General features: G+C 46.2%; 3 protein-coding genes across 10 annotated transcripts; all 3 read left to right on the top strand.

Moving 5' to 3' along the window:
* Nucleotides 1-12,595: 12,595 nt before the first annotated feature.
* fktn (fukutin) lies at nucleotides 12,596-39,588 on the top strand. 4 transcript variants are annotated; one of them, XM_038804047.1, is made up of 10 exons: nucleotides 12,596-12,657; nucleotides 13,613-13,745; nucleotides 16,406-16,465; nucleotides 18,047-18,244; nucleotides 19,711-19,988; nucleotides 21,973-22,105; nucleotides 23,607-23,736; nucleotides 25,353-25,486; nucleotides 27,056-27,180; nucleotides 39,001-39,588. In XM_038804047.1, the coding sequence occupies exons 2-10, from the start codon at nucleotides 13,641-13,643 to the stop codon at nucleotides 39,212-39,214; spliced, it is 1,377 nt and encodes a 458-aa protein (XP_038659975.1). In that variant the 5' UTR covers nucleotides 12,596-12,657; nucleotides 13,613-13,640; the 3' UTR covers nucleotides 39,215-39,588. The 4 variants fall into 4 exon arrangements, with proteins under 4 accessions (XP_038659975.1, XP_038659977.1, XP_038659976.1 ...); XM_038804049.1 differs by lacking the exon at nucleotides 39,001-39,588 and adding an exon at nucleotides 35,445-36,104; XM_038804048.1 differs by lacking the exons at nucleotides 12,596-12,657; nucleotides 13,613-13,745 and adding an exon at nucleotides 16,093-16,111.
* LOC119970593 lies at nucleotides 39,325-41,577 on the top strand. The gene is made up of 3 exons (XM_038805466.1): nucleotides 39,325-39,382; nucleotides 39,634-40,158; nucleotides 40,229-41,577. Exons 1-3 carry the CDS (start codon nucleotides 39,325-39,327, stop codon nucleotides 40,744-40,746), a joined length of 1,101 nt encoding a protein of 366 aa, XP_038661394.1. The 3' UTR covers nucleotides 40,747-41,577.
* Nucleotides 41,578-62,966: 21,389 nt separating this feature from the next.
* Nucleotides 62,967-70,982, top strand: LOC119970066 (T-cell acute lymphocytic leukemia protein 2-like). 5 transcript variants are annotated; one of them, XM_038804042.1, is made up of 2 exons: nucleotides 62,967-63,416; nucleotides 68,665-70,982. In XM_038804042.1, exons 1-2 carry the CDS (start codon nucleotides 63,390-63,392, stop codon nucleotides 69,118-69,120), a joined length of 483 nt encoding a protein of 160 aa, XP_038659970.1. In that variant the 5' UTR covers nucleotides 62,967-63,389; the 3' UTR covers nucleotides 69,121-70,982. The 5 variants fall into 5 exon arrangements, with proteins under 5 accessions (XP_038659970.1, XP_038659974.1, XP_038659973.1 ...); XM_038804046.1 differs by lacking the exon at nucleotides 62,967-63,416 and adding an exon at nucleotides 63,795-63,881; XM_038804045.1 differs by lacking the exon at nucleotides 62,967-63,416 and adding an exon at nucleotides 63,967-64,130.
* Nucleotides 70,983-71,279: the final 297 nt, after the last annotated feature.

Genomic DNA, 71,279 nt, shown 5'->3' with positions numbered 1-71,279 from the left:
TATACTGTTGCGTACTGTGGCAGCCAAGGGGACAGATGTTTTTTGTATATGGGTGACTGGCGAGGTGCCTTGATCATCAACCTGCTGTTCTCAATGTTTCTAATGGGCTGTTGATGCTCAAATTCTTTGCATTGTCATGACAACAGATCATAGCCCCAATTACTTCCGAACATATTGAAACTTTAATTAAGATATGTGTTTTTGAACAAAGGACATAGAAGCGAAAATTGGCTGATATGCTAGTACCTGCTGGAACAATTCCATGGTGGATTACACCTGAACACGGTCCAGAGAGAATGGAATGTTGCACCTTTTCAGACAGAGACCAGATCATAGATCATAGAATTTGCAGTGCAGAAGGAGGCCCATTCAGCCCATCGAGTCTGCACCGACCCTGAAAAGAGCACCCTGCTTTAGCCCACGTCTCCACAACCCCACTAACCTTTGTGACACTAAGGGTCAATTTAGCATGGCCAATTCTCCTAACCCGCACATCTTTGGACTGTGGGAGGAAACCGGACCACCTGGAGGAAACCCACGCAGACATGGGGAGAAAAGTGCAACATCCACGGCTGGGTCACTGTCTGTGTGGAGTCTGCACGTCCTCCCCGTGGGGTGCGTGGGTTTCCTCCGGGTGCTCCGGTTTCCTCCCACAGTCCAAAGATGTGCGGGTTAGGTGGATTGGCCATGCTAAATTGCCCGTAGTGTCCTAGAAAGTAAGGTTAAGGGGGGAGTTGTTGGGTTACGGGTATAGGGTGGATACGTGGGTTTGAGTAGGGTGGTCATTGCTCTAGGCACAACATCGAGGGCTGAAGGGCCTGTTCTGTGCTGTACTGTTCTATGTTCTATGTTCCACGTAGACAGTCACCCAAGGTCGGAATTGAACCGGGGTCCCTGGAGCTGTGAGGCAGCTGTGCTAACCACTGTGCCACTGTGCTTTATCAATGTAATTCTATCTACTTTTTTCCTCAATCGATAGCGATGAAATGGCAAAGTGGCATGAATTTAGGGCTCCGGTTAGTGTGTTTGATGGCGGGCATGCTGGGAGAATGAACGCAGGAGGCCCAGAAATCGATTTCACAGCCAATGTGAACCGACAACGTTGCTACCACTGTACATGCTGGAATTAAAATAAAATGCTAAGTTCTTGGGACCATTCTGCGATTGCTGTTAATTTCAAATCAAGCCTCTTTGACTCTACAAAAAAACCATAGTAATCATTTTGTCAAAAATATGATCTGAATTTCAAACACAGCCACATAAAGACCAGCTTGAGTGTAACTAAAGTTTTTTGCATGAAGAGGTAAACACAAGGTTTTTCCATGTCACTGATAGGGTTGACAGAAGATATCAGGAAAAAAGCCACATTGCCTGTTGGGGATCTTCACAGCCGTCAACTGTAATGACCAAGGGTAGACTTGACCCCAGGGTTATATTGTTTGATGCCCAAGACCGTTCACTAGCTCAGGTATTTTCAAAGAAGGGGTCGTGACCAGCGGTTGGGGGGGGTCGCTGAGCCATCCATCGCGACGTTCCCGATCGCGGGGAATTCAGGCAAAATGGCCGCAGCTGACAGGGTTTTAAAAATGCCGCTCTGAGCGGCTTTAAAAAATGAACGGCTGCAACCAGCTTTAAAAAATGCGGGTGAGCTGCGCATGCGGGGTCCGCTCATCAGCACGCACGCCCGGAACACAGAGAGAAAACACCGCCTCCTCCCGACGTCAGCACGCACGCCCGGAACACAGAGAGAACACCACCTCCTCCCGACGTCAGCACGCACGCCCGAACACAGAGAGAAACACCGCCTCCCATCCCGACGTCAGCACGCACGCCCTGAACCCAGAGAGAAACACCGCCTCCTCCCGACGTCAGTGCGCTGACCCAGGAGAGATTTTTTTAAAATTCGATGCAGTTTTCCTGCCATCTGTCTTGAATATTCTCAATGGCTGAGCCTGCAGAAACCTTTCAAAGGAAGAGAGGAAATGTAAAAACTTAATCTCCTGTGGAAAATAATATAGGCTGATTAACATCTCAACAGATACAAACAAATTACAGAGACATTAGTTATGACCTCCGGGACTGGTTTCGCACAGAGGGCTAAACAGCTGTCTTGTAATGCAGAACAAGGCCAGCAGCGCGGGTTCAATTCCCGTACCGGCCTCCCCCGAACAGGCGCTCGGAATGTGGCGACTAGGGCTTTTCACAGTAACTTCATTTGAAGCCTACTCGTGACAATAAGTGATTATTATTATTAGTCTCCAGGTCACCTCTTGCCCCGAGGGGAACCCACAGGGCCAACTGAGTCCGCTGCTGGTCGTGACTCGCAGGGAATGCCCCAATGAATGAAAAATGAAAACCGCTTATTGTCACGAGTAGGCTTCAATGAAGTTACTGTGAAAAGCCCCTAGTCGCCACATTCCGGCGCCTGTCCGGGGAGGCTGGGTCCGGGAATCGAACCGTGCTGCTGGCCTGCTTGGTCCTGCTTTAAAAGCCAGCGATTTAGCTGAGTGAGCTAAGTGGGCAGGGCTGGATATCTGCACAAAGTTGTGCGTTGGGACGGCGAGATGAGGCTACACCGGTCACTGGTACATTGGGATGGGGAGATATTTCTTGACTCGGAGGATTGAACATCTTTGGAATTCTCGACCTCAGAGAGCTGTGAGTGTTCAGTTGTTTGAGTATATTTAAGACAGAAGCCAGTAGATCTTTGGTGCCACGAGAATGAACTGAATCGAGATAGTGCAGGAAGGTGATGTTGAGGTAGAAAGTCAACCATGGTGTTCTAGAATGGTGGAGCAGGGCCGAACAGCCTACTGCAGCTCACGTTTCTTTTTGCCTCTTATGAACAATGGCCTGGAAGTCAAATGGCAGCAATGCAGCAGTGTAAATGTTGACACGTTAGAAACTCTGTGGCCAGCAAATTTGAAACAAGAACGGTCCAACAGGGAGGTGGGCCGAGAGGGTGGGGTTGCCTTGTTAGTTAAGAACAAAATTAAAATCTATGGCACTAAACGACATAGGGTCGGATGATGTGGAGTCTGTGTGGGTAGAATTGAGGAACCACAAAGGCAAAAAAACCATAATGGGAGGTTATGTACAGACCTCCTAACAGTGGTCAGGACCAGGGGCGCAACATGTACCGGGAAATAGAAAAGGCATGTCAGAAAGGCAAGGTCACGGTGATCATGGGGGACTTCAATATGCAGGTGGATTGGGTAAATAACGTAGCCAGTGGATCCAAAGAAAAGGAATTCATGGAATGCTTACAAGATGGCTTTTTTGGAACAGCTTGTCATGGAGCCCACAAGGGAGCAGGCTATTCTGGACCTAGTGCTATGTAATGAACCAGACTTTATAAAAGATCTTAAAGTAAGGGAACACTTAGGAAGCAGCGATCATAATATGGTTGAGTTCAGTCTGCAGTTTGAAAGAGAGAAGGCAAAATCGGATGTAATGGTGTTACAGTTAAATAAAGGTAATTACGAGGGCAAGAGGGAGGAACTGGCGAAAATCGACTGGAAGCAGACCCTAGTGGGGAAGACAGCAGAGCAAAAATGGCAGGAGTTTGTATGCATAATTGAGGACACTGTACAGAGGTTCATCCCCAAGAAAAGAAAGATTATCCGGGGAGGGATTAGACAGCCATGGCTGACAAAGGCGGTCAGGAAATGTATCAAAGAAAAAGAGAGATCCTATAAAGTGGCCAAAAGCACTGGGAAATCAGAAGATTGTGAAGGCTACAAAAACAAACAGAGGTTAACAAAGAGACAAATAAGGAAGGAGAGGATCAAATATGAGGCAGGCTAGCCAGTAATATAAGAAATGATAGTAAAAGTTTCTTTCAATACATAAGAAACAAACGACAGGCCAAAGTAGACATTGGGCCAATTCAAACTGATTCCGGAAGGCTAGTGATGGGAGACGAGGAAATGGCTGGAGAACTTAATAAGTACTTTGCGTCTGTCTTCACAGTGGAAGACATGAGTAATATCCCAAAAATTATAGAGGGTCAGGGGGCTGAGTTGAGTATGGTTGCCATTACAAAAGAGATGGTGCTAAAAAAGCTAAAAGGTCTTAAAATTGACAAATCTCCTGGCCCCGATGGGCTACACCCTAGAGTTCTGAGGGAGGTGGCTGAAGAAATAGCGGAAGCGTTGGTTGAGATCTTTCAAAAATCACTGGAGTCAGGGAAAGTCCCGGACGATTGGAAGATCGCTGTTGTAACCCCCTTGTTCAAGAAAGGATCAAGACAAAAGATGGAAAATTATAGGCCAATTAGCCTAACCTCGGTTGTTGGTAAAATTCTAGAATCGATCGTTAAGGATGAGATTTCTAAATTCTTGGAAGAGCAGGGTCGGATTAGAACAAGTCAACATGGATTTAGTAAGGGGAGGTCGTGCCTGACGAACCTGTTAGAATTCTTTGAGGAGGTGACAAGTAGGTTAGACCAGGGAAATCCAGTGGATGTGGTCTATCTGGATTTCCAAAAGGCCTTTGATAAGGTGCCACACAGGAGGCTGCTGAGTAAGGTGAGGGCCCATGGTGTTCGAGGTGAGCTACTGGCATGGGTTGAGGATTGGCTGTCTGACAGAAGGCAGAGAGTTGGGATAAAAGGTTCTTTTTCAGAATGGCAGCCGGTGACCAGCGGTGTCCCACAGGGTTCAGTGTTGGGGCCGCAGCTGTTCACCATATATATTAATGATCTGGATGGAGGGACTGGGGGCATTCTAGCGAAGTTTACCGATGATACGAAGTTAGGTGGTCAGGCAGGTAGTGCTGAGGAAGTGGGGAGGCTGCAGAAGGATCTAGACAGTTTGGGAGAGTGGTGCAGGAAATGGCTGATGCAATTCAACGTGAGAAAATGTGAGGTCTTGCACTTTGGAAAAAAGAATCCAAGCATAGACTACTTTCTAAACGGTGAGAAAATTCATAATGCCAAAGTACAAAGGGATCTGGGAGTGCTAGTCGAGGATTCCCTAAAGGTAAACATGCAGGTTGAATCTGTGATTAAGAAAGCCAATGCAATGTTGTCATTTATCTCAAGAGGGTTGGAATATAAAAGCAGTGATGTGCTACTGAGCCTTTATAAGGCTCTGGTTAGGCCCCATTTGGAGTACTGTGTCCAGTTTTGGGCCCCACATCTCAGGAAGGACATACTGGCACTGGAGCGTGTCCAGCGGAGATTCACACGGATGATCCCTGGAATGGCGGGTCTAACATATGATGAACGGCTGAGGATCCTGGGATTGTATTCATTGGAGTTTAGAAGGTTAAGGGGAGATCTAATAGAAACTTACAAGATATACATGGCTTAGAAAGGGTGGACGCAAAGAAACTGTTTCCGTTAGGCGAGGAGACGAGGACCCGTGGGCACAGCCTTAGAATTAGAGGGGGTAAATTCAGAACAGAAATGCGGAGACATTTCTTCAGCCAGAGAGTGGTGGGCCTGTGGAATTCATTGCCGCGGAGTGCAGTGGAGGCCGGACGCTAAATGGCTTCAAGGCAGAGATAGATAAATTCTTGATGTCGCGAGGAATTAAGGGCTACGGGGAGAATGCTGGTAGGTGGAGTTGAAATGCCCATCAGCCATGATTGAATGGCGGAGTGGACTCGATGGGCCGAATGGCCTTACTTCCACTCCTATGTGTTATGGTCTTAACAAGGGCAATGCCTCACCAGGAAGGGGGCCGCACATGTCAACGGGTAGCGGGGGGGGGGGGGGGGGGGGGGGAGGTGGGGGGGGTGGGGGGAGGAGGAAGGTGGGGGAAAGGTAGATTTCTGAAGGATCAAGGATTTCTTCTCATGGTTTCATGAAACTTGCATTGCTGTTTAGGTCACTTGCTAACATATTTTTTGAGGACTTAAGGTGGATGATGTTTCTATCCTATTTAATCTGGGAATGTTTAATATCAGCAGATATTGGAATGCACTGCCTGCTGTGGTGGAGGCAGGTTCAAGTGAGGCATTCAAGAGGGCATTAGATTATTATTTAAATAGAAGCCAATGTGCAGGGGTAGACGAAATAGTCAGGAGAATGGCGCCAGTCACAATGATCGTTTGCAGAGCTGGTTCAGACCCGATGGGCCGAATGGTCTCCTTTTGCGCCATAACAATTCTGCGAGAGCAAACTTGAAGAAGAACTCTATTGTTGAGCAGCAATCAGAAACCTACTGGCAATGAGCACAAAAACTGTCTGCAACACTAACATACCTCTGTCTGGCAAGTGTTCAATTGACAAGTAACTAAATTAGATGATATTTAGCAGCATTAAATTGTTTTGTTTCTGGTACACTTTTCAAATAACACGAATATATGGCAAACCATTTTCAAATAGGACCAAAAATGTGAATGTATTGAAAGCAAATGTTTATCCTCAGCGAAATTTACAAATTGCAGATTATCTAACTTTTTTAAATTTGGTGAAGGACACCTTTCAGGGTTCTTAATCCTGTACATTGTTTTCAATTATGTCATAGTTGAAAACTTCAAATTCTTAAATGCTTGTAAGTACATCTTCATAAATATTTTGTATGTGTGTGCGTACATGCTTTTACCTATACAGGATAAAATGATAGGTACTGTACAGCAGTTTATTAATGCATCGTGCCCTTGAGAGGTTGAATTCAGATTTTCTTTTGGAATTTCCCACTTGCTGACAATGACTTCCAGAAAAAAAATGAGGTGTTAGTTAACTTTCTAGCTTACATTTCAGAGGGCGTTGGCAGATGTCAGGAGAGGTATCAGGAGGTGATTTGCCCGCTGTTTTTGCATTGGTAATGGCTCGTAGTAATGGGAAGTTCCTCTATGGTAGAGCAAAAAGTAACATTGCAAAAGGAAGGAAAATTGCAAAATGTATCTTAGATATCATTGGAAAAGGAAGCCTGACTTGTAACCAGTAGGATATACAAAGTGCTCCATAGTGCATGTGTACACACACATTGGATATTAACAGGATAGTGCTGAGCTGAGATGAGTGCTTCTTCATGGTCAAACGGCCTTCTGTTATTCACTGTCTAAGCTCAGACAAACTGTCACTAATTGGACAAATGACCAGGCCGATACCAACAGCAGTCTGCGCATGCACAAATGTTGACAAAGAATGTTTTCATCAGATCTTATGCCATCAACATTCTCTGCCTTAAATCACTTGTCCCCAGGGGCCATTATGAAGATGTTCCAAATAAATTATTACCTATATGACTAAAACACAGCAAAGGAAAATGAAAAGCCGCACACACACACAGAGATCAGCTCTATTGAGTCAACAACAAAGCCCTGGGTATATATATCCTGTCTTCTCTTTTCACATGGATTTTGTGTAAGGATCCCTTTCAGGGATGTGAGCCAGCTTATGTCACTGGACCGTTTCTCCTGAATTCTAACATTCCTGGTCTTTTCAAAACCAAGTTGGAGCTTTCAGCACTCCTCGTGTACTCTCAATTACCCATCTTTCAGTCTGCATCACAGATGATAATTGAGGATGATAAATGACACAGGTCAGGAGCGTTCATGTTTCGAGGTGGCATTTGAAGTGGCAAATGTATTTTAATTCACCGTTGTATTATTCAGAGCTGTATGACTCATAAAATACCTGGCAATAGATCTAGGATTTAGGATGTATGGCAAATAGAGTACAAATTAGCAGATGTGTTTTTACCTGTCCTTACCCCACTGTTGGGGGCATTCATCAAATTTGATTTATTTCTCAGGCTTTTCAAATATTTTCCCCCAAAAATGTTGCACACATTATGTTCATTCATCTGGTGCAATGCAAACAATCCTGGAAGTATTTAGCACTTGATGTGTTGCACTCAAACTTGATTATACAAAAAATAAACTGAGCAGAGCACTGTAGCAGTTTGATCATGATCTCTTGGACACAACTATTGTGGCCAACATTTATTCCTCAATCATCATCACTCGAAAGGGTTACCTGGTCATTATCACAGTTTGTGAGAGTTTCCTGTGCGCTAATTGGCTGCCTTGCTTCCTTCATTACAACAGTGACGACACTTCAAAGATCTTTCATTGGCTGTAAAGCGTCTTTCCGATGTCCTAGTCTTGAAAGGTGCTATAGAAACGCAGGGTTTACTTTCTTTTTTGGCATAGATCAATGTTCTATGGTGTTTATTGACCGTTCCTCTGCATTGATTGGACAAGTCTTGTGAGTCTTGTAAAAAAAATAGAAAATGCTGGAAACACTCCAGAGGTGAGGCAGCATCTTTGAACAGAGAAACAGAGCCCGTGTCCTTTAATTTTAATGGGAAAATATTAAGAGGTGTAACTGGTTCTAAGTAAGTACAGAGATAGCGGGAGTGGGATGGGGATATTTGTGACTGGGTGGAAGCAGTTCAGGTTAAATGATGATGGTGCGAGACAAAAGGGAAAGATAATGGGACAAGTAAATAAATAAATGGGCATGATCCAGTGGTCACGCTGTGCCTGAATAGCAGCTCGCCGCAGCGCAGCGTGGTCGATAAATGCCGGGAGACCCCGCTCCCGGGATCTATCCAGCTCACAACGCCTTGTGATCTCCCGAGACGTTGCAATGTAAATCCCTCCAATTGTGGGCGGAATCACTTTTCAGCAAAGCTGCATATTAGAGCGAGGCAGTAAATTTCACTCGAATGTGCAGATTCCTGAGGACCCTGAGGTGTTGGGATCTATCCATTTAGCCTCGGACACCTCAGGCAAGCGCCGTTCAGCACTGGTCCCCACAAATGTGTACCCAAACAGGTGCCGGAGTGTGGCGACTAGGGGCTTTTCCCAGTAACTTCATTTCAGTGTTAATGTAAGCCTACTTGTGACAATAAAGATTATTTATTTATTATTTGAGTTTTTAAGACCAGTTTTTTTTGGCCAAAGACCATGGGGTTGACATTTGCACAGGCTTGGGGGGTTTATAATCCTGCTTGATATGTACCCAAGTGAAATGCAAAAAAGAAAATTTCAATGGATTAAAGTCAAAACTGACAACACTAAAGAATATTAATTATGTAACATTTATTTCTTTGAGTACTGATGAAAAACACACATGCTGTTGAAGCTTTTTCTCTTCCCTCTTCAGAACAATTCACATGAATATCAACTTGTAAAGAGACCAACAATTTATACTGCATTGCACATTTTCAGCTAAACAAAATAAGTAGCGGCCATTCCCTGGTTCTTCGCGCAGGGCCATGCCGTGACCAATTAGTTTCAACCTGCCTAGTTTGTATTTTAACAAAGCTTGGCAGTTAACTGTCAGTTATCAGTTAACTGGTGCATTCTCCAATGCGACATCTCTACCATTCACGGTCCGCTTGACAACCAATCAACACTCTTCTCTCATGCAGTAGAAATTGTTGTTCCCTTTACAACATGGCATTCTTGTGAATTGCCCTGATGAGTGCAAGGTGAAAAGCTTTGACAGAATGCACCTTTTTTTCAGCTGTACTCAAGTTCTGTACAACCAAACAATTATTTATTTTGTGACAATACAAACAATGCACATTTCATCCATATTAATTACCAACAAATTTATTCAATTATTTACTGGTACTCATTGTCAATTAGTATTTATAATGAAATCAAATCATTAATATCCCCAGAATCGATCTAACCAAATGGGCAGAGTCCCATTGGGAACACGTTTAGCTGCGTGTCTCCTGGTGCTCACAGCGCCGAGACACATCCTCCTACCTCACGCCCATCCGGTTAGATATGGGACCTCAGCTGGGACTGTGCACCCTGACCCCAATGCCGCACTCAGACCAGTTTTCTGCACTAAGGAGATCCACTCGCTGGAACCCCTCAGTGCAGTGAGACACCCCGTCTGAAATTCCCAACTCTCACCCTGACCCCTCCCCAAATACCCAACTCTCACCCTGACCCCTCCCCAAATCCCCCTGACACCACCCAACACACCAGCCGTCACCCTGACCCCACCCAGCACCAGCCGTCACCCCGACCCCACCCAATACCAACCGTCACCCTGACCCCACCCATCACCCTGACCCCACCCAACACCCTGACCCCACCCAACACCAGCCGTCACCCTGACCCCACCCAACACCAGCCGTCACGCTGACCCCACCCAACACCAGCTGTCACCCTGACCCCACCCAACACCCTGACCCCACCCAACACCAGCCGTCACGCTGACCCCACCCAACACCAGCTGTCACCCTGACCCCACCCGACAGCCTGACCCCACCCAACACCAGCTGTCACCCTGACCCCACCCAACACCCAGACCCCACCCAACACACCAGCCGTCACCCTGACCCCACCCAACACACCAGCCGTCACCCTGACCCCACCCAACACACCAGCCGTCACTCTGACCCCACCCAACACCAGCCGTCACCCTGACCCCATCCAACACCCTGACCCCACCCAACACCAGCCGTCACCCCGACCCCACCCAACACCAGCCGTCACCCTGACCCACCCAACACCCTGACCCCACCCAACACCAGCCGTCACCCCGACCCCACCCAACACACCAGCCGTCACCCTGACCCCACCCAACACCCTGACCCCACCCGACCCCACCCATCACCAGCCATCACCCTGACCCCACCCAACACCCTGACCCCACCCAACACACCAGCCGTCACCCTGACCCCACCCAACACACCCGCCGTCACCCTGACTCCACCCAACGCCAGCCGTCACCCTGACCCCACCCAACGCCAGCCGTCACCCTGACCCCACCCAACGCCAGCCGTCACCCTGACCCCACCCAACACCAGCCGTCACCCTGACCCCACCCAACACCAGCCGTCACCCTGACCCCACCCAACACCAGCCGTCACCCTGACCCCACCCAACACCAGCTGTCACCCTGACCCCCACCCAACACCCTGACCCCACCCAACACACCAGCCGTCACCCTGACCCCACCCAACACACCCGCCGTCACCCTGACTCCACCCAACGCCAGCCGTCACCCTGACCCCACCCAACGCCAGCCGTCACCCTGACCCCACCCAACGCCAGCCGTCACCCTGACCCCACCCAACGCCAGCCGTCACCCTGACCCCACCCAACACCAGCCGTCACCCTGACCCCACCCAACACCAGCCGTCACCCTGACCCCACCCAACACCAGCCGTCACCCTGACCCCACCCAACACCAGCCGTCACCCTGACCCCACCCAACACCAGCTGTCACCCTGACCCCACCCAACACCAGCCGTCACCCTGACCCCACCCATCACCGTGACCCCACCCATCACCCTGACCCCACTCAACACACCAGCCGTCACCCTGACCCCACCCAACACACCAGCCGTCACCCTGACCCCACCCATCACCCTGACCCCACCCATCACATCACCCTGACCCCACCCAACACACCAGCCGTCACCCTGACCCCACCCAACACCAGCCGTCACCCTGACCCCACCCATCACCCTGACCCCACCCATCACATCACCCTGACCCCACCCAACACACCAGCCGTCACCCTGACCCCACCCAACACCAGCCGTCACCTTGAGCCCACCCAAATACCCAACTCTCACTCTGACCCGTCCAAATCCAAGTCACTCTGACTCCGCCCCAACCCTGAATGCACTCTGACTCCGCCTCCAAATTCTCAACCGTACCCTAACTCCACCCCAAATCCCCCTAACCCCATCCCAAATCCCCCTGACCCCATCCCAAATCCCCTGACCCCATCCCAAATCCCCAACCCCATCCCAAATTCCCCTGACCCCATCCCAAATCCCCTGACTCCACCCCCAAATCCCCCTGACTCCACCCCCAAATCCCCCTGACTCCACCCCCAAATCCCCCTGACTCCACCCCCAAATCCCCCTGACTCCACCCCCAAACCCCTTGACTCTACCCCAAATCCCCCTGACTCCACCCCCAAATCCCCCTGACTCTACCCCCAAATCCCCCTGACTCCACCCCCAAATCCCCCTGACTCCACCCCCAAATCCCCCTGACTCCACCCCCAAATCCCCCTGACTCTACCCCCAAATCCCCCTGACTCCACCCCCAAATCCCCCTGACTCCACCCCGAAATCCCCCTGACTCCACCCCCAAATCCCCCTGACTCTACCCCCAAATCCCCCTGACTCTACCCCCAAATCCCCCTGACTCTACCCCCAAATCCCCCTGACTCCACCCCCAAACCCCTTGACTCCACCCCCAAATCCCCCTGACTCCACCCCCAAATCCCCCTGACTCCACCCCCAAATCCCCTGACTCCACCCCCAAATCCCCCTGACTCTACCCCCAAATCCCCCTGACTCTACCCCCAAATCCCCCTGACTCTACCCCCAAATCCCCCTGACTCTACCCCCAAATCCCCCTGACTCTACCCCAAACCCCTTGACTCCACCCCCAAATCCCCCTGACTCCACCCCCAAACCCCCTGACTCCACCCCCAAACCCATCTCCCTCTGACCCCGCCCACAAACCCCATACGTCACTCTGATCCCGCCCACAAATCCGCACTTGTCACTGACCCTGCTCTAAAGCTTCGCGTCCTCTGATGCCGCCCCTCTGGCAGTTCTCGCGATGTTATTGGGAGGGGGCGGGGAGCCGGGAGCAAGGGGTGGGGCCTGTCGTCGGCCGGAAGGGGCGGGACCTAGCGTCGGCCGGAAGGGGCGGGGTCTGGTGTCTGGATCTGAGAGCGAGATAACCGGCGGCGCCGCTCCGGTAAGCGGCAGCTGCGCCCGCGAGACCCTCACCCCCACCCCTTCCCTCCCCCTCCCTCCCCCCCCCCTCCCCCCCCTCCCCCCTCCCCCCCCCTCCCCCCCCCTCCCCCCCCTCCCCCCCTCCCCCCCCTCCCCCCTCCCCCCTCCCCCCCCCTCCCCCCTCCCCCCCTCCCCCCTCCCCCTCCCTCCCTCACCCCCCTCCCTCACCCCCACCCCCCTCCCCCTCCCTCACCCCCCTCCCCCTCCCTCACCCCCCTCCCCCTCCCTCACCCCCCTCCCTCACCCTCACCCCCCTCCCTCACCCCTCTCCCCCCCCTCTCCCCCCTCCCCTCCCTCTCCCCCCCCCCTCCCCCCCCTCCCCCCCTCCCCCCCTCACCCCCTCCCTCACCCCCTCCCCCTCCCTCACCCCCTCCCCCTCCCTCACCCTCACCCCCCTCCCTCACCCCTCTCCCCCTCCCTCACCCCTCTCCCCCCCCCTCTCCCCCCTCCCCTCCCTCTCCCCCCCCCTCTCCCCCCTCCCCTCCCTCCCCCTCTCCCCCCTCTCCCCCCTCCCCTCCCTCCCCCCTCCCCCCCTCCCCCCTCCCCCCCTCCCCCCTCCCCCCCTCCCCCCCTCCCCCCTCCCCCCCCTCCCCCCCCTCCCCCCCTCCCCCCCTCCCCCTCCCCCCCTCCCCCCTCCCCCCCTCCCCCCTCCCCCCCTCTCCCCCCTCCCCCCCTCCCCCCCCTCCCCCCCCCTCCCCCTCCCTCCCTCACCCCCCTCCCTCACCCCCTCCCCCTCCCTCACCCTCACCCCCCTCCCTCACCCCTCTCCCCCCCCCTCTCCCCCCTCCCCTCCCTCTCCCCCCCCCCCCTCCCTCTCCCCCCCCCCCCCTCTTCCCCATCCCCCTCACACCCCCCCCCCCCTTCTAATGCTTCTGTGAATCATCCTGGGATGTTATAAACCGGTTTATTCTTTCCAGGTACTGATAGACAGGAGAAGAATGACCAATGCCTCGAATCAACAAGACCATCATATTGATTCTCCTGACTGTAATAAGTTCCATATTTCTGTTGTTTCAGCTATATTATTATAAAGAGTACTTTTCATCCAAGGCAAGTATGGCATTGTGCATTTCAATCATTTCAAATAATAAATTTAGACTGCCCTGTTATATTTTTTTTCCAATTAAGGGGCAATTTAGCGTGGCCAATACACCTAACCTGCGCATCTTTTGGGTTGTGGGGGTGAAACCCAAGCAGACACGGAGAGAATGTCCAAACTCCACATGGACAGTGACCCGGGCCAGGATCGAATCCCGGTCCTCGGCACCGTAGGCAGCAGTGCCAACCCACTGCGCCACTGTGCCGCCCATTTGAATCATTTCTGACATGAAAGCTTATTCAGATTGGAGGAAAAATGCAAACATCAATTCTTTACACAGTGGGAGACCAGTTATAATACTCAAGAAATTATAGAATTCCCCCATTTGATACATCATGTACATATTTTGTGAATAAAATGATCTTTGTGTATTCTAAATAAAACCAATCGAAATATAGTTATGCTGACAGATTTACAGCTCGCAAAACAAAATTGAAATGTTATTGACAATATTCGGCCTGTCTCGCTGAGACATTTACTCATGTTGTGAATGACATTGAACTTTTTGAAATTTTATCAATGGATGTCCCTGGCTAGGTCAAAATCTATTGCTTATCCATAGTTGCTCTTGAAAAGCTGGCAATGAGGTGGTGCCTTGGAACACTGAGGCCTGTGAGGTGTGAGGGAGATAGCTCCAGAATTTTGTCCCTGCAGCAATATATTTTCAAGCGGGGCTGTTGTGCGACTTGGAGGAAAAGCAGGTGGTAGTGGTATTTATTGCCATGCGTCTGCTGCCCTTGTTCCTTCAGGTGGTAGAGGTCACTCGGTTAGAAGGTGCTGTCAAAGTAAAAGGCAGGAGTCCCAGAACAAGTGCAACATTGCTTTCCCAGGATAGCGTTTTATTCATTCAAAGATGAGTACAATTTTTTTGTTTTATTTTGAAACTTTGATTCACTAAATTCTGCTAAAAAAGCAGAGGCCAGTCTGATCGCGCCCAGTAACCACATGTGCAATGCCAATAGAGCTGCTGTATAGCAACTAGCACCTGGCAGATTTAAATAGTCTTTCCTCGGGAACTGGAATCATAGCATCTCACAGCTGTGGGGCAGGGATCAGGGATCGAACCTGGTGTATTTCTGGGGTAAACAGTTCGAGTGTACCATGCCTGCAGCAATTTCAGCTGTTACTATTTTTGAAAAGAAAAGCTTTATGCTTCTGTTTTTCAATTTAAATCCCATGTGTTCATCTGAGGATATTGCTTTGCAAAATTTATATTTTTAACCAACTAATGCAATGGCTGATACAATTGAATTTCACATCACCCACCTATGAAATGTATTGTTTAAGAAGTAGACACATGGGCTGACCTGAACATAGGTTGGTACATGGGGCGGCACACAGTGGTTAACACTGCTGCCTCACAGCATCAGGGACCCGGGTTTGATTCTGACCTTGGGTGACTGGGTGGAGCTAGCACACTCTCCCTGTGTCTGCTGGGGTTTCCTCCGGGTGCTCCAGTTTCCTCCCACGGTCCAAAGATGTGCAGGTTTGGTGGATTGGCCATGTTAAAATTGCTCCTTAAGAGTCCAAAAGTTAAGTGGGGTGACGGGGAAGGGCGGGGATTGGGCCAAGGTAGGATGCTCCTTCAGAGGGTCGATGCAGACTTGATGGGCCAAATGGCCTCTTTTTGTTCTACAGAGATTCTATGATATGGTAATTGAGTAGCCCTCTGCTTTTCATTGTTTTTTCAAATAAATATCACATCTCTTAATTTGACTATTGGAATATCTTGTTAATATATACACTACATCTCTACATGCCTATCTCATCAAATTTTTTTTAAAACCTTGCATTTGACAGCACATTGGCTTCCAACATATTTCCATCACTGAATGACGGTGTGTGGTTTTGTCAGTTATTTTCAGAATTAGTGATTTCTGTTGTTTTAATGTGTGGTTCCAATGAACAGGTACCTTTGGCCTGCATGAAGGAAGATCACTAGGAAGGTCATTGTGAGCCAGTCACGTATCCTTGCTATCGATTCTCGGCAGCTCCAGACTGGGAGGTCATCTTCCTTTTTGGGTTGCAGATTTCTTGGCGAGGCATTTGAAACCTGGCAGGGTTAAACACCGCATTTGTGATTCATCTTCTGTTCATTGAATGAATGGATGTGTAATATTGTTGACTTTCATTTGCACCGCCAGTAGTTTTTGATAAGATACTCTGCATCTTTTAAGTTCTGAATGTTTAACAGGTTCAGCTTGCCGTGATAGACCGCCTGTTGTGGCAATCCTGAACAGTTCAGGAAGAAATTGAAAATTTACCTGAGCTGTGGGACTCGAAGCAAAAACAATGCTCTGCAAAGTCTGATGGACAGGTAACATTGGGAAGTGTAATGAGTTGCTATAACTTCTTCTGCCACCAGAGGCTGCTTTAACATTAATGTGACTCAACAAGCAAAGTCAAATATTGCTCATATCCTTGAAGTCCTTTTTACATCTGGTTCCGGAACCCCCCCTGTTCTGCAGAGCCCCAGACTAGTAAAGCGCCCCAAACCCTTCTGAATCCCTAGTTAGACCTGTCTACAGGTTGCAGTACAGTGCCATGTACCTAGATTAAGATTTGCAAGGAATATTTTTTAAAGTTATTTTGCTATGTTGATTTATTTTAGAATGGGGAAGATATTTCTGACTTCAAAGGAAGTTATTCCATGGAAGAGAGTGTGCACTGGGTATGTATTAACATTTAGATTCAATTAAGTTCTCTTTTGTTTGTCTGAATAGGTCCCGGAGAGCAGAATTAAGGAAAAAAAACAGTACCAGTGCCTATAGCACCTGAGATGTTCCAACACATTTTACATGCAATGAATGGCTTTCAAGTGTAGTTACTGCAGTTATGTAAGCATAGCTATCATTTTGTGCACAGCATGATCTTGCACACCGTAATGAAATAGCCATAATTTGGAGATGCCGGCGTTGGACTGGGGTGAGCACAGTAAGAAGTCTTACAACACCAGGTTAAAGTCCAACATGTTTGTTTTAAACACTAGCTTTCAGAGCACAGCTCCTTCCTCACCTGAGGAAGGAGCAGTGCTCCGAAAGCTAGTGTCTGAAACAAACATGTTGGACTTTAACCTGGTGTTGTAAGACTTCTTACTGTAATGAAATAGAACATACAGTGCAGAAGGAGGCCATTCGGCCCATCGAGTCTGCACCGACCCACTTAAACCCTCACTTCCACCCTATCCCCGTAACCCAATAACCCCCATCTCACCTTTTTGGTCACTAAGGGCAATTTATCATGGCCAAACCACCTAACCTGCACATCTTTGGACTGTGGGAGGAAACTGGAGCACCCAGAGGAAGCCCAGCAGACACTGGGAGAACGTGCAGACTCCACCCAGTCACCCAAGGTCGGAATCAAACCCGGGCCCCTGATGCTGTGAGGCAGCAGTGTTAACCACTGTGTATTAGTCTGTTTCTGCAATGAGGTATGTCTATTGGCTGGGACACTATTGCAACCCATTTTTGTTCCAAACATCACTTTTGAATCCCTGGGATGTGAGGGTTGACCTATAAGAGATATAGTAGAATGGGCTTGTCTCGCCACCCAGCCTCATGACTTTTTCTGTTCCCCTCCCTAGATTTCACCAACCCCTCCACTGCCCCGCGACTTACTGTATTGAATTCTGATTCGGCTGAAATGTGCAGAACCTGATGTTCAGACTGTTGAATCCACTGGGAGTGGTGGTCAAATATTCTCCTGGAACTGGGGTTGGGTGGCAATTTGAATGGAATTGGCCAGATGACCTTGTTTCCAAGTTCTTGCCACAGCAGGAGAGGCATGAGTGATCTCTGCAGGATCCGAGCGAGAAAGCTGGATTATACTGTTCATGCTCTGTTTAGCTATGCATCCCACATCTGCAGCCTAATGTAAATGATTTGTTGCTCGCCGAATGAACAAAGATAGGAAAGATTCCTGTTTATAAATTAAGACGTATCACCATAAATATATTTGTTAAATTTGATGTTTAACTACTGCTGCCTGTTCCCTTAGCCTCTGAGACTCCTACTCTGCCTCTTTAACACCAACCATGCACTGCCCTCTGTAGCTCACTTTCGGTCTTTGATTCAACTTGAATGTCCACAATTTCCCAGCATCCCACAACCAGTGAACCTGGGAATTATTTGTTTGACCAAAGAAGCCACGTTAGATTTGGTGCAGAATTGCACAAAGGATTGCGTGCTTCTGTTAACTGTGGGGAGCGCTTTGTTGTGATTTTTGTTAACACTGAATGTAAATTCTTTCCTAGAAAGTGGTCAAAAAGTTTCTTGGTTTGGTATCGGTCCACAACATTCCTTTGTACCTCATTGATCCTTTGGTTTTGGGACGGATGAATGAGAACAGTCGCCATGAGGAAAGTACAGGCAGTGGGCTAAACTGCAAGTACTTGTGTGCGCCGAGGGAGTTCACCACATTCGCACTGTTGGACAAATTTTGGAAAAATGAAGTAAGTGCCAATACCTCCTATCAACCCATTTAAAAAAAATTTCTTCCCAAAGAAAGGGCTTGTATTTCTATAGCGGTTGATTCATGGAGGTGCCACCCCCCCCCCCCCCCCCCCCCCCCCCCCTCCCCCTGACTTGGAATTATATATGTATTTTAAAATTCACTTATGGGATGTGGCCGTCGCTGGTTAGGCCAGCATTTTATTGCCCATCCCTAGTTGAACTTCAGAAGATGGTGGTGGTGTGTTGCCTTCTTGAACCTCTGCAGTCCTGGCGGTGTTACTATATTACAATCCTGGAACTCCCTCCCTAACAGCACAGTGGGTGTACCTGCACCGCATGGACTGCAGCGGTTCAAGAAGGCAGCTCACCACCTTCTCAAGAGAAATTGCCGTGTGCAATAAATACTGGCCCAGCCAGCAACACCCACATCCCATGAATGAATACATTTTTTAAAAATGAAAGGGGCTAAATGGCATTTTCTTACTCCAGGTATTATAATCTGATGATGCATATGTAACAGATACTTTCATGTTTAAAGTATAACAATGGATTTTTAAAAAAAATTTAGAGTACCCAATAATTTTTTCAAATTAAGGGCCAATTTAGAGAGGCCAATCCACCTACCCTGCACATCTTTGGGTTGTGGGGGTGAAACCCACGCAGACACTGGGAGAATGTGCAAACTCCTCACGGACAGTGACCCAGAGCCGGGATCGAACCTGGGACCTCAGCGATGCTAACAACTGTGCCACCGTGCTGCCCTTAACAATGGATATTATATTTATAAATAAAGTTTTAGCATTACCAATGTTTTCAGAATTTTAAAACTTAGTTATTCCCTGTGGGAAGCAATGCTTTCTATTGTGCGGAATTTGAAAGTGGGATCCCCAGTTTGAGGCTCAAATAAATCAAATCAGGGATTCCTTTGTTGAAGAATAGGTGCGTAATTCTTTAATGGAGTTCAACATCCATTTCCACCTCCGATACTGCCTGCTAAGAAGGGATGATTGATTAAAACAATGTATCATTTCTAACTGAGGATTTTGAACACTCATGAAATAAACTTATGATGAATACCTGTTAACCCGGAAGTGAGCTACCACAGGGAGAAAGGACACACTTCTGTAGCTTTAAAAGATGCTTTTTTTCATTTTAGCAACATGTTGAAATTATTTCACAGGCTGATTCCAGAAAAAAAAAAACGTGCTGGTGGTGCCAGGTATTTATTTTGATCTGATTTATATCTTTTCATTTGCTTCTGTGTAACTAAGTTCAGTAGCCATTGGATTTAAGCCACCTTCAAAGGAATTTGGTCAACGTTAATACTAATGCAAGATGCCCAGTTGCTTCAATGGATGAAGAGGAACCTCTTGCACCAGTTCTAACCTAATCAAATCAAACAATGTTTGAAAATACTGATTGTATTTATCACTTCCCAAAATAATTTATTTTCAAATCCTACAAGGTGCTCCTGAAGAAAGAAGCTGAAGAGGAGGGTTTTCAGTGGATGGAGTTGAGTGGTAAAGACCCAAGGCTGGCTGGGATGGATGGCCTTTCGGGTACAGAGATTCCATTGCACTACATCTTTAAGCTACAGAATCACGCCATCCACCTGGTGGTGTTTTACGAACGGAGTGGAAACTTCCTGTGGCATGGACAGCTGCGGCTCAAGCAAAACGCGGACAAAAAATTTGTGCACTTCCGAAAGCTGCATTTTGGGCGTTACCCTGGCGCCTACAACAGGTAAGTGGAAACGAGGTGATCCGAGACTTGTAAGAGATGTGCTGCTGGTCGACTCGGGGTAACCTCCGTAGATTTGTTTTACCTTTTCCAATAGAAAAGGACGTGCATTCCTTTAGTCCCTTTCACAACCTTTAGACATCCCAAAGTGCTTCATAGCCAATTAAATACTTTTGAAACTGTCATTGAGAGGCTTAGCGTTTCAGCCCATACAAATATAAATAAAAATGTAAATATAAATTACCTTTATTGTCACAAGTAGGCTTACATTAACACTGCAGTGAAGTTACTGTGAAAAGCCCTTAGTCGCCACATTCTGTTTGGGTACACAGAGGGAGAATTCAAATTCTCAGCTGGTACGGGAATTGAACCCGCACTGCCGGCCTTGTTTTGCATCACAGACCAGCTGTCTAGCCCGCTGAGCTAAAAATGATCTTTATTGTCACAAGTAGGCTTGCATTAACACAGCAATGAAGTTACTGTGAAAATCCCCTAGTTGCCACATTCCGGCGCCTGTTCGGGTACACAGAGGGAGAATTCAGAATTCTCAGCTGGTATGGGAATTGAACCCACGCTGCTGGCCTTGTCTAGCCCACTGAGCTAAAATTTGAGAAGTGGGAGCTAAACCAAGTGCCATTAATTAGTAAGTGGGATAAAGATAGAAGCAAAATCCCCAAGACTTCATTTAAGGACTCATCATCTATGAAGCGATTCCAAACAACCTATGATTTATTACATTTTATTTGGACTGTACATTTAAATAAACACACATTTTGTGTGGACATTAACCCATAGTCTGTCCTTTGTAAACCTGGTCATGGTATCTAACCGAATAAGCGACTGAGAAATCATGATATTGCAAATGAATTTTTCCACTCCGCTGTGTTAATGTTTTGTTAGAAACTGATCCTGCATCATCTCTAGCAGGATTTATGGTGATTGAATAAATCAAATTTTATATTTACTGCTTTGGTTTTTAAACTGGCCTCATGGAGATTTCATGTGTATTTCCAAACATTCTTCCTATAAATACTCCTAACCACTATCCTTGATGGGAGGTTTTCAGATATACATAAGATTGTGAGAAAGCTTGACATGTCGGATGCCGAGTGGCTTTTTCCTGTGGTTGGAGAGTCTGGAATCACGGTGATGGGTCTCGGGGTAAAAAGGGCTCAGTCATTTTGATCTGAAATGTGAAATTTCTACACTCCGAAGTTTGTGAATCTTTGGAGCCGTCATGCCGAAGAGAGTGCTGCATGTATCCAAAGCTGAGACTGATAATCATTTGGACTCACAAGGGAACAAGAAAGAGCTAGAGGATCGGATGAGAAAGTGGAGTTCAGGTCATGGATCAGCCCTGATCTTATAATATGGCAGAGCAGGCTCATGGAGCCATATGGTCTACTCCTGTCAAAACACTCCTACTTTGCTGGACATTAGTCTATGTTCCCAATTAGCATTAATTTAGCCCTAATGACCATGTACTTATTTGAAATGTTTTAATCAGAAACTCTAGAATTTAGATACTTTTGGAATAATTAAGTCTTGGGATCAGCAAATTTGCAGAAAGTCCAGTCAACAGTAGACTAACTATCAAAACGGTTCTACTAGCATGTTCTGTACCCCAGTATCATAAGTGATTTGCCTGGCTTGGAGAATCCGCAGAGAAACAATTTATCACCAAAATAATTTGGGGGGAGAAAAGAAATGTATTCACAGATGCAGATCCTATGTGGAGCCTCTGTTTTTATTCCATTTTATAATCCAAACGCAGGATTTGTGTTGCAGACCAATATAAACCAAGGGGAATCGCATTCACACCTAATCCTTTCCTGAAGATGTACTTGTAAAACGATGACAAAGCTACTGGTCTTTAATATTATCTCTTACCTTAACTATGCATTGCAACCTCAAACAATGCTGCTAGCAAGAAGAGGGGAGAAGGATCCATTCACTTATTTTGCTAACATTGTATTTACTATTACAGACCTGAGCTGCATCTGGCTTCAATTGATGGACTAGAAATCCATGTTCCTAAAGAAATAGCCAATTTTCTGGAAGAGTTTTCTCATTCGAGGTTCGTTGAATGCAGGTACAAGGAAGCGAGAATGTTTTATCAGGTTAGTCTGAACGGCAATAAATTCCCGATTATTATGATTATGGCCAAGTTTTGTTGCCATGAAAAAACTAACGCAAGCATAGAATTAACTTTGTTTTAGATTTAATGTCCAGCAACTAACTTTCAGATGTAGGTCGAAATATTCCACGATTATGGTAAAATGGAGGTGCAATTTGAGATTGGGGTGGGGACTGGAGAAGAGAATAGCTTTGATCTTCATATACCGTGCCAATATTTGGACACAATTTTTCACTATCGAGCTGAATAAATAGTGAAATAAAAGGAAGCACAGGAAAAACTATTTTGAACGTACAGAAACACTAAGTATCCTAGAAATTAATCCATGTTTCCTCTGGGTGCTCCGGTTTCCTTCCACAGTCCAAAGATGTGCAGGTTAGGTGGATTGGACATGCTAAATTGCCCTTATTGTCCGAAAAGGTTAGCTGGGGTTACGGGGATAGGGTGGAAGTGTGGGCTTGGGTAGGGTGCTCTTTCTGAGGGATGGTGCAGACTCAATGGGCCGAATGGCCTCCTTCTGTACTGTAAATTCTATAATTCTCTGTAAATTGAAGAAAAATAATGACCCTTTTGGTGTTGGGACTAGAGCAAAGTTAGGGCCAGGAAGTTTTTTAAAATAAAATTTAGAGTTCCCAATTAATTTTTTCCAATTAAGGGGCAATTTAGCGTGTTCAATCCACCTACCCTGCACATCTTTGGGTTGTGAGATCGAAACCCACGCAGACACTGGGAGAATGTGCAAACCACACGGACAGGGACCTAGAGCAGGGATCGAACCTGAGACCTCGGTGCCGTGAGGCAGCAGTGCTAACCACTGCGCCACCGTGCTGCCCCCGTAAATTGTTTTTTTAATGTATTCAGTCCATGGAACCATTACTTGAAGTAACTTTTAGCGTCTAATGAATTGAACTTTTATAAACATTATCGTGAACTTTTAGGGGAAAGTAATTGAGTATGTTAAGATTAATCCTCTTTGGAGCCCATAAGTTGTTTTTAACTTGGAAATTAGGGTCATAATAGTCAAAAATGCTAAGCTACACTATACTTAAATTAATGCAGAAACCTCATTGGGTTGCCTTAATGGAAATCCTATCCAGCAGTTGATCCCAAATCAAATATGTGTATAGTCATTTCCTAATTGTATGCTTGATTTATAAGTTTGTGCATAATTATGTGAACAGTAAATATACTGCTTGCCCGAGCAGCATATCTTTCTTGTCCAAGGTACCAGTGTAATGGCTTCATAATTATTCTTCATTCACTAGCTCAATTACAACTTATGTTTGTGTCAGTCATCACTGTGCCTACAGCATTGCTATACCTTGTTTGGGGGGAGGCATTACAATTAATTAACGTGTCAAGTTATTTTAAAGCGGCCTGGCTAAAGTCACATAACAAAGTATTCACAATGGGAGTATCCATTTTTAGTGGACGGTTCACTGTTTCTCTGCTTTAAATCCCAATATGCAACTGTTTAATTATAGGTGTACCCTGAGGACACATCGCAAGATGCTATGGAATTTAAGAAAAAGGCGAAGGATTTGCTTCATCGGGCTGCAGAAGTATTGAATAGACAGGAGGTGCCATTCTGGCTGAGCAGCGGAACATGCCTCGGTAAAGTACCATGTGCAAAATTTGGAATAGTTTGCTGAAAATGTACTGAAAGTTGCTTTGGAGACATACAATTCCAATTAATGTTTTCAATTAAAACAAGGAGGGATGGTCAGAAGATGTGAAAGTATTCAAAGTCCCAGCCATTCCTTGAATTAAGCTACCCTCCGTAGTTTGCGGAATGGAAGGACTAGAGCAGTATAATGAAACAGATGTAATAATTTTGGGTGGAAATTGCAAGCACAAAGGGGTCAAATGGATGCAGATTAAAGAAGCTGAAAGATCGGAGAAGAAATTAACCTGGAATCGGAGGAATGGAGGCTTCTCGGGAATGACCATTAAACCATGAACTGGATAGAAAAGTGTACAGTTAGAAAATCATGTACGTCAGGTAGCTTACACAACTGTCCAGGAAGGATTAATTAATACATTTTGTATTTCTGTTAATTCAAAGCAAAGACTGCTTTAGGAAAAAGAATAGAGGGCAAAGATGATAATTTAAGGACTTTTGAATTAAACTTCAAGGACAAGCTAAAGGACACAAATTTATAAGTAAGCAGCCTCAATGAAGGTTAGTCAATCATTGAGAAGAAAATTGTTCCCTCACTGCCTTCCCACACCGACTCATTACTGATTATGTAGAGCAGACTCTGAACAAGAGTTGACCCTCCTCCTTCAGATGCCATACACTAAGAGGGCGTTGGCAACCACAGCCACATTACATGGTAACGTGAATTAAAAATTGCATGAGTAAAAAACGAGAATCTCATTGGTGAAATCTCATTTGCAGATTTTCCCCATCCCCCACCAGTGATGTAATGAGGATCCCGCCCAGAAAGTTCAGGCACCTAATTTAGATAAATTATAATATCATTAAAGGGCTCCCCTGCCATATCATCCCCCGACATTGGGATTTTCCCCCCTCACCACTGGCTTTGAAAGCAGACCAAGGCAGGCCAGCAGCACGGTTCAATTCCCGTACCGGCCTCTCCAAACAGGCGCCGGAATGTGGCGACTAGGGGATTTTCACAGTAACTTCATTGAAGTTACATTTATCGTGACAATAAGCGATTTTCATTTCCCATTGGCGAGCTTTGCAATATGTTTTTAAAAATAGAAAACGGGCGAAGGGAACCCGCCAGGGGCGCATAGGTGAGTATAGCCCCCAGGGGGGAGAGGGAAATGCCTGGGTAGTGCCCTGGCTCACCCGCACCCCACCACCAGGCAAACCCCCCCCCCCCCCCCCCCCCCCCCCGGCAGCGCCAGGCCAGTACTCTGGGTGCTCCATGGAGGCTTCCCAGGCCTTGGAGGGGTTACCCTTGTGCATGTGGGAGGGTCTCCGTGCGTGTGTTGGGGGTGGCTTTGTCTTCAACATTATTGTTCTGGGTGAAACTCTGAGGTTATTGTTTTCTCTCTCTTCAGAAAGAAGGTGACATTTTGATGATTGCAGGATTTTTGGAAAGTGATGTTGGTTTAGAGATACAATAAGCTGCTGCAAGTGACATCCAGTCTAGACGTGGCGTTTTGACATTGTTATGAAGTGTTTAATGTTTTGGACTTTAGTAGTGCAAGCTGACAAAGGTCGTGCCGCCTAAAATGTTCCTTTCTCATTTTTCTAGGGTGGTTCAGACAATGTAATATCATACCATACAGTAAAGATGTGGATTTGGGAATATTGATAAAGGATTATAAAGTTGATATTATCACAGCGTTCCAGCGGGCAGGACTTCCGCTGAAGCATAAGTTTGGGAAAGTGAGTCAATGCAGAATTTCCTAAGTCGTCATTTCTTAGATAATTGAACATTTTATATCAATAATTAAAAGCTTTACATCTACTGGGATCGGTTTGAGTCGAGAGTTTCTGAAGACAAAAACAACATGGTTGGCTCAGGTATTATTGAAAATTGATTATTTAAAAACAGTCACAAATCCTGTTAAGTGAGCGGTAACCATTAGCTCAATCCCTTCAATTATCATACAATTAGGAAAAAGCTATGATAAAACAATCTGTTTATAAAGCTACCAACCAGCAATTAGCAACCTACTGTAAAACTAGCCAAATCTTCGTGGCCATTTTGTTTCCTCGTATACACCGTGGGGGCCATGGTAGCACAGTGGTTAGCACCGTTGCTTCACAGTGCCAGGATCCCAGGTTCGATTCCCAGCTTGGGTCACTTTCGGCGTTTGCACAGTCTCCCCGTGTCTGCGTGGGTTTCCTCCCACAGTCCACAAATGTGCAGATTAGGTGGATTGGCCATGCTAAATTGCACCTTAGTATCCAAAAAAGGTTAGGTGGGGTTACTGGGTCATGGGGACAGGGTGGATGTGTGGGCTTAGCTAGGGTGCCCGTTCCAAGGGCTGTTGCATACTCGATGGGCCGAGTGGCCTCCTTCTGCACTGTAAATTCTCTGATGATATGAATAGGAACGGTATAAAAATACCATAGGTAGAATAACAAATATACTTCTGGAATTGATGGTTAGAAGTGCTTTCAAGAAGTTTTTCCAGTACAGTCCTGCCCATTCTATGAACTGTGGTGCGCACATTCTGTTGTAAACTCAGCCTTTAGATTATTTCACTGGGCTGTAAAGTTTTAGTTCCTCTTTGTGCACTGTATGAGTTGAGAGAGCACAAGAACGAGAGATGCGTCGTCAGAATTTTTAACGGTTTCACGCCTCTTCTGTAACATATGCTGTAGGCCCATATCATGTAAAATAATACTTAGACGGGCAAGGACAGCAAATAAAACTATATTTTAATAATGTCAGCAGTTAAAGAGGTTGTTTGTGGAAAAGTTAAATTTTTCTGCCGTTGAGGGGCATTTGTTGGGATTAGAGGGAAAGGCTTTGTTGCTCAGATATTGTGACCGTCAGCTGTGGAAAATGATCTGTGGCTGCATGCTCACTGGAAACTCAGAGGGGAAAGAAAGATCTCTGGGTCGGCACTACATAAACACCACGTTTCAGCAAGAACTAAAAGTTCACTTGGCCAATGGAAATAAAATACCTCTTTGCCATTTTCCCGTTGCTTTACTCTGCTGATATTTCCGAGTTTGATTTTCTATAGAAAAGCTTATTTTCCTTTCTGGGAGTCAAATTGTCTACTTCAGTACATCCAGGAAAACATCTCAAACACGTCTCCAAAGCCATTTTTTTTAGAGTCTAGATCTTGATGGAGTCTATTACGAGTGGGCTTGGATCAGACAATAGTGCCTCCCATTAGTTAAAGCAGAGGAAGGACCCTGTTTAACCTAATCTCATCAAACCATGTCAAAATCTCCAATCAATTCAGTCCGACCTTTTTCTACTCTGTTTTGTTTAAGGAAGATGACAGTCTGGAGCTTTCCTTTCAGTCAGCAGGTGTGAAACTGGATGTCTTCTTTTTCTATGAAGAGGCTGACTACATGTGGAATGGAGGAACCCAGGTCAAAACTGGCAAAAAATTCAAGTATGTTGCTACCAATATTTATTTCCTTCAACTTGTGGTCAATGCTCCCTCTAATTTTTTCTATCCATGTGCAGAATTAATTTTGTTAGGTGCACCACTATCAAGGTCATGTGTGGGTGTGCACCCCCATGGAAAAATATCCTATTAATAATATTTATATTTACCACATAATCATTGTAGCCATGGGAGAAGAAAAAATTCAAACTCCAGCTACTGCCACAGTAATGTGCTGGTCCACACGTTACCAGATTAACCAAATTCAATTTTAAACTTAACATGGTGACATTTGAATTCACAATCTCTCGTGTTTAAGTTCAATGCCGTAACCACCACACCACCACACGTGAGGGAGGCATGTTAGTATTTATATTGCAGCTTGTATTTTAGTCATTTGACATTTTTTTTTAAACCAGGAGTTCAGCACAAGTCTGATGATGCGTTTCATAAAGAAGTTGCGATAATTACAAATTGCCTTTTAGCTTAGCAATACCTGTTTTGGAAATTCCCTGCTGGTAATTTTGTTTCCCAGTCTATTCCCCTTTCTGTTTTTATATTTAAAAACCTGAAACAGAAGATTCTAAATTAGTAAAGGCTGACTTCAAAGATCATTACGAATATGGGGACGATTTTCTCTTCCCCGTCATATGTTTGTAAAAGTAGTCACCAGTTCATGGTGCTCTGATAACCACAGCATCTTGTAGCTATTCTACAGAACAAACGCTGTTGCAAATTGTGTTTTACTGCATCCCCTTATTTTTAAAATTTTTTATTTGTTAGTAAATTTAGAGTACCCAATTCTTTTGTTTTCAATTAAGCGTAATTTAGCGTGTCAGTTCAGTTACCCTGCACGTCGTCTGGGTTGTGGGGGTGAGACCCACGCAGACACGGGGAGAATGTGCAAACTCCACACAGACAGTAACCTGGGGCCGGGATCGAACCTGGGTCCTCGGTGCCACTGTGTCGCCCACTGCTGTAACCCCTAATGAGATAGCATTGAATCCTACTTTTCCATATGTTGATTGGGTAAAAAATTGTGTTTAATTGTTTTATGTATTGTAAAACTACTGTAAACTTAAAAATTCACATACTGAATTATTCCAAAGAACTCCAGATTTTTGGGGGGGTTTTATTTACAAGAAGCAAGCATCATGAAAGGTTTAAAAACAGAAAATGCGGGACAAATTCACACTCGAAGGGTTTCTTCCACAAAACATTTGTCCTGTTTCCCGTTGGTTTCTGTTTTTATATTTCATTAGATGGTACTCTGCTTTATTTGTTATTTTGCTGATCCAGCTTCAGGCATCTGAAATTTTTGGTCCAATGTGTAAAGCACAAGTGCCATTTACCTGGTGAATATTCAGCCCTGTTCCAGTTTATATATGATGTGGAGATGCCGGCGTTGGACTGGGGTGAGCACAGTAAGAAGTCTTACAACACCAGGTTAAAGTCCAACAGGTTTGTTTCAAACACGAGCTTTCGGAGCACGGCTCCTTCTTCAGGTGAATGGAAAGGCTTGTTCCAGAAATGTTTATATAGACACAGTCAGAGATGCCCCGGAATGCGAGCACCTGCAGGCAATCAAATCATCAAAGATGCAGAGAGAGAGGTAACTCCAGGTTAAAGAGGTGTGAATTGTCCCAAGCCAGTTCAGTCGGTAGGCCTCTGCAAGTCCAGGCTTGTTGGTGGGGGCCGAATGTAATGCGACATGAATCCCAGATCCCGGTTGAGTCCGCATTCATGCGTGCGGAACTTAGCTATAAGTTTTTGCTCAGCAATTTTGCGTTGTCGCGTCTCCTGAAGGCCTCCTTGTAGAATGCTGACCCGGAGATCAGAGGCTGAATGTCCTTGACTGCTGAAGTGTTCCCCAACTGGAAGGGAACAGTCCTGCCTGTTGATAGTCGCACGATGCCCGTTTATTCGTTGTCGCAGTGTCTGCATGGTCTCGCCAATGTACCACGCTTCGGGACATCCTTTCCTGCAGCGTATGAGGTAGACTACATTGGTCGAGTCGCACGAGTATGCGCCGCGTACCTGGTGGGTGGTGTTTCCACGTGTAATGGTGGTGTCCATGTCGATGATCTGGCATGTCTTGCAGAGATTACCCTGGCAGGGTGTTGTGGTGTTGTGGTTGCTGTTCTGAAGGCTGGGTAATTTGCTGCAAACAATGGTTTGTTTGAGGTTGCGCGGTTGTTTGAAGGCCAGTAGTGGGGGTGTGGGGATGACCTTGGCAAGATGTCCATCCTCGCTGATGATGTGTTGGAGGCTGCGAAGAAGATGTCGTAGTTTCTCCGCCCCAGGAAAGTACTGGACGACGAAGGGTACTCTGTCAGTGGTGTCCCGTGTTTGTCTTCTGAGGAGGTCGGTGCGGTTTTTTGCTGTGGCGCGGTGGAACTGTCGATCAATGAGTCGAGCGCCATATCCCGTTCGTACGAGGGCATCTTTCAGCATCTGTAGGTGTCTGTTGCGCTCCTCCTTGTCTGAGCAGATCCTGTGTATACGGAGGGCTTGTCCATAGGGGATGGCTTCTTTAATGTGTTTCGGGTGAAAGCTGGAGAAGTGGAGCATCGTGAGATTATCTGTGGGCTTGCGGTAAAGCGAGGTGCTGAGGTGACCGTCCTTGATGGAGACGAGTGTGTCCAAGAATGGAACTGAATTTGGAGAATAGTCCATGGTGAGTTTGATGGTGGGATGGAACTTATTGATGTCATCGTGTAGTCGTTTCAGTGATGTCTCGCCGTGGGTCCAAAGGAAAAAAAATGTCATCGATGTATCTGGTGTATAGCATCGGTTGAAAGTCCTGTGTGGTGAGGAAGTCCTGTTCAAACTTGTGCATGAAGATGTTGGCATATTGAGGTGCAAATTTGGTCCCCATGGCTGTTCCGTGCGTCTGGATGAAGAATTTGTTGTCGAAGGTGAAGACGTTGTGGTCTAGAATGAAACGGATGAGTTGCAGAATTGCGTCTGGAGATTGGCAGTTGTCGGTGTTGAGGACTGAGGCTGTTGCAGCAATGCCGTCGTCATGGGGGATGCTGGTGTAGAGTGCCGAGACATCCATTGTGACGAGGAATGTTCCTGGTTCAACTGGTCCATGGGTGCTGAGTTTCTGTAGGAAGTCCGTCGTGTCGCGACAGAAGCTGGGTGTACCTTGTACGATGGGTTTCAAGATGCCCTCGATGTGGCCAGAGAGGTTCTCACACAGGGTCCCATTGCCTGAAACGATAGGACGGCCTGGTGTGTTGGCCTTGTGTATTTTCGGGAGGCAGTAGAGATCTCCAATGCGGGGATTACGTGGGATGAGAGCACGTAGGGTGTTCTGAAGGTCTGGATCTAAGGTCTTGATCAGTCTGCTGAGTTGGCGGATGTGTTCCTTGGTTGGATCTGCGGGTAACTGCCTGTAGTGTTCCTGGTTGTCGAGTTGTCGGTATACTTCTTTGCAGTAGTCTGTTCTGTTCAGTATGACGGTGGCCCCTCCTTTGTCTGCTGGTTTGATGACGATGTTGCGGTTGGTCTTGAGAGTGCGGATGGCGTTGCGTTGTGCTTGGGTGACGTTTGAGGCTGCCTTGTGATTGCGAGTGATGAATCTGGCATTGACACGACTTCTGACGGCTTGAGACTCCTCAAACACCTCGTACACCAACTCTACAGCAGTCGACGCAACCTGGAAACCAAGAGAGAGGCCATATTCTCAACTTGCGCTCAGGACACAGCAGACCAGCTGCGGAACACCGCCAAACAGATGAGACAGCAATACTATGCCACCTACATGCACACCAAGAACAGGAAGCTTGAGAAACTTGGCATCACCACCAGCAGCAATCAAGCTTCTCCCGGTACAACAGTCGAAAGCAATACAGGGAAATCCATTGTCAACTTGTCAGACTACACCCTTCAACCAGACGAAATCGAAGTCCTCAGCAGAGGGCTCAATTTCTGCACCACCACCAAAATGGACCCCATCAGTCTCGCGGCAGATACGGAGGAATTCATCAGGCGAATGAGGCTCCGGGAATTCTTCCACAGACCCCAAGAGGCCGACAGCGAACCCAGGGACACGACCAATGAACCGGAACAGCAGACCGCGAGATCTGCAGTGCAGCAACCGAAAAGGAAAGAGTCAAATTGGACCCCTCCGGAAGGCCGCTGCCCTAGACTCGACATGTGTGCTCAAGCCGTCAGAAGTCGTGTCAATGCCAGATTCATCACTCGCAATCACAAGGCAGCCTCAAACGTCACCCAAGCACAACGCAACGCCATCCACACTCTCAAGACCAACCGCAACATCGTCATCAAACCAGCAGACAAAGGAGGGGCCACCGTCATACTGAACAGAACAGAACAGACTACTGCAAAGAAGTATACCGACAACTCGACAACCAGGAACACTACAGGCAGTTACCCGCAGATCCAACCAAGGAACACATCCGCCAACTCAGCAGACTGATCAAGACCTTAGATCCAGACCTTCAGAACACCCTACGTGCTCTCATCCCACGTAATCCCCGCATTGGAGATCTCTACTGCCTCCTGAAAATACACAAGGCCAACACACCAGGCCGTCCTATCGTTTCAGGCAATGGGACCCTGTGTGAGAACCTCTCTGGCCACATCGGGGGCATCTTGAAACCCATCGTACAAGGTACACCCAGCTTCTGTCGCGACACGACGGACTTCCTACAGAAACTCAGCACCCATGGACCAGTTGAACCAGGAACATTCCTCGTCACAATGGATGTCTCGGCACTCTACACCAGCATCCCCCATGACGACGGCATTGCTGCAACAGCCTCAGTCCTCAACACCGACAACTGCCAATCTCCAGACGCAATTCTGCAACTCATCCGTTTCATTCTAGACCACAACGTCTTCACCTTCGACAACAAATTCTTCATCCAGACGCACGGAACAGCCATGGGGACCAAATTTGCACCTCAATATGCCAACATCTTCATGCACAAGTTTGAACAGGACTTCCTCACCACACAGGACTTTCAACCGATGCTATACACCAGATACATCGATGACATTTTTTTCCTTTGGACCCACGGCGAGACATCACTGAAACGACTACACGATGACATCAATAAGTTCCATCCCACCATCAAACTCACCATGGACTATTCTCCAAATTCAGTTCCATTCTTGGACACACTCGTCTCCATCAAGGACGGTCACCTCAGCACCTCGCTTTACCGCAAGCCCACAGATAATCTCACGATGCTCCACTTCTCCAGCTTTCACCCGAAACACATTAAAGAAGCCATCCCCTATGGACAAGCCCTCCGTATACACAGGATCTGCTCAGACAAGGAGGAGCGCAACAGACACCTACAGATGCTGAAAGATGCCCTCGTACGAACGGGATATGGCGCTCGACTCATTGATCGACAGTTCCACCGCGCCACAGCAAAAAACCGCACCGACCTCCTCAGAAGACAAACACGGGACACCACTGACAGAGTACCCTTCGTCGTCCAGTACTTTCCTGGGGCGGAGAAACTACGACATCTTCTTCGCAGCCTCCAACACATCATCAGCGAGGATGGACATCTTGCCAAGGTCATCCCCACACCCCCACTACTGGCCTTCAAACAACCGCGCAACCTCAAACAAACCATTGTTTGCAGCAAATTACCCAGCCTTCAGAACAGCAACCACAACACCACAAAACCCTGCCAGGGTAATCTCTGCAAGACATGCCAGATCATCGACATGGACACCACCATTACACGTGGAAACACCACCCACCAGGTACGCGGCGCATACTCGTGCGACTCGACCAATGTAGTCTACCTCATACGCTGCAGGAAAGGATGTCCCGAAGCGTGGTACATTGGCGAGACCATGCAGACACTGCGACAACGAATAAACGGGCATCGTGCGACTATCAACAGGCAGGACTGTTCCCTTCCAGTTGGGGAACACTTCAGCAGTCAAGGACATTCAGCCTCTGATCTCCGGGTCAGCATTCTACAAGGAGGCCTTCAGGAGACGCGACAACGCAAAATTGCTGAGCAAAAACTTATAGCTAAGTTCCGCACGCATGAATGCGGACTCAACCGGGATCTGGGATTCATGTCGCATTACATTCGGCCCCCACCAACAAGCCTGGACTTGCATAGGCCTACCGACTGAACTGGCTTGGGACAATTCACACCTCTTTAACCTGGAGTTACCTCTCTCTCTGCATCTTTGATGATTTGATTGCCTGCAGGTGCTCGCATTCCGGGGCATCTCTGACTGTGTCTATATAAACATTTCTGGAACAAGCCTTTCCATTCACCTGAAGAAGGAGCCGTGCTCCGAAAGCTCGTGTTTGAAACAAACCTGTTGGACTTTAACCTGGTGTTGTAAGACTTCTTACCCAGTTTATATAAACTCTGTTCGTATTTCACCGTGCTCAACTACTGGTTGAACCACCTCTGACTGCACCCTGGAATCAGAGAGAGAGATAGAGCACGCCACATGGTCTAATCGAGTGATACAGTTCCTATAAGCAACAAGACATTGGGTAAAAATTCTCCCAGCCCGCCCACAGTGGTTTTGTGTCAGGTAAGAGAGGAGAATCTAGCAGGAGCCAAAAGGTCGAAAACCTGCGGGTGTAAAACCAAGTAGTCATTCTCCCAATGGTGTGTTAATGGGGCTGTGGTGGTGGTGTGAATTACATATGCTGTCACTTGCATCTCATGAATGCTCATTCAAACAGTTGCCTGATGGTATCCCATCAGGGCTTCCAATCTTGCGTCACGCCTGTGGGTAATTACAGTATAAAACGGTATGAAACCCAATTCCTAAAAAGCGGGTCCGCAGTCCTCAGTCGACTTTGAGGTGAGCGCAACGCTGCCTTCCTGCTGCAGGGCTGCACCACCCCTGATGCCCTGTTCACCTCTCTGCCCAGGCAGACCGGCTCCTGCCTCCATTTTCACGCCGAGCTGGTCATCATGGACAGCACTGTGCTGCTGGACACATTGATCCTCCTGTGTCACCCTCTCGAAGCAGTGCTGCACCTGGGGTTGGGGTGTACAGGGGTCTCGTCCCCCCCCCCCCCGGTGATGCACACACCAATGTTGATCTGGACAGCACTGTGCTTTGGGACTCGTGCAGCCACCACAACAAAGGTCAGAATTCAACCTGGGGTGGAATGAGGCAGGTGGGGGGATGATGTATTTGGCCTGATGAAGACAAGGGGGTTGTGTGGAAGGAGGGATGTGCAAGCAGGAAAGGCGAGGGGCCGCAATGGCAGGCAGAGGGGCAAGTAAGTGTGTAAAGAAGATGAACAATTGAAGGCAGAGGGAAGACCGTGGGGAGGGAAGCTGGGTCCTGACAAGGCTGCATGAAAAGCTCTCAAACAAGGGGTCAAAGGCACAACATTGTGTACTGGAAGAGGATGTGCAAAGACTCCAGCTGCGGTGGGTAGAGGTCCAGGTTGGGCATGGGTGCCTCACAGGTGATGGCCTCGAGGGAGAGGAACTTGAATTGAGGAATAGTCTTCTTCTTGAGTCTTGTGTTAGCCTTATCCCTCTGGGTTCCTGACAACCTGCGTGGGCTGGTGAAGACAGATGGGCTGGAGAGAGTGATATGAAGGTGCTGAACTGGAATTTAAATATGTTGCCTGGACCTTCAAACCTGACAGCCAACGACAGGCAGATGAATCAGCTCAGAGGGTGCCGGTACATAATGATATTCCAAGTGCAGGAACTGGCACGGGCTCCCGCCATTCTGGCCAGTGGGAAAGCTGCCCAGAATTCCGCCTATTGCGTTTTATGTAGTGCCTTTTAAGGTAGTCCGACACCCTGGGTTACTTCACAGGTGAGTTAGCAAACAACATTGATGCCAAGCTGCATAAAGAGTTATTAGGACAGGTGACCAGAAGTTCAGTCAAAGAGGTAGGTTTTAAGGGGCCTCTTAAAGATGGAGAAAATGCGGAGAGCTTTTGGGAAGGAATTCCAGAGGAGCTAAAGGCACGGCCACCAATGTTGGAGCAAAGAAAACCATGGATACACAGGAGACCAGAGTTAGAGGAACATGGGTTCATGGAGCAGTGCTTCAGGCCCTCCTTGTTGTTGGGCTGGAGGAAGTTAAAACTGGTAGCTGTGCAGAGTCAAATCAAAATAGTTGATTCCCGGAGACCAGTGAATGCTAGGGTATTGCATTGCTTTTTCATGAATTAAAAAATTATTTTTAAAGACAAATGAAACCAATTATAACACAAAACAACTCAATGCTGTTGTGTATTCATCGTAATTCGAGTATTTCCTTCCTAGCAGCCTTGCAGTTGAACAGGGGCACTTTAAGAGATCGATCACGTGACATCACCATTTGCGCTGGCAAACTTGCAGTGTAACATAGCAGCCCGCAGTGTTAACATCTCCTGGTACAGCTCTTCGTTTATTTGAACCTCTTGAGGTCTGCAGGCTTAATTTTAAAACCACCCAAAAAAACTGGCGACGAGGGAGGCGAACAGGGTTTGTCGACACCTAAAAAGAAAAATAACTAATTAAAATGATCGCTGCACGAAAGCTGGTGATGGGGGAGCCAAACAACGGTTACAGCCACGGGATGAAGTAAAATTTCAGCGAGGAATCCAAAGATAACAACTTTAGAAAGGAGCTCGCCACGTGCTGTGCCCGAAATGATCTCTAACAGCACCGGGATGAGCAACAACAAATTCAGAGCTGGGGTTGTAAAACACAAAGGGAAAGAGGCTGAGCTTGAGTTGTGCATTGTTTTGGGGAAAATGGAAGTGCTGAACATTTGTGGCACATCATGCACACGCAGGTCCTTCCATAGTGAAAAATGGCCAGAGTAATTGGCTCTGTGGGGCTGTTCGATAAGAATGCAGAGCAATGGAGTTCATACGGAAACATAGAAATAGAAGCAGGAGGAGGCCATTCGGCCCTTCGAGCCTGCTCAGCCATTCATTATGATCATGGCTGACCATCAAGTTCAGTACCCTGATCCTGCCTCTCCCCCTCCTCCCCCATATTCCTTTAGCCCCGAAGAGCTATATCTAATTCCTTCTTGTAATTACACAACGCTTTGGCCTCAACTACTTTCTGTGGTAGTGAATTCCACAAATTCATCACTCTCTGGGTGAAGAAATTTCTCCTCACCTCTGACATGTCGCTCGAAAACTCTCGAAGATAGTGTGAAGAATGTGGACTGGAGAAGTGGTTCTATTGAGGGGCCGTTTGATGTAACAGCAATTAGATGGACAGATGACAGATTTGTCCTTGCACAGAGTCAAAGGAAAATACTAGCAATAATGGGAAGAACTTGGCTGAAAAAGATCAGATTAAATTGGGCCGTGGTAAATCTCATGACAGATTCTGAATCTACCTAAAATCTTGACAAACCATTCCATTGTCTTTATCGGCGAGCTGGGAAGCATGAAGGATATCTCAGTAAAGCTGAAGATCTAGGAAGAAGGCCAGGCAAGATTCATGAAGGCTAGGACAATGCCATACACAATCAGACCCAAGGTGGAGGCAAAATTAGAACGGCTGGTCAAAACAGGAGTCCTTGAACCCATGAACATTGAGTGATTGGACCACGCTGATCGCACCAATGATTGAAAAAAGAGAGATCTGTATGCATTTATGGCATTTTTAAAGTCACTATTAATCCTGCACTGTGCAGAGCATACCCTCTTCCTTCATGATGACTTATTCGCTGGGTTGGCTGGAGGCCAACACTTCAGTAAAATCAGCCGCAGTCAAGCACATCTTCAAATGAATATGAATTCAGATTCACAACAGTTCTTGACGATTGTGACACACAAAGGGTTATTTAAAGATTGAAAACCTACCGTTTGGTAGGCATCATTTCTGCGCCAGCGTTGTTCCAACAGGCTATGGACCAAAACATAAGTGGATCAGAGGGAGTCCAGTGTTACTTGGATGACATCTTGGTTACTAGAAAGAATGAGGAAGAACATCTCTGCAATCCGGATGTCAGACTCCAGAGATTTGAAGATTATGGATTAAGAATCTGAAAAGACAAATGTGAATTTTTCCAGTCTTCAATTGAATATCTGGTCAGGTCATCGACGACAAGGGACGGCATAAGTCACCTTAAAAAGGCAAAGCCGCTACTGAGGCACCCGCACCTCAGAACGTGAACCAACTTCAATCTTTCTTAGGGTTACTAAATTATTCTGGAAGGTTTGTCCCTAATCTGGCGACTATTCTAAAACCCGTACACAATCTACTGTGTCAAAATGAAAAGTGGACATGGGTGGATCAATCTGCGGTATTCGTGCAAGCCAGAGAGGTGCTACTCAAGTCAGAATTCCTGAAACATTTTCATCCAAATTTACTCCTACAACTGGCACGTGACACATCGCCTTAGGGGGTCGGGGCAGTGATTTCCCGCATAATGCTCACAGGTGAAGAGAAGCCAATAATCACATCCAGGACCTGGAATGAGGCCAAAAGCAATTATGTGCAGATAGAGAGAGAACCTCTGGGAGTCATTTTTGACATAAAACAGGTCTACCAATGCCTGTCTGGGAGGAAATTCATTTCATTGATGGACCATCGTCCACTAACAACGATTCTTGGACCTCATACCGGGTTTCCATCAATGGTAGCGAGCAGGATGCAGAGATGGGCATTGCTCTCGTCAGCGCACACATACACAATCAAGTATCGTCAGACAAGCCTTCATGAGAACACCGTTGGACTCTCCCGACTAATAACAATAATCTTTGTTAGTGTCACAAATAGGCTTACATTAACCCTGCAATGAAGTTACTGTGAAAAACCCCCTAGTTGCCACACTCTGGCACCTGTTCGGGCACATAGGGAGAATTCAGAATGTCCAATTCACCTAACAAACACGTCTTTGGGACTTTGTGGGAGGAAACGGGAGCACCCGGAGGAAACCCACGCAGACACGGGGAGAACATGCAGACTCCGCACAGACAGTGACCCGAGTTGGGAATCGACAGTGGTAACCGCTGTACTACCCTTACCAAATAGTTTGTCAATAAGCTGTTCGTGTGGAAACATTTTCTACTTTGAGCAAACATACGGGGAATGACCAGTACTATCAGAGTTCATGGACATGTAACTTTGAGGACAGATTTCAGGCGCAGACTCTGAGTTCAAGCCATATTCCGCTCAAAGACTTGAATTATCTATACAGGAAAGTTGTCTTCTCTGGGGAATGATGGGCATTATTCCACCACTATTAAGAAAATATATATTAAATTAATTACAGCAAGACCATTGTGATATTGTCGGGAGGAAGGAGATGGCCAGAAGCCATTTTTGGTGTCTGGAGCTTGACGCCAGAATTGAGAAGGCGGGAATGTATTTGTCTCAGACAAAGTGCGGGACCTGCTGCCATTAGCCTTGCTCCCCCCGCTGGAATGGCCAGAAGTGGCCTGGCAACAGATACATGTTGATTATGCCGGTCTATTTTGAAGGGCGTAGGTTTCTCATTCATGTCGATGCCCACTTGCACGGGTAAACGCGAAGTGTAACGTAGCAGCCTGGAGTGTTAACATCATAATAAAGCTGTTCATTTGTTTAAATCTCTGAGACTTCATTTTAAAACCGCACAACTGTGGATAAAAACAGAAAATGCTTGAAATACTCGGAAAGGGTTTGTCAGCATCCGTGGAGAGAGAAACCCACCAGTTAATGTTTCATGCCTGTGACGTTAAATGACCAAAGGGAGAATGGTGCAGGGCCAATGAGAGTGGTAAGTGACGACTAGGGGCTTTTCACAGTAACTTAATTGCAGTGTTAATGTAAGCCTACTTGTGACACTAATAAAGATGATGATTATTATTTTCCTACCGAATTATTTTTACAGATACATATTTCCTAAATTTACCCTCTGCTGGACTGAATTTCTGGAACTGAAAGTACGGGTCCCCTGCAAAACGCTCTCGTACGTGGAAGCAAACTATGGTAAGAACTGGGAAATCCCTGTAACCAGTTGGGATTGGAAAAGTTCACCAGCGAATGTGCAAGAAAATGGCATTTGGCCAATTGGCGACTGGGGTGAAGTCATCCAAGTACACTGAGCGTGGCTGAAACAAAGTGGGGAGGTGATAAAAAGGAGCATTGATGCCAGAAATGAGCCAGAACTACACGGCAAAGGTGACTCCAATGGTTAATTCTATCTGTTGAGAGGATGACTAATTTCAACACCGTGAAGGCTGTATTTACTGGGAACGGTTCCCCTTTGCTTTGTAATGTATTGAAGTAGAAATACAGTTTGGGAGACTGAATTTCCCCCGACTGTCCTGAGACGTTTAGAAATTACGTTAATCAAGCCTTAAATGTCATGCTTCGGATAACTTTCTGCCTGTTGTAGATTGGAATTATTTTGTAAATGTTGTGCTACTGAATGCTTTTTTACTTCAGATTAAAATGTTAACTTATTTGTTTTTTTAAATGATCTAGTTATTCATGAACAGAATTCTCCAGCTTAAATAAGCAGATGGGTTTTGGAAACAACACTGGCAATGGCTGGATATAGAACACTACAAAGTACTCAGACTGTGTACACGGGAAGTTGAGACTGTGTGTACACGGGAAGTTGAGACTGTGTGTACACGGGGAGCTGTGACTGTGTGTACACGGGGAGCTGCGACTGTGTGTACACGGGGAGCTGCGACTGTGTGCACACGGGGAGCTGCGACTGTGTGTACACGGGGAGCTGTGACTGTGTGTACACGGGGAGCTGTGACTGTGTGTACACGGGGAGCTGTGACTGTGTGTACACGGGGAGCTGTGACTGTGTGTACACGGGGAGCTGTGACTGTGTACACGGGGAGCTGTGACTGTGTACACGGGGAGCTGCGACTGTGTGTACACGGGGAGCTGCGACTGTGTGTACACGGGGAGCTGCGACTGTGTGTACACGGGGAGCTGCGACTGTGTGTACACGGGGAGCTGCGACTGTGTACACGGGGAGCTGCGACTGTGTGTACACGGGGAGCTGCGACTGTGTGTACACGGGGAGGTGAGACTGTGTGTACACTGGGAGGTGTGACTGTGTGTACACGGGGAGCTGCGACTGTGTACACGGGGAGCTGCGACTGTGTGTACACGGGGAGCTGCGACTGTGTGTACACGGGGAGCTGCGACTGTGTGTACACGGGGAGCTGCGACTGTGTGTACACGGGGAGCTGCGACTGTGTGTACACGGGGAGCTGCGACTGTGTACACGGGGAGCTGCGACTGTGTGTACACGGGGAGCTGCGACTGTGTGTACACGGGGAGCTGCGACTGTGTGTACACGGGGAGCTGCGACTGTGTACACGGGGAGCTGCGACTGTGTACACGGGGAGCTGCGACTGTACACGGGGAGCTGCGACTGTGTGTACACGGGGAGCTGCGACTGTGTGTACACGGGGAGCTGCGACTGTGTGTACACGGGGAGCTGCGACTGTGTGTACACGGGGAGCTGCGACTGTGTGTACACGGGGAGCTGCGACTGTGTGTACACGGGGAGCTGCGACTGTGTGTACACGGGGAGCTGCGACTGTGTGTACACGGGGAGCTGCGACTGTGTACACGGGGAGCTGAGACTGTGTACACGGGGAGCTGAGACTGTGTACACGGGGAGCTGCGACTGTGTGTACACGGGGAGCTGCGACTGTGTGTACACGGGGAGGTGAGACTGTGTGTACACGGGGAGCTGTGACTGTGTGTACACGGGGAGCTGAGACTGTGTACACGGGGTACTTGAGACTGGGCGCGCGCGGGGTGCTGAGACTGGGCGCGCGCGGGGTGCTGAGACTGGGCGCGCGCGGGGTGCTGAGACTGGGCGCGCGCGGGGTGCTGAGACTGGGCGCGCGCGGGGTGCTGAGACACTAGTGTTTACTATTCCAGCAAGGTGTTGGTCCAGCCGAGAAAGTTTGCCTTTGGAAAGAATGTACCTTTCCCTTTACCATTAATGTCATTATTTTACCACTTCCTGGTTTATGTATTGACTCTATCGCTGAGGCAAACTTCTCCATGGAACAGGCATTCTAATGTGCAACTGACTATATTCAGCAAAGTACAAGCTAAGATTTGAACTCTTGAAGAAACTTTCAGGGCTGCAAAGAGGATGGAGACCTGGTATAACCTTCTCTTTGGTCTTCACCCCACAATTCTTCTTATGTAGATTTATTTTATGAAGATGCTCAAAATCTCAAGTTCTTCTTACAGTGGGAAATCCTCAGTATTAATTATTCATTCTGGAGGTTGTGCACAGTGGATTTGCAGTATAGAATATGTTGGTATATAATAGGTTTGGAATTGCATTTGTCTAAGGCTATTGTATTAGACATAGACATAACAATGCAGAAGGAGGCCATTTGAGTTCACACCGGAAAGACCAACCCACACCTCCACCCTATCCCCACAACCCAGTAACCCCGCCGAACCTTTTTGAACACTAAGGGCAATTTAGTATGGCCCATCCACCTAACCTGCACATCTTTGGACTGTGGGAGGAAACCAGAGCACCCAGAGGAAACCCACACAGTCACGGGGAGAACGTGCAGACTCCGCACAGACGGTGACCCAAGCTGGGAATCGAACCTGGGACCCTGGAGCTACGCTAACCACTGTGCTACCATGCTGCCCACGTGTATTACTGTTGAAAATATCCAGTATATCCTCGGTGTGGCCAATTTAGGTTTATGAGACCCACATTAAACTAATCCTGAGTTAATCCAGGAGTGGAAAGTGAGTACAAATAGTCTGTATCCAAGCCAACTATCTGTCTGGTCAACCTATTAGAAACCTTTCTCATTGCGGTGATATTTTGGAACAGATTGTCAGGATTAAAGTTTGTGTTTTAGTGGATCAAGGTGCTATCCCATTTTCAGGGGAATGAGTTATGGTGACTCTGCTGAAGTGCGAGTGACGCTCCTGAACAATAACATTTTGCAGCGAATGTGCCATTCTGACATGTTGGAAGCTCTCGCTGCAAAATCTCTGCTGTGTTTATCTGTTAAAGATGTGTATTGCTCCTCTTTCTGAGTCATAGGGAAAAAAAAGTGCTTCATGTGATTTCAAACACTAGTGTCCCATGTTTTGAATGATTGGTTGTGTTTAGACGCAGAATGAAGCAACTCAAGCTTAGAAAGACAATAGTGTGCATTGTTGAAATATGAAAAGGACAGGCAAAATAATTTGAGCAGCAAAAGTGGGGTCTCGTCCACAGTAAGGTTTTGGCTGGAAATGTGCCCAAGCAGAAGGATTATTATTTTATTTTTAAAATCAGCTGTTTAAGATCGAGGTGGGAGAAAACGTTCAGAAACATCCACCATTCCATGAATTCAAAGGACTTTCACTCCCCCATCACAAACTTGACTTACCTGCCATTTTTATAAATATGTGTGTATATGTATTGGAATTGTCCAGTCCCAAAGTTCACATGAAACTAATAGTTGAATAATTTAGAAGGATGAAGTGGAAGTTATTATGGAGTGGTATTGATTTGCCATATTTATTGTTGCCTGCCTAGATTGGAATGCCGACTGAAGGATGTCAATAGTTTGTGAATTTTGTTTGACAGTTTTAATTTGGGTGGATTTGAGATGTGTTTGTCTAGTCAACTGGAGATTTCATTTAGCAATTCAAATGTGTAGAAAATATAATGTAACTTGATTATGATGTTTTGTGAATGGGAGTACGCCCAGAATTTGCAAGTGTCAAACTTCCACAATTTCGAGCACAGGATCAGCTGGGAACGTATTCTGCATTAAATCAAAGTCGCCAAAGAAAGAGACTTTGTGGAAGATGATTCTTGGGTAGGGTGTGTGGACAGTCTGGATCATGTTAACATCGAAAAGGAGGAGGTATTGGGTCTTTTAAAAGATATTGAGGTAGATAAGTCTCCTGGGCCGGATGGGATTTACCCCAGAATACTGAGGGAAGCAAGGGAGGAAATTGCTGGGCCCTTGAGTGACATCTTTGTATCCTCATTGGCTACAGGTGAGATCCCAGAGGATTGGAGAATAGCTAATATGGGTACCGCTGTTTAAGAAAGGTAGCAGGGATAATACTGGAAACTATAGGCCGGTGAACCTCATGTCGGTAGTAAGTAAATTATTGAAGAGAATTCTCAGGGACAGGATTGAAACCCATTTGGAAACAAATGGACACGTAAGCGACAGACAGCATGGTTTTGTGAAGGGAAGGTCGTGCCTCACTAACTTGATCGAGTTTTTTGAGGAGGTGACAAAGATGATTGATGAGGGGGGGGGGTGGTGGACGTTGTTTACATGGACTTCAGTAAAGCCTTGACAAGGTGCTTCATGGCAGACTGGTACAAAAGGTGAAGTCACACAGGATCAGAGGTGAGGTGGTAAGATGGATACAGAACTGGCTTGGTCACAGAAGGCAAAGAGTAGCAGTAGAAGGGTGTTTTTGGGAATGGAAGGTTGTAACTAATGGTGTTCCACAGGGATTTGTGATTGGGCCTCTGTAGTTTGTGGTGTACATAAATGATTTGGAGGAAAATGTAGCCGGTCTGATTAGTACGTTCGCGGATGACACCAAGGTTGGTGGAGTGGCAGATAGTGTTGAGGATTGTCAGAAGATACAGCAGGACATAGATAGGTTGGGGACTTGGGCAGAGAAATGGCAAATGGCGTTTAATCTGGAAAAATGTGAGGGAATGCATTTTGGTAGGTCAAACATAGAGGGGAAATATACCGTATATGGCAAAACTCTTAGGAATACAGAAAGTCAGAGATCTGGGCGTGCAGGTCCACAGATCTTTGAAGGTGGCAACACAAGTGGACAAGGTAGTCAAGAAACATACGGAATGCTTGCCTTCATTGGACGGGGCATCGAGTATAAAAACTGGCATCATGCTACAGTTGTATAGAACCTTGGTAAGGCAGCACTTGGAATATTGCGCACAATTCTGGTCGCCACACGATCAGAAGGATGTGGAGGCTCTGGGGAGGGTGCAGTGGAGGTTTACCAGGGTGGGTATAGAGGGATATGGCACAAGGAAGTACTAAGGGTTTTGGCAAAGATTGGTATCATGACCGGTACAGGCTTAGAGGGCCGAAGGGCCTATTCCTGTGCTCTATTCTTCATTGTTCTTTGTTCAGGAGAAGCATTGACCTCACTTCATTTTCATGTATGTAATTAAATCTCTTAATCTTTGTATCTTGTACATAAACCCTTTTTTTTAAATAAAGCTGCCCGTTTGACAGTGCACTAGAATTAGGGAAACTGCTAAAGCCCCACTTGTGAAACTGCATTTTACTGTCAAAATTCTGCACAACACTTTATCTGCAGGACCAACAATGTCTGTTGTAGAGGTGCCTTGGCACTTTGAAAGTATATTTAGAAAGCACACTTTCATGTTGCTGTTTACTGTTACTGTATTGTATTTGGTTTAGAAATTATGACTAAAACCAATTACTGTACCTAAGAGGTCTCACCTTTGTGCATGTTTTGTACATGTGTAACATTTTGCATATTTCAAATTTTGCTTTAAGAATAAATTGTAACTTGTTCCCTTTGTCATTTTTATTAATTGAGCAATGACTTGTATATGTGAAAATGGCCATTGCAGGTAGCATAATTATGCAATAAATTAGCATTCTACATTCAACTGGGTCCTGGGTTTAAATCTGGCATGAAGTAGTTCGATTAAGTGAAGTTTAGTGACAAATATGCGTTAAGAGTGAATTCAAAAGCCAGCTTCCACAGACTAGACATGGGATAGACAGACTAGATACAGCCAACATGGAACATGATGTTATCGAGGTGTACACAACGTTCTCTCTCTTGTTGTCGTGCATGACTTGTTTGTTTCAATGCACATTGCCGATGAATGTGAGATATCTTAAATGGGACAATTTTGGAGCATCTTCTGATTGCTGAGCTCCAGCACTCAGATGCACCTTAGAGGGAACATTGTATGTATGACACTCTTGTCAACACTGCCATAAGAAGGTGGGGGGGGGGGGGGGCAGCTGGATCCATGAATCATTTTAAAAGGGAGTTGGAATGGTACTTGAAGAAGTTACAGATTTGCAAGCAGAATGCGGGGATGTGGGTGAAAGCATGTCTACCCTTTCCAAGAGGCAGCATGATGGACTGAATGGCCTCTTCCTGTGCCACAAGTTTCTTTGAACTTTACAGTTCTGGCGGTATTTTTGATCTGAGGCACCAACTTATCTATTTCTCAGCTGTCTCAAGTTCTTTGTTACAGAGCCTGTAAAAAAGGAAGCAGTGGAAATAAATGCTCGCGTCTTAGTTGGTTTAAATCTAGCAAAGTTGGAGAGCCGAAAACACAGAATGGTGCTGATAAAATCAAACATTTGTTCCTTCGGTTGGTTATAATAGACAGAGTACAGACCATACTCAACTAGTCCATGCTTGAAAAACACAAAGCAATTTTTACTGTTAGATGCGATTCTGTGATTGGACAGCACTTGCTGAACAATCCTGATTGTGCGAGTAGCTACACTAACAACCAACGTCATTCATTTATGTTTGCTAGGAGCAACATTCATTCATAAACCTGTTCTCGGAAAACAAAAAGGAATGTGTTCAAGCTGGGCGCCTTTTTAAATTATCCTGGAGCTTGAAGAGCCTACAGTTCCCTGTTGCTTTCTCCATTGCAACGTCTCGGCCAGAGTTGACTTGTTGACCAACCTTTCATCTGTGGTATAAATTTTTGTGATCATGTGGAATTTGCCATTCTTGTGTTTGTCCTGATGAGTGCAGGATGAAAAGTTTTGGCAACATGTCTCTTTTCAGCATTTTCAGGGTTTGTATTACTGAGTGACTATTAATATCAAGTTGTCCTCCAGCTGAGATAATTGGAGAAAGGTTTACGTTGTCATTTAATCAACTGCAAGGTGAAAATGGGAGTGGGTTTTTTTTGTAAATTTCCAGATCTGTCAAGTATCTCATTAAACTCATTTCAAATATACTCACCATTATTAATAACCCATTTGCACAGTTGTACTTATTGCAGTTAATCTTCAACAAACCACGGTTGCACAGTGGTTAGCACTGTTGCTTCACAGCACCAGGGACCTGGGCTCGATTCCCGCCTTGGGTCACTGTCTGTGCGGAGTCTGCACGTTCTCTCCGTGTCTGCGTGGGTTGCCTCAGGGCGCTCCGGTTTCCTCCCACAAGTCTCGAAAGGTGTGCTTGTTGGGTGAATTGGACATTTTGAACTAATATAGAACAGCACAGAACAGAGAGTGGACGTTCAGAGACTATTTCCTCGGGTGGATGTAGCTGTTACAAGGAGACATAACTATAAGATTCAGTGTGGGAGATATAGGAGGGATGTCCGAGGTAGGTTCTTTACTCAGAGAGAGTGGTTAGGGTGTGGATTCTCCCTCTTTGTACACGAAGAGGCGCCGGAGTGTTGCAACTGGGGGGATTTTCACAGTAACTTCACTACAGTGTTAATGTAAGCCTATTTGTGACTCTAATAAAGATTTTTACTATTATTATTAACCAGGAACCATTATCGGGGGCTGTGGATGCCACTCGCAGCTGCCCTCATTTGGTCAATGAATGTATAGCAGCTTGATGTGCAAAGTCCTTAATTCTATGCCAGTTATTGTGATGCCAGTACAAAGGCAATTTTTTCAAAGAGATTAATAATTTTGTATGTCCAAATTTAGTTCCTATTTTCTCCGAATGACACAGCACAGAAGGCCATTTAGCCGATCATGCCAATGCTCTTTGATGGAGTTATCCATTTAGTCCCGATTGGGGAGATTGGAATTGGGATGTCAGTTTGCAAGGACAGAACTAGGGAAAGATGCGAGGTCAGCGCTGGAAGAACGAGCGAAGCAGCAAAGTCTGTAAGCCCCTCGCTCTTTGAGGGTTGAGGGGAGAGTGTGGCTAGAGGTGGGGCTTATGAGGAAGTGGCTAGAGGTGGGGCTAAGAAACACTTGTTTTGCTCTCCAGGTGGATGTTGGAGTAAAGGGTAGTTTTGGAAGAGAGCGAAGAATCAATTCTGCTTGATGTGGTCCAGCAAGATCTGACATCGGGTGATAAAACCAATTATGGGCCAGATGTCCTCAAGCTTGTGCGCCTCAGATTGAGGGATTGTAGATTGGCTTATATACAGAAACAAGACACACTTTTAAGTTTGCCTGATGTTTAACTTTAACTGACACATTCAAAAGCACACAATAACAAGAAGTACAGACAGAAGGGACATGGGGTAATCTGACCTAAAAATATTTAACTCAAAATGCTTCTTTAAACCCAAAATGTTGTGAGCAGTGGTCAAGAATTAGTAATCCTTCCTGACGTGTACGGGACAGGGCAGGTGCTGTAACCTCCTTTCAAAGCTGCACTACAAAGCAATAAGAAATACTTTGCATTATTTATAAGTCAATACCATGGTCTGTTATGGTGTGTTGTGATGAGAGTTTCCACACACTGTTAGATCCGGATTACATTTTCAAGTTAGCAGTGATGAATGAACAACTTTTTAAGAGCTTGCTACTTAAAGTGATGTGTCGAATTGTCAAATGTGATTTTACTGCAATTTTTAATCTGCAAAATCTTTCTTTACCCAGAAGATACATTCTGTACTTATTTTAAGTATGTAATCTTCTATGAATTTGGAAAACTTTGCATTTATATAGTGACTTTTAGGACCACCGGGTGTCCCAAAGTGTTTTGTAGTTAATGCAGTGCTTTTTGAAATGCAATCACTGCTGTAATGTAGGAAATGCTGCTGCCAATTTGCACACAGAAAGATCCCATAATCAGTGCGGTTATAAAAATAAGACCATCGATTTTTGTGATTGAGGGATATATATTTGGTAGGACACGGAGTTAGCTCCTCTGATCTTCTTCAAAACCCTGCCATGAGTCCAAAGACGTGCAGGTTCGGTGGATTGGCCATGATAAATTGCCCTTAGTGACCAAAAAAGTTTAGGAGGGGTTTTGGGGATAGGGTGGAAGTGAGGGCTTAAGTGGGTTGGTGCAGACTCGATGGGCCGAATGGCCTCCTTCTGCACTCTCTGTTCTGTGAGTGTGTCAGTGTCATCCTCAGAGGACAAGCAGGGTCTTTGTTTAATATCTCCTCTGACACTGGAACCTCTGGCAGTGCGGCACCCGCTCAGCACTGCGCTGGAGAGTGCTTTGCAGACAATTACGAATTTTTGAAATGCCGTCAGCATCGTAATAAATCTTTAAAATGTAAACGTCGCCACTGTCCCAGAGGACCACTGGCTGCTCTCCCCTTTGTGTGTGTGTGAGAGAGAGAGAGCTGACTGGTGACGATTTAACCTGAGCACCACCACATTTCAGGTAAGGCGCAAGGTTGAGAAGGTGGTGCCTTCATGAGTAGACTCAGTCTGTACAGGAATTTAACCTGTACTACTGGCATCGCTCCACATCACAAACTGGCTATAGGAACCACAACATCCGATTTGTGCACAGAAACTCCCAGATAAAGGACCACATTTATTTTTTTGGTCAATCACCTTAAATCAGTTTCTCTTTATCGATTCTGTCCAGATCCCTCATGATTTAGAACCCTCTCAATCAAATCTCCTCTCAGCCTTCTCCATGAAGAACGATCACAGCGTCTCCAGTCCTATCCACGTAACTGAAGTTCCTCAAACCTGGAACCATTCTCGTGAATCTTTTCTGCATCCTCTCTAAAGCCTCCTCATCCTTCCTCCAGTGTGGCTCCCAGAACTGGCTACAGTACTCCAGAGGAGGAAGTAGATGAAAAAATATATATTTTGAACCAGTTCTTCCAGCACTGCAGCCTCTCCGAGATCTTTGCACTTCTTCAATTCTGGATCCTTGTCCGCTGCTGATTTTACACGCTCCACCACTGGTGGCCTTGCCGTCAGCTGCCTTGGGCCCTGAGCTCTGGAATTCACTCCCTAAATTTCTCCACCTCTTCCATTTATATGGCATTGAGAGACTGCCAGGCTTTTTGGGTACTCGTCCTAATCACCTGGGTGCTGGTAACACTCATGCAGTGCCTGGCGATGTTTTATTATGTTAAAGGTGCTATACAAATGCAAGGCACTGTTGTAAGTAACCCAAAGTTACTGCAAACAGCAGAAAAGCGGTTTAACCCAGCTTGGTCAGCTCTCTAACAATTCAGCAGAGTATGTTAAATGACAATGCAGGAAAAGCAGAATTAAATGCTCAAAGTTGAAAGGGAGAATGTTGAATATATTCGTACGGTGATTAAGACTTTGGTTATTAGCAGCATTGCTAGCTGTGTGTGTGTGAGCAGATGATATAGGTGCTGTCTCACCGATCCTGGGTTCAATTCCGGCCTCGGGTCACTGCCTGTGTGGTGTTTGCACATTCTCCGCGTGTTTGCCTGCGTTTCTTCCGGGTGCTCTGGTTTCCTCCCACAGTCCAAAGACCTGCAGGTTGGGTGGATTGCCATTCTAATATTGCCCAAAAGGTTAGGCGCAGTTACGGGGATAGGTTGGACGGGTGGGCTTAATTTGGGTACTCATTCCAAGGGACGGTATAGACCTGATGGGCCGAATGGCCTCCTGCACTGTAAATTCTATGATCTATCACAAAAACTTGCAAACACATTTCTCCTCATCGCAGCTCTGGTTTATTTTGAAATGAATGAAATGAAAATCACTTATTGTCACGAGTAGGCTCCAATGAAGTTACTGTGAAAAGCCCCTAGTCGCCAGATTCCGGCGCCTGTCCGGGGAGGCTGGTACGGGTATTTTTGAGAATTTCGAGAATACAAGATGATCTAAACTATTGTATTTCATTAGTCAAGGTCTGTTAGTAAAAGCAACGTAGCATAGCACCTAAATCGAACCACAGTTTATGAATTTGTAAAAGAGGGGACCTTAGTTCCTTTCATAATTCGATGTTAGGTGCCTGCAGGAAATCATTCTGGCAGATGATGTACATTGGATCATCTCTACACTTTTAAACGTTGAGCAATTATGGGGTTGGCACAATCTAAGCTGTCTCTTGGTTTGGTGCCTGGATAGAATTAAAATGTGAATGTTTACTTCCATTTCTCCCTCTTACGCTGACTATCTGACCATTAACAACAACTCGCATTTATAAATTTGCATTGAACATAGTCCCAATATAATTCCCAGGAGGGTTATCAAACAAATCTCTGACACCAAGCCACACAAGGGCAGTTCAATCAGATGATCAAAAGCTTTAAGGAGCACCTTAATGAGGAAAGCGAGGCAGTGAGATTTAGGGAGGGAATTCCACAGTTTAGGACCCTGGCAACTGAAGGCATGACCCCCAAAGGTGAAATGATTAATAATGGAGATGCACAATAGGCCAGAATGAGAGGAGTGCAGATTTCTGATGGGGTTGTGAGGAAGAGCGAGGCCATTGGGCGATTTGGAAACAAAGTTAAGAATTTTAAAATCAAGGTGTTACTTAACTGGGAGCAGTGTAGGTCAGTGGGCACGCGAGGAGATGGGTGAGTGGGACTTGGTGTGAGTAATGTTATGACGCCCTGGGCTTAATGCACAGTCAATTCCAGCCCCACTCCTCCTGCAGCCACAACACAAGTGAATTAACCAATAATCCTTATAAAAATTCCCTAAGTCTTTGACCCTTAGTTGCAACATTCATGACTGCCAAATCATTCCCCAAAAGCAAGTCCTTAACTGCTCCAACAACGATTGGACCTGATATGAAATCACACTTCAATTGTACTTTATACAATAGAACAGGGATATAATCTCCACCTATCCCCTTCACTAATACCTCTGCTTTCATTGAACTTTCTGGAGGGAAACCCAAATCCTTCTCCAGTACCAAGTTTGAGTAGCACCTGTCTCCCTGAAGATAGTTATGGGTTTGTCTGCTTCAGTTGAGGAAAATGGGATAACCATCCCATTAGAGACAAACCCGACATATCAATCATCTATCTCGCTCCTCACACGTGCTCCCACAGCAGTGTTTACCTCAGGCCTCCGAAGTCCAGTTAAAGCTACAGTCTGCTCTGTAGTGTTCTCCACTTATGTTCCCTTTTCAGAATCTTTCTTATGAGCTCCCACAAGTCCCATGGGCTTTCCTTGCAACTTCCAACATGCTGAACGAACGTGACCCACCTTGTTACACCTAAGTTTTCAAGTCTCACTTCCTTCCTGGTCTGAAGAGGAGATTCTGGAGTATTCCCAGCTCACCATTCTTTGTCTTGGCTACCTGCCGCCTTTATTCTCTCCCACTTCCTAGCCTTTTCAAAATTATGGGGGTGCTGGAACAAAGGTTTGAATTTATGGATTAGGTCATAATCATCAGTCATGATTGCTGCCTTCACCCACTGGTTTTCAACATTCGGTCTTACGATAGGAGGTAGGGGATTCTTAAATTAATTCTCTCAAAGCCTCATATGTATTTTCAACTCCCAATGCTCATACCTACCTATCAAAGTTATTCTGTTTAACCCTTTCGAATTCTGCATAAGTCTGTCCTGGCAGTCACCTTAAATTCCGAAATGTTTGCCTATATGCTTTGAAAACCAATTCATATGCATCCAGAATAAAAAATTTTTACTGTGTCATAATTGTGAGACTTGCTCTGACAGGGAAGCATAAAGTTCCTGTTCCCGCCCGTCAGTTTATTCTGCAGGAGTAACGTCCACTTTTCTCTTGACCACTCCATTTGAGTTGTTATTTTCTCAAAAGCTGTATAAAAAAAAAACTTCAAAATTTTGGGACGGTCTGTATAAACTTAAACATATCATCACTGGGTTCCGTTCTCGTGTTAAGCTCCCCTCTACTTTCTGGCAGCCTACCACTCATTTCCAGTGCCTTCATCCGGGACTCTCGATCTTTTACTTTTTCCACCCTCTAGTTCCAACTTCCTCACCTCCATTTCTTCTTCTCTTTCCTTTTCGTTCTGCTTCCTATCCATTTCTTTTTTGCCTCAGCTCCGTTTCTGTTCTTTTTAATTCCCTTTCATGCACTTTCCAGTTCAGCGTCCGCACCAGAAAATGTCTCCAATGCTTCTCTACCTTGGGGGGCCCACCTGTATTCCTAGCATTAATTATCTCCACCTTCTTAGCTCTAGCCGGTACCTCTATTTCTAATGCACCTACCAATTCGACTAGCTTGTCTTTGCAAAGTTCTTATAAATAAACCAGAGATACAGCTTCCACCTCAAAAAAACTTCCAGCAGCTTCCAGTGCCATCCTGTTATATCACTACAAACCTGGTGTCTCTTTTAATTTGCACGATAACCCAAATTCGCCATCTTCCATTCCAAAGATCCCGGACGAGCCCCCGGATTATGTTAAGATAGCCTGGTCAATTTCAGCCCCCACTCATCCCTGAGTCACGAGACGAGTGAATTAGCCAATAATTCTTTTATAAATATTCCTGAAGTCTTTGGCCCTTGGCTGACCAATAATTACAGTCACCAGGTTTGTAAGTTGAAACACAATTACTGTTTATTTATAGCAAGAATAATGATGCAAAATGCATAAATACAACTGGATAAAAACAAGTTAACCTTACTGCCCCCTTTTATTGTCCCACCCTCTACCCAAACACGCAAGACAGACAACACGGGGATGAAGGGTGAAAATAATACGGCTAAAGGTCCAAAGATAAGATTCTTTGCTTCTAATGGTGGTCCTTGAGTACACTTTCCTTGCAGCGCGATGGTTGATCAAAGTACTTTTTTTTTAAAATAAAAAATTTAGAGTACCCAATTCACTTTTTCCAATTATGGGGCAATTTAGTGTGGCCAATCCACCTAACCTGCACATCTCTGGGTTGTGGGGGTGAAACCCACGCAAACACGGGGGGAATGTGCAAACTCCACACGGACAGTGACCCACAATCGAACCTGGGACCTCGGCTCCGTGAGGCAACAGGGCTAACCCACTGCCCCACCTTGCTGCCCCTTGATCAAAGTGCTTGGTTTGCAGAGTGTAATGCAACTCTGTAGTTTAGAAATGTTTTTCCTGGAGCTTTGCGTTCCTTGAGCATCCATGAGCTTAATCGCTCCACTAGTGCCGGCCGTGCCTTCAGCTGCCTGGGTCCTAAGCTCTGGAATTCCATCCCAAGACCTTTCCACCTCTATACCTCTCTCTCCTACTTTAAGATATTTCTTAGGACCTACCTCATTGTCACCGTTTTTGGCCACATGTTGGAATATCTCCTTACCTGGTTTTCTTTGATAATCACTGCCTTGGGATGTTTTATTGTGTTAAAGGTGCTGTTAAAATGCAAGTTGTTGATGTTTGAACACCGGAAGGAAAAGCCATGAAAATTGTTAGCAATTATTATCACAAACCAGGCTGATGTATGTGCAAGGTTATCCCAACTTGGAACATCGATTCGTGGGGGTGTATAGTTTTATTTTGGGAACGGTGTGAGGAGTGAAACCTCAGTGAGAATAAGCAGCTCAGTCGTTGGTTAACAATTATTAAAGACTTTTTGTTAAATTAAAGAAAAGACAAATACACATGAACAAGACTATAAGCATACAGATATAAGCAAATATACATGAACAACGCTAAGACAATGAAATATATGAATTACTAAGTAAGGGCACACTTTATGTGGAATGTACTCCCTGTTCCAAAGTATATCTACAATCCCTGAAGTCCTTAAGACTTCCCCTTTCCTCAAACAACATCCAAATCAAATAGATCTATCATTGGGCTGTTTAGCTCACTGGGCTAAATCGCAGGCTTTAAAAGCAGACCAAGGCAAGCCAGCAGTTCAATTCCCGTAACAGCCTCCCCAGACAGGCGCCGGAATGTGGCGACTAGGGGCTTTTCACAGTAACTTCATTGAAGCCTACTCATGACAATAAGTGACTTTCTATTTCTATTCATAACCAATTTATAGTTACCACCCGATACAGGGTGACAATCAAATTTGGGAAATATCTTGTTCTGGTCCAGCGAAGATATTTCAACCGCCTTTACGAAAGGTTTCTGCACTGCCTTGGCTCTATGACTTAGAGGCTGTTCGAGGTAAAACTGGCCTCCAGGCTGCCAGAGATAAAGTCAGTTCGAGGCTGCTTGATGTAAAGTGGCCTTCCTGCTTCTGAGGGTGCTGAGAATTATACCAGTGTTCCGCTTTGATTCTGCATTGGTGTATTTTGCTGTCTGCCCGTCACATTCCTTTATCCTAGATATCAACATGTGTATACCTCAGTGATCTCCCAATCGTCTAGGTGAACTGCTTCTACTAATAGGCAATTCACACCTGATTCTATCTGGATGCCTGCTAATCTCATTACTGGGAAAGGTGCATACTGCCTTTTGAATACTGGCTACTGCGGTTGCTAGGCAGATTTCTACCTGTTTCTGGGCAGATCGCATCGTATTATGTCTTGTTCAGTTTATGTTACTGCTGTTACTAGACATATTCATTACATTATCTACTTGAAGAAATTATAGGATTACTATTCCTCCCCTCAGCTTAATTCCTCTAGTAAATTTTCACTCACTGATAGGTCACAGGAGGTTTTGAAATGTTTCAATGATACGTAAAGGGTGGTACGGTGGCACAGTGGTTAGCACTGCTGCCACATAGCACCAGGGACCCCGGTTCAATTCCAGTCTCGGGTGACTGTGTGGAGTTTGCACGTTCTCCCCGTGTCTACGTGGGTTTCCTCCGGGTTGTTGCTAATTGTGCTTTTACTTAATTGCTCTGTTTTAATAACCTTTGCTCTAGAGTCGCCAGGTATCTTTCTGACACCACCACGAGGTTCAAAGCCAAGTGCTGATCAATAACACAATACACTAGTTAGTAAGTTTCAAATCAAAACACATTTATTATGCACACAGTCAATCACTACTCATGCATAAAACTCTACTTACTAGACTATCTCTAACACTAAAAGGCCTATACTTAGCTTTGGAAATGGCCCACCAGGTCAGGGGAACAATGGCCTTTTGTCCGATTCTGAGGCTGCAGGTTTCAAGCTGGTATGGACTAGTAGCTAGGAGCGCCTATCTCGTAGCGTGCGTTGACTGGAGACTTACTTGGTTGGTGCAACTGCTAGGCAGGTCTCTCCTTGTTGGGAGTCACGGTCAAGAGTTGTTTTGAGCTGCTGAGAGACCCTGCCAAGAAGGACGAATTGAACTTGGGGATTCTATTTTATAGCCCCCAGGGGTTTCGCGCCCTTTTGGGCGGACCCCGAACCTGGTCCCAATCGATTGGACTAAGTCCCAATCATTTGGATCGATTTCTCCAATACTGGAGCTGTTCCCTGATTGCTGGGCGGTTCCTATGTGTCCGTTGGCCTTTCTTTGTCCTGGCTCCCGCTGGCACCGGGGAGTCTGGTTTGGTCCTGATCATTTCAATGTATCTAATTGTTCCTGGGGATTGCTCATTAATATGTAGATGGTTGCTGGTTTCGGTTCTGTCTGGGTTTTTGCAAGTCTTAATACACAGGAAACCTTGCACCTGCTTGTTTCCCTGTGCCTGACCACTTTTCCCTGTATTCTTTGCGGGCCTCCATTTTGGAATCGGGAAGTGGCGAACCCAGGTGGCTACAGGGTGCTCCGGTTTCCTCCCACAGTCCAACGATGTGCAGTTTAGGTGGATTGGCCATGATAAAATGCCCCTTAGTGTTCAATGATTGGGTGGGGATAAGGTGGGGAAGTGGCTTGGCTCTTTCGGAGGGTCGGTGCAGACTCAATGGGCTGAATGGCCTCATTCTGCTCTGTAGGGATTCTATGAACTTTAGCAATTGTGCTGTGACATTACATTTTCCTTTTAAATTATGTTTATAATTCGCCAAATTCACAGCAAATACATTTCAACCGACCATGCAACCAAAAAGAACGTCAAGATTGCAGAGAAGAAAGAATTCAGATTTGGTCACATCTTGCCCAGTAATTGCTCTGAAATTATTCCTGGATGTGGAACTTTGTGAATTTTAAAAGATTTTGAAGTGTGTGAAAAGGAGTTAAATACTGACTCCTGCACTGCAACTGTAGCTGCACTTCACTGGCTGAAAAGCAATTTGGACAGTATTACGTGGTGAAAGTGATATACATATATTCGTAGAGTCATAGACATTTACAGCACCAAAGGAAACCATTCAGCCCATCGTATCCAACAAAGACTTGACCACACTCGTCCCCTTTTCAAGCACTTGTCCCATAGTCCTGGAGGTTACGGCAGAGTAAGTGAATATCTAAATGCTTCTTAACTGTTACCAGAGTTTCTGACTCGAACACCCTTTCAGGCATCAAGTTCCAGACTCCCACTCCCCTCTTGGTGAAAAAGTTTCTCCTCAACCCCCCTCTTAGCCTTCAACCCCATTACCTTAGATTTATGTCCTCTGGTTATTGAGCTCTCTACTAATGGAAAAAGTGCCTTCCTATCCATCCTATCTACACCCCTCGTAACCGTATCCACCTCTGACAGGTCCCCTCTCAACGTTTGCTGCTCCAAGGAAAACAGCCACATCCTATCCAATCTTTCCGCATCGCTCAGCCACTCCATCCCAAGCAACGGCCTGGTAAATATTCACTGCACCCTCCAGTGCAATGTGGTGACCAGAACTGCACACAATACTCCAGTTGTGGCCCAGCCAGTGTTTATTTCAGCTCCTGCATGACCGCCCTGCTCTTATATTCTATGCCTGGGTTAATAAAGGCAAGTATCCCATATGTCTTCTTAACCATCTTATCTACCTGCCCTGCATCCTTCAGAGCTCTGTGGATATGCGCGCCAAGATCCCTCTGATCTTTAGTACTTTCCAAGGTCCTGCCTATCAGAGTGTAATCCTTTGCCTTGTTAGCCCTCCCCAATGCATTACCTCACACTTTTCCTGGTTGAACTCCATTTGCCACTGCTCTGCCCACCTGACCAGTCCATTGATATCTTCCTGCAGTCTACACCCATCCTCCTGACTAGTTACCACCCTACCAATTCACTAATCTCTACTGTTAAGTCCAAATCATTGATGTACAGCACAAATAGCAAGGGCCCCAGGATCAAGCCCTGCGGAACCCCACTGGAACAGTCCTGCTCGCCACCGAAACATCCCTCTACTGTCGCCCTCTGCTTCCTGCTCTAAACCAATTTGGGATCCAAAGTGCCACTTTGCCTTGGATCCCATGGGCTCTTACTTTCTTAACCAGTCTGCCATACGGGACCGTATCAAAAACCTTGCTAAAGTCCATATAGACCACATCACGTGATCTACCCAGCAATGAACATAGAACATAGAACAGTACAGCACAGAACAGGCCCTTCGGCCCTCGATGTTGTGCCGAGCAATGATCACCCTACTCAAGTCAACGTATCCACCCTATACCAGTAACCCAACAATCACCCCCCCCCCCCCCCCCCCCCCCCCCCCCCCACCCACCACCCATTAACCTTATTTTTTTTAGGACACTACGGGCAATTTAGCATAGCCAATCCACCTAACCCGCACATCTTTGGACTGTGGGAGGAAACCGGAGCACCCGGAGGAAACCCACGCACACACGGGGAGGACGTGCAGACTCCACACAGACAGTGACCCAGCCGGGAATCGAACCTGGGACCCTGGAGCTGTGAAGCATTTATGCTAACCACCATGCTACCGTGCTGCAAAAATGTGCAAAATTGCCCAAATATGTCATGTCCAGAAAACAGAAAAACTCCAACCCAGCCAATGATCATCCCATCAGATTACTCTCAATCATCAGCAAAGTGATGGAAGAGTCATAAACAACGCTATTAAAAGGTGCTTACTCAGCAATAACCTGCTGACTGACGCTCAGTTTGGGTTCCATTAAAGCCACTCAGCTCCAACCTCATTACATCCTTGGTCCAAACATGGACAAAAGATCATGGGCAGCATGGTAGCACAGTGGTTAGCACTGTTGCTTCACAGCACAAGGGTCCCAGGTTCGATTCCCGGGTTGGGTCACTGTCTGTGCGGAGTCTGCACGTTCTCCCCGTGTCTGCGTGGGTTTCCTCCGGGCGCTCCGGTTTCCTCCCACAAGTCCCGAAAGACGTGCTTTTAGGTGAATTGGACATTCTGAATTCTCCCTCTATGTACCCGAGCAGGTGTGGAATGTGGCGACGAGGGGATTTTCACAGTAACTTCACTGCAGTGTTAATGTAAGCCTTATTGAGACACTAATAGAGATTATTGATTAAGAGCTGAATTCAAGAGAAGAGGTAAGAGTGATTGCCTTTGACATCAAGGCAGCATTTGACTGAGTTTGGCATCATGGAGCCCGAGCTAAACTGGAGTCAATGGGAATTGGCGGGAAAATCTCCACTGGAGTCATACTTGGGACAAAGGAAGATGGTTGTGGTGGTTGGAGGTCAATCATCTCAGCTCCAGGACATCACTGCAGGAGTTCCTCAGGATAGTGTCCTAGACTTAACCATCTTCCGCTGATCATCAATGACCTTTCTTCCATCAGAAGGTCTGAAGTGGGGATGTTCACTGATGACTGTACAATGTTCAGCACCATTCGCGACTCCTCAGATAATGAAGCAACCTATGTCCAAATGCAGCAAGACCTGGATAATGTTTGGGCTTGACCACCTGCCTGAATCAACATGATGGTGGTGGGTTGAAAGAAGGTTCCATGCAGGCAGGGAGCGGTAGCCTGAGACAGTGGTCAGCCATGCTGGGGTGGCCCTGTTTGGCTTGGCTGCATCACCTCAACTCAGGGCTGCTGACCATATCTGTCAACCCCTCATTATCCTTTTGCCCTAATATTCACCAATTGATTCTTTGGCTAGCACCGGACTTGAGAGTGAGTGGCCCAGGTGATGAGAATAACTGCATTGGAACTTTGCTGCTCAGGAGGGGCATTTGGAGCTGGAATCCCTCTGTACAAGAGTGGGCCAGAAAAAGTGGGTGGTCTCCTTGACCTGGAGCTTTTCAGTAGCAGGGTGGTCGTTGGATCTTAAGGGTGACTGGGTGTCTGCCAATGGGTTGTGACCACCTGGCCTTGGGGAGCTTCTGAAAATTCCATATTTGCATCATCTCCATTCCCCATAATAAATAAATGCCTGGAACAGAAACAGTCTTGAGAACAGGACCATATCACCAATTCAGACATAGTTATCAGACGCATGTGTGGGTGAGGGAGCCTGGAGACCTAAGACTCTTTTTTCCAATCTTATTTTTATTCTTTTTGGCTGCCATGTCATAGTGACACAGATTGTTATGTAATTCTTTCTTTTTTTCATTTGGTAGTACAGAATTTGAGTATTGTGGAAAAAGGGACATTTGAGTTTTGCACTCAGCAAGACAGTTCCCCAGAATACCAAATGTAAAGGGAACAATAATTGTGAGAAAAAAGTGCTGATTTGCTGCCAAGTAGTCTCTAATTGATAGGGGTTTAATTGGAGAATGAACCAATTGATGGTGACGGACAGTTAACTGCCAAACATTGTTTGAAGTATCAACCAGGCAACTTGACTCTGGTCAGGACATTGTGTAGCCATCTGGGATGGCCACTTACAAAGGATCCTGGGAAATATGGCCACCTGCAAAGGACCATGGGAAACATGGTCAACCCAGGACTCAGGCGCTAAGAGGTTATGTATATTGGCAACTCAGATAACTAGACGCTATCGAAACCCCCAGCTACTTTGCACTCTAATGGCCCATTTCCCCAGAACAAAAGACCTGTACTCAGGTAACAGATACAGGAACAGACTCATCGGCGCCTCTCTCTTTGCTCAGGGAGCCCAAAAAGCCAAGGTCAATGACCGCTCAGGACGCGCCCAGCCATCAAGGCACCCGTATCTTTATTGGCCAAAATCGAAGGCAGTAATCGAAGCCTGTCGAATTATTGGGTCCAAAGCCATGGACCGCCCAAAAGAGCGCAAAACCCCAGAAGGATAAAGAGAGACACTGCCATGTGTTCAGTCTCTCTTGGCCCCGGCGCTCGGTCTCTTGGCCCCGACCTACGCCTAAAACCAAGTGTGGCATCACGACCAGAAGACAAGTTCAAGACCAACGATCACTACCAGATGGATGAGCCCAGCAGAAACAAAGCCACTTCTCCAGATCCAGCCACGCAAGATCCGAGCAAAGGCCTTGTTCCTCTGCATGAAGCCGATGCCTGAAGTTAAGTACTGGTTGTTGTAGTGTTAGGTGTAATTTAGCTTGTAATGTTTTATGTTACATGTCGAAGTAATTCTTATGTGTAAATAAACTATCATTGAACTTGAACTAACTAACTGGTTGTTTGGTCTTTGATTGATATCCAGTAAAATCTTGCCGTGGTATCATTTGATACCTGGCGACTCTGAAAAGCAATATCATTGCTTCACAGCTGCAGGGTCCCAGGTTCGATTCCTGGCTTGGGTCACTATCTGTGCCATGTCTGCACGTTCTCCCCGTGTCTGCGTGGGTTTCCTCCGGGCGCTTCGGTTTCCTCCCACAAGTCCCGAAGATGTGAAGGTTAGGTGGACTGGCCATGCTAAATTGCCCTTGATGTCCAAAATTTCCCTTAGTGTCGAGTGGGGTTACTGGGTTATGGGGATAGGGTGGAGGTGTGGGCTTGGGTAGGATGCTCTTTCCAAGAGCCGGTGCAGACCTGATGGCCCGAATGGCCTCCTACTGCACTGTAAATTCTATGATATCGGTATCCAGGTAAAAAGAGCAACATTATTGGTGTTTCCAATGCGAATTGGCAACAATTTTAATGAGGAATGGTCCAGCGAATGACTGTTGCTTATTTTGGTTAGCTGAAATGGACACAATGTGTGCACATGTTCTTTCTGTCTACAAAGGACAGGGTCGTGTATTGATATAGGTAGCTTCCAATACGTGTAAGTGTGTTACACTGCAAGCCTGACTGGCAATCTGAAATTAGTTGGCAGCGTAATTCTTAGCACACTGAGGACGATTTACCAAATGGTATCCAATTGCCAAATCGCATCTAATGTTGGACACTGAGGGGAATGTTTTGACCAATCAGAGTAAAGCTGCATGGTTTAAATTTCAAACACTGCTTGGCAGTTAACTGTTAGTCACCATCAACTGATGAATTTTCCAGTCAACATTCCAAAATTATGAGGGGCATAGACAGAGTGGATAGTCAGAGGCTTTTTCCCAGGGTAGAGGGGTCAATCACTCGGGGGCACAGGTTTAAGGTGCGAGGGGCAAGGTTTAGAGATGTAGGAGGCAAATGTTTTACACAGAGGATAGTGGGTGCCTGGAACTCACTGCCGGAGGAGGTGGTGGAAGTAGGGACAATAGTGACATTTAAGGGGCACTTGACAAATACATGAATAGGATGGGAATAGAGGGATACGGACCCAGGAAGTGTAGAAGATTTTAGTTTAGACGGGCAGCACAATCGACATCGGCTTGGAGGACCAAAGGGCCTGTTCCTGTGCTGTACTTTTCTTTGTTCTTTGTTCTAACACCTCTGTCAATCAGAGTCCACTTGGCACCCAATCAGCACTCTTGTCTCACATAGAACTATTGTCCTGATGAGTGCAAGATAAAAAGCTTTGACTAAAATGTCTCTTTTTTACATAAGTAATTATTCCCAAAATGAATTTCTGTAAGGACAATGAAGTGTGTTGAATTGATTATTAAATTGATTATAAGTAACTTTCATGCCACACATGTGCCAGGTAATGACCATTTCCAACAAGAGAGAATCATTACAATCACTGAGTCCCCCACGATCAACATCCTGAAGGTTACCATTGACCTGAAATTGAAATGGACCAGACATATAAATAATGTGGCTACAGAGATAGAAACTCTATGGTGAATAATTCACCTCCTGATTCACCAAGGCCTGTCCACCATCTACAAGTCAGGAATGTGATGGAATTCTCTCCACTTGCAGCTCCAACAACACCCAAGAGACACGACACCATCCAGGACAAAGCAGCCCCACTTGATTGGACCCCATCCACCACCTTCAACATTTGCTCACTCCCACCACCGACGCACAGTGGCAGCCGTGTGTAGCATCCGCAAGGTGCACTGCAGCAACTCACCAAGGCTCCTTCGACAACACCTTCCAAACCCACCAACTCTATCATCTAGAAGACAAGAGCAGCAGATGGGAACCCCACCACCTGGAGGTTCCCCTCCAAATCATTCACCACCCCAATTTGGATATATATCGCAGTTCCTTCACTGTCACTGGGTCAAAATCCTGGAACTCCCTCCCGAACAGCACAGTGGGTGTACCTACACCACATTGACTGCTGCGGTTCAATAAGGAAGCTAACCACCGCCTTCTCCAGGGCAATTAGGGATGGGCAACAAATACTGGCCTGATCAGCGGCGCCCACAAACTGTGCAAGAATCATCTTGGCCAACACAAGGAGGTGACCTTTGACACCATTGGTGACTGCTGCCCATATTGGCAGGTCTGTCTGTCTCCCCAATATGGAATGAAATGAGAATCGTTTATTGTCACAAGTAGGCTTCAATGAAGTTACTGTGAAAAGCCCCTAGTCGCCACATTCCGGCGCCTGTTCAGGGAGGCTGGTACAGGAATCGAACCATGCTGCTGGCCTGCTTGGTCTGCTTTCAAAGCCAGCGATTTAGCCCAGTGTGCTAAACAGCCCCAATACAAACATGACCAACACCTTCTGATGAAAATACATCACCCGAAACCTCCACTCTGCCCGTCCCTATTTCCAGGGAGGCTGCCTGACTCGCTGAGTATTCCCAGCAGGATTCCAGGATCTGATTTTGTGAGGTGGCAACATTTGTAGTTTGGTTTTGGAATCCGTTTCTCTGTCTCTGGGTTCAATAGGACAATCATTGATTGATTGATTGACAGACCTCTCCCAGGTCCGTTCCACTGACGGGTCCATTGATCTGTTGTTGAGGGTAAAGGAGAATCGAAGATTCTTTTATCCGCCGAGTTTTCCTTGAGGAACGATTTGGAATGGAAGAACACTGTATTCCCACACAGAGTAATTCCCACTCAACCCCTGTCAAAACACAGAGCAAAACGAAGTGAGCAAAACAAGTGTCAACTTTCATCCATTTTCTGCTTTTTTCCTTTCCAGAAACCTCTCTTTAATTTTACAGCGGCGAGATTCTGCCTCTCAGTGATGTGGAATTCAGCTAATCTGGGCGCTAGGAAAACGGACCTGGGTTTTAACAGCTCAAGATCAATATAGCGTCTGTTGTGGGAAGCTGCCCGCCCAGGAGACTTGCAGTGGAGATAAACCGTGCACTGTATCTTTTTTAGTGACTGTGTAACAATTAATGCCTGATTAATAATTACAGCTTCCTTATCACTCCTTCCCAGAGACTGTAAAACTCTTATCTGGGGAAAGCAGCTTGATGCAGCCCACCTCTCCACTCGGAATGGTAAATCAAACTCGACGCCTGACAATAGCTGCAGAACCATGTCGTTTACCCACACATTTTACACACCTTCACCACACTTCCCATTTCATTTCAAAGAATCCAGAAAAGGATTTGGGGGGGGGGGGGTGCTTAAACCCCCCCCCCCCCCCACTTCCACTGCAGTCAAGGGAGAGCTTGCCTTTAGCTAGCACTGACTGTGAACAAACGGGTGGGCAATCTTCAGCTAAAGCAAACATTTGTCTAAGCTCATTTGTCCTTTGCGAGTTGGGGGGCGGGGGGGGGGGGGGGGGTGGCAGGGGTGAGGGAGGGGAGTTTGGCCTTTGCAGTCAATTTATTGTGAGAATTGGACTACCTGCCACTCTGCTGTGAAGCTGCAAAAACAAAAAAATAATAACAATCACCTTGTGAGTGAGCGAAGTGATTGTGCTGACTGACTGGGCGACCAGTGTTTTAAGAACTCAGCCGGTAAGTACTGAGGAACCATGCAAGTTTGGTCCCTATTTTTAAAAAAAAATCAGATGACCCTCTGGATAACACTAAGCCCCCCAAAAACGTTCGATTTCAGTCTCCAGACCAATCCAGGCGCATCAATTAAAAGCGTCGCGCACATGAAGCAGTTTTGTTGTACATTGTACATCCTACTGGAGTACTGTGAGAGACGGTGGCTCCGGATTGCAGGTGCTGGACTTTTCACAACACAGAGTGCCATGAATAGTAAGGATTTTTGTTTTAAAACTCAAACCCACTGGGGCAGTTTTGCAACCGCTTGATAATCCCCGTAATCGGATTATGTAAATTCCTACTCGACAAAGTAAAATCCCAAAGCAGGTCTGTCACTTTCAAACAAAGCACTTGAGGGGGGGTGGGGTGGGTGGGAAATTAATAACTGCATAAATTAAAGGCAATGAAAGGGGCGCAGCTAATGATGAGAATGCTGATTTATTATATATATTTATATAAAATGCACCGACAAAAATCAACTGCATGATGTGTTAACTCTATTCCCAGCTCCTGTGTTAAACAGGAACAGTTTATTCCCCTGGAATGATTTTGACACACAGCAACATGGTATTTGCAAAGCTTTATTTTACACTGTAGATGTTGTCATGTTGCTCTTCTGCTTGCCGTTTATAAATCAGCGGCAGAATCGCTGGACAGGGCATCACAAAACACCCGTCTCTGCAAAGGTGCTGGAGGTTTTAAATTCCATCGTCAGGAAGGGCACATTGTTGGAGGCGCCCAGTTGACTGTGATGCGGATCGAGGTCTTCCTGAGAAGGGGGGGGGGGGGGGGGGGGGGGGGGGATAAACAATAAAATCTCTCTCTCTCTCCCCCAACTTTCCAGAGTGCTGGTAAATGTGCTGGAAGTGTTTTCTTCTCTGTCGTGGAAGGAACAAGGTGTCAAACTGGGAAAGGGGCTGAAGCATTGTGCTACTGGTCTCCAAGGAGATCGAAATAAATTCACTTGTACACAGAGTACTGACACATGTCAAACAAAGGAACAGCCACACTAGAAATGACAGGAGCCCCCTCCCTACCGAGGCTCAACCCCCTCCCGCCCTACCTCCAGGCTCCCCCCGCAAAGCCCCCACTGCAGAGTGCCTGGGCATCACTACCTCCGCTGCACACAGCACGGTGCAGACCATATTCCAGCTCCTGTGACAACTACATCACTGGCAGCCTGCACTTGACTCAATCAAACAGGTAATTAGAACCCATTGTGAGATTTGTTTGGCACGGGAATAAGATGACCTACTCCAGATAGGTGCACCGAAGGTAGGAATGTGCATGTTTTTTCACCAATGTACATATAGACAGCTGGAGCATACCTATCGGCAAACAACCTGGAGCTCCACATCATTTTCTCTACCTGTTTCCTATCGCTCAGGATTTCCTTTTCTGTCTTGTTCATTCCCTATTGATCAGATTCAGATTGGAATTCCTGCCCCAGGTGGTTCATTGATGGCTGGTTAGATTCTGTAAATGTGTGAGCGATTTTCAACCTCAATCTCTTCAATTGGAAAATGTTTTGAAGGTGGTCCAGGAACATTTAGGCTGTGCCGGCTCCCAGTTCTTGTGTCATGTGTCAGCTTTTAAATTTGGTACCTTGCACATGCAGCTTTCCATTCGGTTCCAGTTGCTTTGTAATGGCTGTAATTGGTGCTCAGATTAATCAGCCTGATTTTAGACCAGATAGTTTCAGACACTGGAACCAGGATTGGGAAGGGGTGTCCGCATTGTTCGAGACAACAGAGGCGGTGGGGACAGAACGACAAGTTGAGCATCTCTTCCTGATTTTACTGGAGGCTGTATAGGTGCTACCGCCCCCCCCCCCTCCCCAAGCCAATGTCAGATCAATAGAAATATCCGCCGTTGATTATTTTTGTCATCTTCCTGAGCTCCCAATCGAATGGCTCAGAAATCAACCATCTCAGAACAGATCCTGCATTCACTCAGAAATGTCGAACTGGTTTTTATTTAGAGCAAACGGTATATTGCATCGTTACTTTCCGCAAAATCTGCCTTGCGACTAATAAACGAAGGGGACGTGGGGACAGTAGGAGGCCATTCAGCCCCTCGAGTCTGTTCCAGCATTCAATCGGATCACAGTTGATCTGGATCTGAACTTCTTTCGGTCTGTGATCCTTAATCCTCCTCAAACCCCATCAATCTCACTTTTGATATTTCCAGTTGAGCCGAGGCCCTCAACAGCTTTGGGGGGGGGGGGGGGGGGGGGTGATGAGAGAGCTCCTCATTTCCATTACCCTCTGTGTGAACAAGTACCTCCCCCCCCCCCCCCCCCACCACCACCCCGAATATGGTCTAGCTCTAATTTTGAGGTTATGTCCCCCTTAATCTACGGTTTCTCTGTGCCAATTTTCCAAATAACTTAACCTTTTTGGCCCTGGTATCATTCTGCTGAATCTACACCGCATTGTCTCCAAAGTCAACATGTCCTTCCTGGGGTGTCGTGCACAGAAAGAGCCCAGTATTCCATGTAGGAATGCACATATTATTCAACCGCTGACATTCACCTTTCACGTTGCACAATTGTATATTCTGGCATCAGCACCAGTCTTTGAGCAGAAGTGACTTATTGAGGGTGTGGGGGAGAAATAGGGCATCAAAAATGAATCTGATGAGAATGGTTCACTGTGATAATCTGGGCAATGGCTGATGTTGCTATGTAACTCATACGTTTGGATGGTATAACTGCCAGGAAACTTTTGATTTAAAAAGCTCCCCCCCCCACCCCCCCCTTCATTTAACAAACCAACTCACCTGACTTGAAACCAAACAGTTACATGGAACATAGAACATACAGTGCAGAAGGAGGCCATTCGGCCCATTGAATCTGCACCAACCCACTTAAGCCCTCACTCCCACCCTATACCCGTAACCCAATAACCCCTCCTAACCTTTTTGGACACTAAGGGCAATTTATCATGACCAATCCACCTAACCTGCATGTCTTTGGACTGTGGGAGGAAACCAGAGCACCCGGAGGAAGCCCACGCAGACACGGGGAGAACGTGCAGACTCCGCACAGACAGTGATGCAGCGGGGAATTGAACCTGGGACAATGGTGCTGTGAAGCCACAGTGCTAACCACTTGCGCTACCGTGCTGCCCAAAGTTGTTTAACATTGAATCATGATGAAGTAGAAATAGGAAATGGCATCAACCTGAATGTTAAAAATGGTTCCTGAACACAATCCCCGCACTACAGTTAAAATAAATGACAGAATGGGTCTATATTGAATATTAGTGTCCATTACCCAAGTGATAGATCTTAATAAAAACCCACCTCAGCCAGCTCAATGCCCCAAGAAGACATTGGGAATCATGAACTGCCATTGGATTGGTCCACGATTAAGCCTCGCACAATCCTGCAGTGGTTTGCAAGGGAACCCGCCCTCTCTTCCCGCCCCATGGGAAACATTTACAGGCTGATTAGCAACCTGTTTGGCCAGATTATTGAATGCATCGTCTGTGGCCAGTCAAGTCCTGAGGTGGGACTTGAACCCCAGGGGTGGTGACGCTAACCCTGTGCCACAAGACCTCCCGGACATCCGGCTATTAAACAGTAATAAAAACAAGTTCACATTTAGACCCCGGTGAATATTGGTGTCCTGGCCAAGATTTATCCCTCCATCCACATCTATTCTGGCCATTGTTGTTGCTGTTTGTGGTGTTGTAAAAGTTATTGTGTTTCCTCCTTTCACTAAAGTGATTACACTCTGGGGGGAAAGAAACTTAATTGGCTGTAAAACACTCTGATTGATTGATATTTATTGTCACATGTACCGAAGTACAGTGATACATCCGGTGGTTATGAAAAGTACTAGAAAAGGTAAAAGCAAATTTTTTGTGACTTTGATTCTGGTCTTTTGCATCAATTACATTTTGAAACGATTCAGTGAATCAGGAGGAAATTTGGGGGTCCTGGTGCAGACACGATGGACCGTAACAATTCTGTGATTCTGAAACAAAACTTGGCAGAAGATACTGCTGCCAGATTTGTTTTACTCATTCCTGGGATGTGGCCACCAGAGACAAGACCAACACTTATTGCCCAGTCCCTCCAGAAGGAGCTGCAGTCCTTGTGGTCGAGGTACACCCCTGTTAGAGAGGGAGTTCCAGAGTCCTGACCCAGCCACAGTGAAGGAAAGACGATATATTTCCACCTCAGGGTGATGCGTAGAGGGTAACCTGCAGGTATTTCTGCGCCTCCTTCCCTTGTTCTTCTAGTTGGGGGGGGGGTCATGGGTTTGGAAGGTTTTGTGGACGGGGCTTTGCTGAGTTGCTGCACTGCATCTTGTAGCTAGATGGTATACACCTGGGCCACTGGGGAAGATGTGATTTTTAAGGTGGTGGATGAGGTGCTGATGAACTGGGCCGTTTTCTCCTAGATAGTGTCCAGTTTATTGTGTGTTGCTGGGGCCCCACTCAACCAGGCAAGTGGTGAATAATAACAGAAAATGCTGGATAAACTCTGGCAGTATCTGTGGAGAGAGAAACCGAGTTAACGTCTCCAGTTTTAATGATCCTTCTACAGGACTGGTGGACAGTTTTTCATCATACTCCTGACTTGTGCCTTGTAGATGTTGGACAGGCTTTGGGGAGTCAGGAGATGAGTTACTCTCCGCTGGATTCCCAGCCTCTGACCTACTCTTGTAGACACAGTATTCATATGGTTTCTTATTCTTGACTTATTTGTAAGAATAACTTTGTGTGGAATGTTACAGCTGCCGGCAGAGATGACCAAAAAGGTTTTTACCAACACCAGGGAGAGATGGAGGCAGCAAAATGTGAACAGCGCCTTTGCAGAGTTGAGAAAACTAGTCCCAACTCATCCCCCTGACAAGAAACTGAGCAAAAACGAAATCCTGCGCCTGGCGATGAAATACATTGACTTTCTGGTCAAGCTGCTTAAAGATCAAGGGATTGATCAGGGAAGGCCGGATTTGAGCAAAGCTGGGTCGTTTCCGGAGGGTACAGAGTGGTTGTCCCCGGGACAAAGGGTCCCGGTGGATGAGAGCAGCGTCCCATCACCAGCCTCTGGCTGTTCCAGCTGCCAGGAGGAGTGGGTGAGCCCTGGCCTCTCACCCGAGGAACATTCCTGCTCAGCTGATAGCACCGTGGCACCGCCCACTGCTATTTTATATCAATTTGCTCTGTTAAAAAAATTAAATGTTTTGTAGTCCGTTTCCCCTCACCCCCACCCCTCTCAGAGCACTAGTAAGTCCTCATGTGTAAGTGTGTGTGTGTGTTTAGATGTGTTAATTGACCCAGGTGAAAAAGACTGGTCACTAAATCCTTTATTTCTGCAACAAAATCAAGTGAACTGGAGGAAAAGTAATTCTGGTACCAGGAGATTGTAAACCTGAATTACGATCTGACACCATGTCCCAGCCAAAAGTGTTGATTAGACATTTGAGGACTTCCATTTAGTAAATGATTAAACTGAGCACGGCACAATTTAAATATTCCTTCTGTGAAACATTAATTGTCTCTAAACCCCATGGGGTGGATTTTCAACTTGCTACTCTCCAGTAACTGAGGCCAACGAGAGGAGGGGCTGGGGATGGGGGGTGACAACCTCTCGCCTTGGACAATGTTTGTGCAATCCATGGGGACCCGAGCAGGAAGTTGCCCGCATTTATTCGATAAAATAACCTCTGTCCATTTGTTTTTGCACAAGCTAGGGGCTCCGTGGCTTCTGGGACAATGGGAATATCAATCAATGTGCGAGAATATACTGCAAGATTGGCGCTCACCTGTAACAACTGTTACAGGCAACCCTCTTTAATAGTTGAGTGGTATCTGTGAGGGTGATCCCTGGGCAGACCTTGGTCATTGTTAATCTAAGTTCTAGCTCAGTCCCAGAGTCAGTGGGAGAGTCAGTTCCAAGAATACAGGAGGACGTAAAAAACAAAACTGTGGTAATAATGAGACTTGACTCAGCTTTTCTTGCATGGGTTGTGGGCCTCACTGGAAAGGCCATAATTTCTTGTCCATTCCCAATACGCTTGAACTCAGTGGCTTGCTCGGCCATTTCAGTGGGGCATTTAAGAGTCAACCGCATTTGTGTGGGTTTGGAGTCACATGTAGGCCAGACTGGGTAAGGGTGGCAGATTTCCTTCCCTAAAGGACATTGGTGAAATTAGATACGTTATGTGACAATCAATGATAGTCACCATGGTCATCATTACTAAGACTAGTTGAACTAAACTTAATTCAAATTCCCAGTGCCATGGTGGGATTTGAACCCTTGCCCCCAGTTCGCCAACATTGCCACGCTGCCAGTACTCTCCCGTTGAATGCCATGTTTGATGCATGCCGTGATTGTCTTTCTAATCGCCATAATGCCTAATTTTTATTCTTTCTGGTGATTAGAATCTGTAAAATAACGTCTCACAATATTTTAAAGGCACAAACATTAAATGAATTTATTTTTTTCCTGAGATTACTAATGTAAGGCTGTGATGCACTCCACAGAAGGGAGGAATGGGATCAAGTCAGTGCGCAAAGCTTTACAGAGACTGATCTTGTTCCCACGGGCTGGCTATCTGATCTGTGATTCTAATCACAATCAATTACACTTCTAAACCCTCAACAGGAAATTGTGTGTGAACATTGTTCCCAGAAGGTTTTAACACTTCCCCAATAACTCACACCATTTTTTCTGACCTAGCTAAATTAATTTAACTTATTCAATTAACTTAAAGTATATTAATATATTAATGGGAAAGGAAAATAAATGTTTTTTTGAACTAGCCAAAGAGTCTGCAAATGTATAAAATGCCTGTAGTTGATTTATTGAATGGACTAATAAAGATGATTATAAATTATAGTATGGAACAGGCACACAAACTGACTCAATTCTGAGTTCAATGTATTTATTATTAAATGTTTTAAAACCAATAACATTGTAGCCTCATGATTGGTGGTGTTTTGAAATGAATCTGTATTCTGTGTAATTTGCTAGAATATACTTGATCATCTGTATCCATTTAATAATAAATGTTGGAAATGCAAAAGGAAATAAAGAAAAGTGAGTCAACATGTCTGTTTCCCTTCAATTCATTTCTAACCTATTGCCATTGTCCATTTTCAGGGCTTCCCAAGTTACATTCCCATTCCCTAACTGAGTGAGAAAGTAGGCAACTTGTTCTCAGGAGTTAGCCGATGCTTCTCTTGATGTGGGCATGAGGATAAAGAAGAGATCAGTGCAGATTCATCAACTGGCCAATATCCTCGTCAATCTCAAGGAAATTGCCTGTTCTTCAGTTGAGTTTGGATGATTCTGCAGTCTCCCAGACAGTTGAGTTTGGAAGATGGTGGTGATCATTAGGTGGGG

Source organism: Scyliorhinus canicula, chromosome 8 (genome assembly GCF_902713615.1).
Source record: "Scyliorhinus canicula chromosome 8, sScyCan1.1, whole genome shotgun sequence".
Lineage (NCBI taxonomy): Eukaryota > Metazoa > Chordata > Chondrichthyes > Carcharhiniformes > Scyliorhinidae > Scyliorhinus > Scyliorhinus canicula.
This window is presented reverse-complemented; position numbering and strand designations above follow the sequence as displayed.

What these genes read in the sequence shown, in the direction of transcription:
- fktn (XM_038804047.1), top strand. Translation starts at nt 13,641, where the DNA reads ATGCCTCGAATCAACAAGACCATCATATTGATTCTCCTGACTGTAATA. An exon ending in TACCCTGGCGCCTACAACAG is followed by an intron (nt 19,989 to 21,972) that starts GTAAGTGGAAAC and finishes TTACTATTACAG; the next exon opens with ACCTGAGCTGCATCTGGCTT. An exon ending in TGAAGCATAAGTTTGGGAAA is followed by an intron (nt 25,487 to 27,055) that starts GTGAGTCAATGC and finishes GTTTTGTTTAAG; the next exon opens with GAAGATGACAGTCTGGAGCT.
- LOC119970593 (XM_038805466.1), top strand. Translation starts at nt 39,325, where the DNA reads ATGACTAATTTCAACACCGTGAAGGCTGTATTTACTGGGAACGGTTCC. An exon ending in GAACGGTTCCCCTTTGCTTT is followed by an intron (nt 39,383 to 39,633) that starts GTAATGTATTGA and finishes TTAAATAAGCAG; the next exon opens with ATGGGTTTTGGAAACAACAC. An exon ending in GACTGTGTGTACACGGGGAG is followed by an intron (nt 40,159 to 40,228) that starts GTGAGACTGTGT and finishes GTACACGGGGAG; the next exon opens with CTGCGACTGTGTGTACACGG.
- LOC119970066 (XM_038804042.1), top strand. Translation starts at nt 63,390, where the DNA reads ATGCAGCCCACCTCTCCACTCGGAATG. An exon ending in CCACCTCTCCACTCGGAATG is followed by an intron (nt 63,417 to 68,664) that starts GTAAATCAAACT and finishes GGAATGTTACAG; the next exon opens with CTGCCGGCAGAGATGACCAA.